Source organism: Chenopodium album, chromosome 6 (assembly GCF_948465745.1).
Source record: "Chenopodium album chromosome 6, dcCheAlbu1.1, whole genome shotgun sequence".
Classification (NCBI taxonomy): Eukaryota; Viridiplantae; Streptophyta; class Magnoliopsida; order Caryophyllales; family Amaranthaceae; genus Chenopodium; species Chenopodium album.
Genome location: NC_137839.1, coordinates 9,501,558 through 9,557,614, shown reverse-complemented (window position 1 = coordinate 9,557,614; position 56,057 = coordinate 9,501,558). Strand labels below are relative to the sequence as shown.

Genomic DNA, 56,057 nt, shown 5'->3' with positions numbered 1-56,057 from the left:
TAAAAAAATTACTTGTACAATTAAGTTGACAGTTTGTTGGTCAACAAAAGTTTTTTTTTTTTTTTTTTTTTTTTTTTTTTTTTTTTTTTTTAATTTTTTTTATAGAAAAAGGGAAATTGGTGAAAAAATAAAACCCAAAATATGTGTTGTACTTCATCTACTTTCTCCTCCTATTTCTTAAATATCGTGAATAAACAGAAGTCTAATATTTATACTTCCTTCGTTCTTTTATTATTGCACCACTTGCCTTTTTAGGAAGTTTCACTAATATTGCACCTTATTTGTGTTTACACTACAAATACCCAACATACCCTTGCTTTTTCACACTTACTTTTTAGTTTATCAATATGTTACATGGGCAATTTTGTATTTTTACCTTTCTCTCTCTTACTTTTTTTCACTACCAAAACATTTGTACCCACCCTATGGTGCAATAATTAAAAAACGAATGAAGTATATAAAGGGGAGTTTTTTCCCGAGTTTTTGAAGAGTCACGTAGGATTTAATTTTCTTAGCGCGCCATGTAGGATTATAAATTTTTTTCGTAGCCAATTAAATAAGAGATTATTAATTTCTTTTAGAATTAAATAATTCAAATTCCACATAGGCAAAATGGACGAATTTTAAAAAATCAAACAAACCGTGCACCGCACGGGCTTCATCTATTAGGAACTATATTATGGGACGGAGGGTGTACAATCTAATGAGCACAAATTGGGCTATGAGTAATAAAAATTGTCTCCAAAGTTTGTTATAAGCTACTTCCTTCGTCCCTTATCTACATGCCTATTTTTCATTTTTTATGGGAATTAAAGAACTTATAGATTTCTTAAAGCCCATGATTGGGAAGTACAAATGTGCATGTAGGGTTCAAGATAGATAGAGAGAAAGAAAAGGTAGTTGGTAATTTTTGAATAGATAGAGAGAAAAAGTGTTGGAAAATGATATTAAAAGTACAAAAAAAAAAATGATGACAATTCAGCAAAAAAAAGGAATATTGTCAAAAATTACATTCTTTAAATCGAAATAACATGTAGTTTTAGATCCTCCAAAAAAAAAAAAGTAGGCAAATAGATAAGGGACGGCGAAAGTAGCATATAACCATTCAATGTATACTAATATTACTCCGTACAATGAAAATGTTATACATAATACACTCTAGAAAATTGTTTAAATTTATAAAATAAAGAAAAAATCACGACAAAATCACACTAATTTACGCATGATTTTGTCATAAATTTCTAATTTTATACAATTTTTAGGAGTGTATGTAATGCTTATATGCAGCCCTAAGGGTTAACTATAGCATTACCCATATTGTAATGTGCTTAAATGGTTGGATACTTGGATATATGTCGAACACTAATTTTATTGGGCATACTCAAAAGTTTTTGCTCACTAATAAGAACAAAATAAGGAAAATTTATCATTTGCTACCAGCGAAAGAACCTTGGTTCACATTTACTACTAGTTTAATTTTTTTTTTTTTTTTATCTTACTACCACCCAAATCCCAAAGTTATAGTTATAGCTATCACTTAACAGAATCCGAGTGAGACCCATTATTTCATTAAATAATAATTTAATTTACGGCTATTTCACCAAATGCCACTGAGCAATTTAAAAATTCACCAAATGCCATCGGACTTTTTAGAATTCACCAAATGCCACCCAGTTTTTAAAAAATTCACCCAGTGCCATTAATGACCAACGGTCGTTAACTCCATTAGTAATTAGGGGTTAATCATGACACGTGTCATGATATAATTGGACCATTTATCTTAATTCATAAAAATTAAAAAAAAAACAAAAAAAATTAAAAAAAAAACCCCAAAATTTTCCCAGCCACCCCCACCACCGCCAAACCCTAGCCCCTCCCCTCATCTCGCCGGAAAACGGCCAGTCACCACCGGAACCACCTTCACCACCATTCCCTATCCCTCTCCCCCTCCCTTCACGCAACTCACCTCTCCCCAGCCCAGAAACCGACTTGCCGGAGTCGGGATCACCCGCTGTCGCCGACCCCCACCCATTGTTACTCTGACCTCCCCTACCTGACGCGCCACCCATCCAATCTAACCTTAACCCGCGAAAACCACAACCAACCTCCACCTTCATGAGCAAGGGTTCTGATTCAACCCCTTCCCGACCACCGCAGCCTCGAAACCACCCCCTCCCCTATTTTCCGACTCCTATAAACCCCATTCCCTCACCTTAAACCACCAAAAATCGACTTAACCTAGAAAACCCAAAACCCTAGAAAATAGGATTTCTGGGTTGAACCCAATACCCAAATGGGTTCTGTAGTGGTGGCGGTGAAGTGGCGGTGCATTGGGGTTGAGGATTTAGACCAATTGGTGCGCGTGGGAGCAGCGAAGGGAGCTGGGTGGTGCTAATCGTGGCTGATGTGGTGGTGCGTGTGGGTGTAGCAAAGGGGGCAGTGTGGTGCTTGGAGGTGGAGTTGTTGTGGTGGCAGTGAGGGAGCAGGGTTTTTGGGGTCGGGACGAGTAGCGTGGGTGGTTTTGGGGGTCGGCGGTGGGTTAGGTGGGGAGCTACATGGTCGGCCGGCTGATTGTTGGTGGTTCCGATGGTGACTGGCCGTTTTCCGGCGAGTTGAGGGGAGGGGTTAGGGTTTGGCGGTGGTCGGGGTGGCTGGGAAAATTTTGGGTTTTTTTTTTAAAAAATTTTTGTATTTTTTTTAACTTTTTTTGTATTTTTTTTAATTTTTATGAATTAAAATGTCATGACACGTGTCATGATTAACCCCTAATTACTAACGGAGTTAACGGCCTTTGGTCATTAATGGCACTGGGTGAATTTTTTAAAAACTGGATGGCATTTGGTGAATTCTGAAAAGTCCGATGGCATTTGGTGAATTTTTAAATTGCTCAGTGGCATTTGGTGAAATTTCCGTTTAATTTATTAATAAAAAATGAAAAAAAAAAAAAAGAATCCCAGCCACCTCCCCCTCCTCGTCAACCACCATCCCCCTTTCTATGACGGTTTTCGCCGTCCGTGTCGATGCCCAAACGCTCTTCCAACGCCAGAAAACCCCACCTCCACCATTTCCCAAAAGTCCACGCTGCCCGAAACCACCCTAAACAGGTGAAAACAAAACCCTAAAGCCCGTTTAGGGTGATTTCGGGGAATGGGTTTAGGGAATTGGTGCCTTTATGGGTGGGGGAAGGGGATGGGGGTCGATTAAGGTTGGGGGAAGGGGAAAGGGGTCGTTGCCGGTTGGGGAAAAGGGGTCGTTTTCAGTTGGGGGAAGGGGGAATGGGTGGTGTCGGGATGGGGGTTTTAGTGTTTTATTTTTATCGTTTAGGGTGATTTCGAGGCAGCGTTGATGGGGAAAGGGAAGGGTGGGATCGCCGGCGCTGAAGGGATCGTTTGGGCGCCGACATTGATGGGAAATGGAGGTTGGACGGTGGCAATGAGGGCGGTTGAAGATGGAGTGATAGTTGGAAGATGGCATTGAGGAGGCTATACGGTGTTTGGACCCCATTAACGGAAATAATAACGGCGTAAGGCAACAAATAGCGATATCTAAAATTTTGGGATTTAGGTGGTAGTAAAAAAAATAATGGGTAGTAAATGTGAAGCAAGTTGCTTTCGCTGATAGCAAATGTCAAAGTTTCCATCAAAAAACGATACAAAAAATCTTAAATGATTGGTAGGGTTGTTCATTGGTCCAAGATCAAAACGGACCGGACCAGACCAAAAATTAGAATTTTAAGAACCGAATACCGGACTGATTAAGCTGGGACCGAACCCGGACCAGACCGAAAGGATCGGTCCAAACCCTGGGCCGGACCGCTTTGGACTGATTTAAAAATATAGAATAGTTGAAAAAAGTAAAGGTAAACTTATATTTTAACGTCTCTTTTTGTATGTTTAGTTCAAAAAAGCTCATAAAATTAAAGTTTTCTAAGCTTATTAAGGATAATCTTAACCATTATTTAAAGTTTCACGCATAATTTTAAGCAAAAAAATCGGTCCGGTCCAAGACCGATTTTATAGAGCTTTGGACCGGACCGGGAAAATGAAATTCTAGACCCGAAGACCGGAAAATGAAATTCTAGACCCGAAGACCGGACCGATTGATTCTAATTGGACATAATGTTTATTTTACTAGCAAACGAAGATTAATCCCTCCATTTCAAAGTTGTTATCCTCTTTGCTTTTAATATCATCAAAGATACGTCTTTAATCATAAATACTTTGAAAAAAAAAACTACATGTTTATTTGAGATCTTTGAAAATGATATATATATATATATATAGTTTTGTCCCTTATTTTTGCCCCATTTGACTTTTCACGATCTCCAAAACGCGGGTTAAAATGTATTTATCTCAATTTCTATAGGCATAAAAATTATAAAATTTTGATATTTATCAAATATATAACAAGACGATTCTAACAAGATTTCAAGTGAATATCTTATCATTTATAAAATAAGGAGAATTTGTGGTCCGAGTTTTATAAGTTAGACCCATATACAAAGTACATGTAATGGGGAAAAAAATAAGGAAGGGAGGGAGTATGTATTTTCTCTATCAGTTTATCCCATACCCCAACTTCACTTTTGGTTGTCCGTTAAATATTTCCATGTTTAAGGGCTTACACCATATATATTCACATCTAATACATTCTAATATATAGCTCTAAATTTCTCTATTTAGGGCATGTTCACATTTATTGAATTGAACTGAACTAAACTGAAATGAACTGATTAGAGCTGAACTGAATTGATTGGAGCTGAACTGAACTGAACTAAAGTGAGGTGAAATGAATATTTTATGAGAGAGGGAAATTAAGAGTTGAACTGAACTAATTAATTGGAGCTAAATTGAACTAAACTAAACTGATTGGAGTTGAACTGAACTGAAATTAAGTAAATGTGAACAGACCCTTAATCATGACGGGGCGGAAAATCATAAAATCCACACCCATACATGACCAACTTATCAGCTATCACCACCATGCATATACCTTCAATTATGAATTATCCCCACCTAAATGAGATATAATTGAAAAAATAATTAAATTAACACTCCAATTATTAAAAATAACGAAGGTGAGAAGAGAAAAAAGAACAATTAAAGTTAATATATAGCAGTGTGTTGAAATGGAGAATGAAGATCATAAAAGAATAAAGATATTATTAGAGCTAGGCATCATGCTGTGTCGGGCCGGGCTGTGACTCGTTGTGCTTGGTGGTGGATGTGTGACTTGTGTCGTGTCGTAGTGTGCTTGGATCCCGGCGAACCGGGCGGTGTCGGGCCACCAATTGGCACATCTCAGCCCACGGCACGGCACGACACGATCCACGTGCCTAACGTGCCATGTCCGACCGTACCAGGCACATGATTTATGTTTATGTTTTTTTATTTTTGAATTATTAGAGTTCTTTTTATTATTCTTATTTTATTATTATAGTTCTTTATTATTATTTATGTTATTTTTATTATTATAATTAATTTTTTTATTATTATACATTCTTTATTATTATTGAGCGAAAATCAACAATGCATATAATAAGAGAATAGATGAGTTGATGAATAAATTATGGAAAAAATTGGATGATGAAGTGATGTATATATATAATAAGTAGCCGTTAGGAATAGAAACTAGCCGGTAGGAATGGAGAAAACTAATCGTTTATAGTTGTTGGCGCATATAATTAACATTGGAAAGTTGTCGTTTCAACCGTGTCGCGTGTTGTGATGGCGGGCCATGCCACGGGCCGAATTGTCGGTCTCTCGTGAGCTCATGCTGAAATTTCCAAACTTTGTTCACAGCACAGCCCGAGGCCCACTCTTCCATCATCGTGTTGTGCCTATTCTGCTCGTGGGCCAGCACGACCCATGCTCAGCTCTAAATATAATATTTAAAAATAAGTGTAGTAGTCATAAAAATTAATGATGTAAAAAACGGTCAACAAGTGTAAGATCTTGTTCACTTCACCTTATTTTTGTTAAATTGAAATTAATTTTAGTGAAGTGGAATTATTTTTACTGAATCTCTATTATAATTTTTCAAAATTACTGATTTTTACTAAAGTGAAATTATTTTATTAAATTGAACTTCAATTAACTAAACTGATTTGCTACACTAAAATTGTTTTTTTTTTTTTTCTTAATTTTATATTTTAAGGTGTAGTAAACCTGGCCTAACAGTTAAAAAAAATGTTATACATAGCCTTTAGGGTTACATATAAATTTAGAAAATCATGACAAAAACACACTAATTACACTAATCTACGTGTGTTTTTGTCATAAATTCCTAATTTTATAGAGCGTTTTTAATGCTTATACATTAGGGCTATGTATTTTTTTACCCCCCAAAAAATAAAGGTTGGCAGAGCTTTTTTGGTGCACCAGGCCACACCGTGTGACCTGCTTCAAATTCAATAAAAATAACGGATTCTGACGCGCGCATAACGGGGTTTACTGGTTTTGTTAGGGTTACTTGTATTTTTCAGGGGTTACTTGTATTTTTTTTTTCAGGAGTTACTTGTATTTTTTTTTTCAGGAGTTACTTGTATTTTTGTTTTCAAGAGTTACTTGTTTTTTTTTTCCAGGGGTTACTTGTATTGATTACTTATTCAAGGGTTACTTGTATATTTTTTTTTCAAGAGTTACTTGTATTTTTTTTCAAGGGTTACTTTTTTTTTTTTTTTTTTTTTTCAGGGGTTACTTGTATGTGTTAATTCAAGGGTTAGTTATATGAGTTACTTATTCAAGGGTTACTTATATGAGTTACTTCAAATGTTACTTGTATGAATTACGTACTTATTCAATGGTTACTTGTTACTTATTCAAGGGTTGCTTGGAGGCCCCATACCAAACAAGTAACACTCTACAAGTAACACCTGACCAAAACAGTAACACCCTACAAGTTGTAAGAGTAGGTGGAATTATATTTCATAAAGAATAATTACATGCTATATATATTACAAGCCTAAGGCACTAATCACGTAAGCTATACAATAAGGAAATCAATCACAAAGTCAAAGGTAATAAATACTTTACAAATATAAAAGATAGTATACTCTCAATCAAGGAAATGGAGTGATATTAGCTAGCCCGTGATTTGCATATCAAGAATAATATCATGATGTGATATTATTCTCTACATGCCCCCGCAAGACGGACGGCGGATCAGAAAGTCCAATCTTGATGAGTAATGTGTCCAACCTTGGTCTGGAGAGTGGTTTTGTAAGGAAGTCCGCTAGTTGATCACCGGTTGAAACATGAGTGACGTGAAGAGTACCCTTTTGGACTTTTTCATGGATGAAGTAAAATGCTAGTGCAAGATGTTTCATTTTAGAATGGAATACCGGGTTTGCACTTAAGTTAAGTAGCACTTAAATTGTCACAATAGATGATTGGAGTGTTTGAAATTTTAATTCTCATTTCAATGAGTAGATTTTGTACCCACATTAATTCTGCAGTGGTGTGAACAACGGCCCTATACTCTGCTTCGGTGGATGATAGAGCTAGGGACTTTTGTTTCTTAGAGCACCAAGTAATTGGTGTGCGGCCAAGAAAGACTACATGCCCCATTGTTGAAATAAAATCATCCTTATCACCCGCCCAATCCGCATCAGAGAAGGCATGTAGTATAGGAGGTGAATCTTTGTATATGTTTATGCCTTTGTCAAGTGTGCTATTGAGGTAGCGTAGAAGGCGTTTGAGAGTTGTCCAGTGTTCCGTTGTTGGTCGATGCATAAATTGAGATAGTTTATTTACGGCAAAGGCAACATTCGGCCTAGTCAGAGTGAGGTATTGAAGGCTACCAACTGCAGCCCTATAATCCTTGGGCTCTTCAAGAATAACACCTGAGTTGACCTTTAATGTATGAGTGACGACCATGGGGGTTGGTGCTGGCTTGGCTTCTAGCATTCCCATCTTCTCAAGAAGATCAATGATGTACCTTTGTTGACTTAAAAATAAGCCAGTTGATGTTGGAATCACTTTAACACCAAGGAAGTAAGATAGTGGACCCAAATCCTTCAAAGAGAACCTGTTTTCCAAAGTCTTAATAAACATATTAAGATTAGTCGCATTTGGACCGGTAATAATAATGTCATCCACATAAACAATTAGATATATGGGATTAGTGGAGTGATGCAGAATAAATAATGATGTATTTGAAATACATCTTTTGAAATCCGAACCAAGTAGGAAATTTGTAAGCTCGGTGTACCAAGCTCGCGGAGCTTGTTTTAAGCCATAAATGGCTTTCTTCAATTTGCAAACATGAGAAGGAAATTTAGAATCAATGAACTCGGGTGGTTGTGACATATACACTTCTTCTTGTAGTGTACCTTGTAATAATGCATTATTAATGTCGAGTTGACGAAGTGACCATTGTTGAGATACTGCGAGACTGAGAAGAGTGCAAATGGTAGCCGGTTTTACAACTGGGCTAAAGGTCTCCGTATAGTCAATACCTGGGCGTTGTTGAAAACCCTTGGCTACTAGTCGAGCTTTGTACCGTTCAATGTCACCATTGCTTTTGTATTTAATACGGAAAACCCACTTGCACTTAATAATATTTCGAGCAAGTTCCGGAGGGACTAAATCCCAAGTAGAAAGTTTATACACTGAGTTCATTTCTTCTTCCATTGCTTTCTTCCATAATGGGTCTTTGAGAGCTTGAGTAGCAGTACGAGGAATTGTGGGTTTTGTTTTAATGGTAGTTGAGTTGACATATTTGGGATTGGGTTTAAAAATGTTGTTCTTCGAACGGGTAATAATTCCTGGGGTTGGGCGTACTTGTTGGGTAGTGGGTTGTGTTTGAGGTTGTGGGTGGATATGATCTGGTTTAGTTGTAATGTGAGGAATAGTGGGGGAGTGTGTTAGAGTTGGATTGGTAGAAGTAGGTGAGCTGGAGTATTGGGGATCACAATTAGAGTTGGGGGAACTTGTATTTGAGTTGGCGTGGGAAGGAGTTGGGCTAAATGTATTTGTATTGGGTTCTTCAAATAAAGAGGGATTAGTGGAGTTAGGTGTAGGTGGTATTTGTGGGCTTGGGCTTGGAGAAGGAGGATTGGTTGTGTTTGTTGGGATTTGCGTAGCCATTGGTGAAATAATAGGAAGTGTAATAGAACACCAAGCATCAGGAGAAGTATTAGATATAGTAGAGGGGTTAGACACAAGTCTAGTATATGGAAATTCAGTTTCTACAAACCGAACGTGACGTGAGGTGTATACTCGCTGAGTGATGGGATCAAGACAATGATATGCACTCTGAGTTTTGGAGTACCAATAAAAATGCAAGGTTTAGATTTTGGTTCAAGTTTGTGTTTAGTGTACGGTTTGAGCCATGGGTAACATAAGCAACCAAAGCTCCTTAATTTAAGGTAATTAGGTACTTCTCCAAATAAGCAAAGATAAGGTGATTTGTTTGAAAGGGTTGGAGTGGGAAGCCGATTAATTAAGTAAGAAGCTGTGGTAAAAGCATAAGACCAAAATGCTAGTGGCAAGTGAGCATGAGATAATAGGGAAAAACCCGTTTCAACAATATGACGATGTCGTCGCTCGGCAAAACCATTGTGTTCAGGGGTATGAGGAGGGGATGTAAGGTGAGAGACCCCATCAATGGTTAAAAAGGAGGCTAGTGCTTCATATTCCCCCCCATTGTCGGAATATAGAATTTTGATTGATTTCTCAAAGAATTTTTCTACGAGAGCTTTGAACCTAATAAACATTGTTTTAGTATCAGATTTATTTTTGAGAGGATAAAACCAAATATACTTGGTGAAATGATCAATAAAAATGACATAGTATTTAAACCCGTCAAGAGAATGCACCGGAGATGTCCATAAATCAGTGTATATTATATCAAGAGGAGCATGAGAAATCAATGTAGAAGTATTAAAGGGAATTAGTTTGTGGCTTTTATTGCATTGACAAGCATTGAAATTAAAGGATAAGGAGCTAGAGACATCAAGGTTGAGTTTTGAAACAAGACTTTTAAAAGTTGCTAACGAAGGATGGCCAAGCTGCGGCAGCTTTCATAGTAGTAAGAGCTAGGATGGATGAGGAAGATGACAATTCATAAATCCCGTGTTTACTTGGACCCTTAAGAACATGTGCTCCCGTGAGACTGTCTTTGATCAAGAAGGAGGTGGGGTAGAACTCAATAACAAGATTGTTATCATAACATAATTTAGAAACAGAGATTATATTGCGAGTCATAGTTGGTGCACATAAAACATTTAGCAAATGAATAGATGTAGAAGAGGTAGAGAAAGTGAGCGAACCAATGTGAGTAATGGGGACTCCAGTGCCATTACCAATTACTATCTCTTCAGTTCCATTGTATGGATGTAAGGAAGCCAAGTGTGACATGTCGTAAGTGACATGGTGGGTGGCACCTGTGTCAAGGAGCCAGGTTGTAGGTAGTGTAGCATTTTTGGTAGGTGATGCAAAGTTTGCTTCGGGTGTTGTTGAAATGGACTTAGCATGAGTAGAAGTAGAAAGTATAGTATGCTTTGATTGGGTTTGCACGCTTATAACTAAAGGCTGCGAGGTTACGACATCGTCATTGTTTGAAGCCATGGAGATATATTAGAAGGAGGAAAAAAAATGGTGGTTGGGGTAACCGTCAACCTGCCTGATACCATGTAAGAGTAGGTGGAATTATATTTCATAAAGAATAATTACATGCTACATATATTACAAGCCTAAGGCACTAATCACGTACGTAATAAGGAAATCAATTACAAAGTCAAAGGTAATAAATACTTAACAAATATAAAAGATAGTATACTCTCAATCAAGGAAATGGAGTGATATTAGCTAGCCCGTGATTTGCATATCAAGAATAATATCATGATGTGATATTATTCTCTACACAAATAACCCCTGACCAAAACCAGTAACACCCTACAAGTAACCCCTGACCAAACCAGTAACACCCTACAAGTAACCCCTGGCCAAACCAGTAACACCCTACAAGTAACCTAACCCCTGACCAAAACTAGTAACACCTTACAAGTAACCCCTGACCAAAACCAGTAACACCATACAAGAAACCCCTGACCAAACCAGTAACACCCTACATGTAACTCCTGACCAAACTAGTAACACCCTACAGGTAACCCCTGACCAAACTAGTAACACCCTACAATTTTTGACATAGAATGTTCAATATAAGATTCCACGAAAAAAACGAGCTCAAATTTCTTTGGTTCCTTCGATTTCACTACTTTAAATGTTGTTGATGATCTTAGGGATAATTAATCACAATTTTTCACAACAATTTGACACCAAATTTCTACAATTTTGGGCTTTAATTGCAGCAATTTAGCAAAGAGGAGAGAGAAAATGGGTAGAGTAGAGATATGGTTGTTGGTGATATGTGGTTTTGCTTGAAGAAGAAACTAAGAAAAGAGGAGAGAGAAAAAGGGTGGAGTTGAGATATGGTTGTTGGTGATGTGTGGTTTGGCTTGAGAAGAAGCTAAGAAAAAAAGAAGAGAGAAGAGTTGTGGTATTTTAAAAAAATAAAAATTATGGCTGGCCACACCGTGTGGCCGACCACATACAACAATTGTATGTATAGCCTTATTTAAAAATTTGTGGCCAGCCACATACAAAAATTTGTGAAAGGTTAGATATCTCAGGCAGCAATTAAATTCCAAAAAAAAACGATAATGATATGGGACCAAACGAGTATATATGGACAAAAAATACTTAACATTTTATCATGTTTATCATGTTAGACTACAATTAATGCTGAAGATATTCAAATTTTCAAAGCCATCAAAATATCAAATCATTTCTAACCATTCCTGAGCACCAACCCTTATAATAAGAAATTGAATTTTTTGTCCAAACTTACATACTCACTATTATTTGTAATCCGTATTTGTTTGTGACGTCTCAACTCATCCAATATATTCCCATGTCCCCACCAATTAAAACTTATGGTTGGAAACTTTGGAAAATTTTCCTTTTATTATTAATTCATAATTTGTTCAACTTCTTTTAAATAGTACGTCTATTTATTTAATTATATATTACTCCATTTTTAAAACTAACATATGCTTTATATATATATATCTTCTCCCAAAAAATAAAAAATGGGTGCTCAAATGTTCTCCTTAGTAGCAGCCTTGATCCTCTGCTTCGCAGTGGTATCCTCATCCACCTTCACCGAAAACAATCCTATCAGAATTGTATCGGACGGTCCACGAGAGTTTCAATCCTCTGATGCTTTCTCCACCGTTGATGATATCTATGATCTTGATGATGCTTCCATTTTCCCCAGGTTCTTATTTCTCTTGTTAGATACAACTATACAAGTAATTATTTTTGCGTGTTTTTAGTTTAATTATTGAGAAATTGAACATATATACGGAGTACTTCATACTTTGTAGTATACGATAAATTGTCCTTTTTTTAATCAACGGTGACATATTTGTATTTATTTAATTTAATAACAAACGAAAAATAATTTTGTCTCGGGTGATACCATCATACCATGATACATGTTAAGATATCTTGCAATTGCCTCAAGTTTTAGAAAAAATTTATGGCATATTTTACGTCATTTTAATACGTAGTAAATGATGCAACCTATATTCGTACGTAGTATTGTGTCGAAAAAAAAACGTACATACGTGGTATATAGGTTGGATATGATGACGAAAAAAATTAATTAAATTGGAGATTATTTAAATTTTTTTTAAAAAAAATATACTCCATGTCTCCGTATATAAAAAGCAAGCGATAAATGATTGTTGAAAAAACTTACAAAGGAATAAATAAAGATGAATCATACTTCATATACTTTATTGATGATTGAAAAACGTAAAAAGGAATAAATAAAGATGAATTGTAATTTATTTTTTTTAACACAAATAGATGAATTGTACTTCGTATAGTGTTTTTTTTTTTTAACACAAGTAGATGAATTGTACTTCGTACAAAGGAAGGGAAACGTACAAAGGAATAAATAAGGATGAATTTTACTCCTTATATTTTACATTAAAAAAAATGATACAGTAAATATATATGAAGTTAAAAAAGGAAGGGAAATTCTCAATGGTAGCCTCATGTTTTTGCTTTTCCTCAATGGTAGCCTACTTTTTTTTTGGTTCTCAATGGTAACCCTCAACTTTTTAAAAGTTGCAACCGTAACCTTATTAACTTAAAAAGGTTAAGTAGTTGTTAAATGTAACTAGAGTTAGAGCATTTAACCATGTTTTCTTAAAATTAAAAAAAAAAAAAAAAAATCATTTAACTATGTTTAATTTTTTTCTCTCTCCTTCACTTCATGGTTGTCACGATCTTTCCCCCAAATACCCACCATCCCAGCCACCCTCTCCCCCTCCTTCTCACTGTATCTCCTTTGAGGAGATGGTCATGGCAGCCACATGCCACACCCACACAATTCTCTTCCTCCAAACCCCTTTCTACCATTGGAAACTCACCAACAAACCATTTCCATCCCTTCAACTTCGAGATCTGCAACCCCATTTCTAATGTTAGCTACACACCGCCGCTACCTCGCCACAAAATCTCCGGCAACTTCAAGATCAACAAACCCGTTTCTCGCTCTCTCCTTCCCTTCATGGCTGCCAGCTTACCACCCTTCATTTCCCCAAACTATGAGCCTCGACGGCTCAACCCCCTTCCCCCTTCACCCACCACAAGTCGCGCACTTATTAATTTGAAAATCTTAATACTAATTTCGAAATTGAAAACGGATTGTAAATTCAAATTAAGACGTTCAATTTCTCGAATCTGAGGCTCTCTCCCTAGTTTTTGATCAAGTTTGGGGGAATGGGAGAGACAGTTCAGGTTTTGGGGAAAGGGGTGGAAACGTGGAAGGGATGGGTGGGGTCTCGGGGTGGTGGTTGTTGTGGTGTTGGGACAGAATTTCCGGTGAGGGTTGGACGGCCGCTAGCGGGCTAAGTTTGGCCAGGCACCGGCATACGATAAGGGAGGGGGAGACGGTGGTGTGAGGAGGCCGGGGTGGTTTTTTTATTATATATTTTTTAAAAAAGTTAACCTTGTTTTTTTATATATAATAAAAATTAAGTTAACCTTGGTTTACATTTATAATAAAAATAAATATAAAAAAAAAATATTTATAATAAAGTTAGTTTTAACAGAAATTTAACAAAAAACCATTATTAAGGTTACGGTTGCAACTTTTAAATAGTTGGAGGCTACCATTGAGAATCTAAAAAAAAGTTGGCTACCATTGAGAAAAAGCAAAAACATGAGGCTACCATTGAGAATTTCCCAAAAAGGAAATACGTAATATTAATAGTAGATTATTTAATTACACTTATTTATGTATAATTTTGCTATAAATTCCCAACTAATTTCATTTTAAAAAGTACATTTAATGTTTATATTTAGTCCTAAAGGGCTACATATATCATGCATTACCCTACAAAAAATTGTACTCCATATAGAATATGTGCCAAGTGTGTACGGTTGAATTTGTTACCAATTTAATTATCACATAATTTAAATAATAATGATGTGGTAAATTTAAAACTTCATAAAGTTGTTGATTATACTATTGATTGTTGTTTTGATTTTTTTGATGACATTATTAATGTAATCCTTGCATTTTAAAGAACATCTATCAAAGCCATTTATCAGTTCGGAGATTCGATTTCTGATACGGGAAATTTGATACATGAAAATCCTCTTTTCAAGTATGCAAAGCTACCATATGGGCTAACTTTCTTCCGTACACCAACGGGTCGTCCTTCTGATGGACTTCTTATGATTGACTATTTAAGTAAGCTCGCTTTACTTGATCTCAATTTTCAACTACTCGTATATATATACTTCGTATAAGATTTTGAATTATTTTAAGGGGTTTTTTGTTTTTATTTTTCCATATTCATAGGATTAAAACCATTTGATTATAATAACATACAAGTAACAAGGTTAATTAGTACTCGTGCAATAGTTAGGAGTAGCATTGAATGATCCTCCTAACTATTGCACAACGAGTATTAACATGCTACCAAAGCCATCACTAATTAAGTTAAATTGGCGCAATATATTTTGAAAAAAGATTAGTGTGACATGAAATCATACACTCTCGTTTCTTTTTTCCTCCACGAGTTTTCAATTCTTACTTGTTACTATTGTTTATTGGTTCTAATCGATGCAGCCAAGTTCTTGAACATGCCATTCCTCGATCCATACCTTAAAAAAGACGGTAATTTTAGTCATGGAGTAAACTTTGCTGTTGCTGGAGCTCCTGCACTCAACACTTCAACTTTTGCAATGAAAAATATTGCTACATCAAATGTTACAAATAGTTCTTTACTTGTGCAACTCGATTGGTTCAAGTCTCATCTTAAATCTGTTTGTTCTACTGAATCAGGTACATAATGTTAAACGTACTTACCCCATACCATAGTCTCACTTATGAATTTTTTTCATAAAACTTACATAGTTTTGTTGCATAAATTATTATATTTTCAAAGAATAAAGAGTTACGTTCTTGCTTGTGTGTAGGCCGGTGTGTTGAAACAATGAAAATATATTCACTTTTTTTAAAGAAAATATTTATTTGCAACATTTAGAATTATATATTATAGTCATATGAAATCTGAATTGTTTATTTTTTTTTTTGAACGGTCTGAATTGTTTATTTAGTCTTGTTACAAACTTTTAAAATATAAAATATGCATTGACAAGCGTAAAACTCTTAATGTTATTGCTTAATTCTATATTTTATACAGAATGCAAAGAAAAACTTGCAAATTCACTAATTATGATGGGCGAAATTGGAGGAAATGACTATAATTGGGCATTCTTTCAAAAAGAAGATTTTTCAAAAGGGTATCAAACGGTGCCCGAAGTTGTTCAAGTTATAAAAAATAGTGTCAAGGTGAATAACTCCTCAAACCTTTTAGAAATTTTAATTCATAGAGATGTTAACAATTACTAATTAATTGTAAATGTCATGTGTTATTTTTTTTATATTTTTTTTTTTTTTTTTGAAATATGTTAATTTGTGTTGTTCATGCAGGAAGTTATTAATCTTGGTGCCATTCGAATAATTGTCCCCGGAAATTTCCCAATAGGTTGCTTGGCTATTTATCGTGCATTGTATAAAACAAATGACTCAAGAAAGTATAATGAACTTCAATGTCTAAAAACCTTTAATCAGTTTGCAAAATTTCATAACAAAAAATTGCAACAAGCTATTCGAGAACTTCAGAAAGATCACCCTCATGTCACAATTGTGTACGCAGACTATTTCTCAGCTTTCAATGAAATTCTCAAGCATGCAATTTCAATAGGTAAGTTTATGTGCTTCTTATAAATTGAATCACTTTGTATTATATATGATGATATTTAAAAATAGAATATAAAAAAAAAAATAAAGAGATTTCATTAATTGCATGTTTGATTGTTGATAATTACTAACAATAACGGAATGAACTTAGGTGTAAGTTGTAATTTTGTAGATTAAGTACACTCTAATGTTCATGGTAATGAAGTTTCATTGCTGAACCTTTCCTTTAAAGTTTTATCTCTTCTGAGTGGTATTAAAATTAAGGGGTCGGTGAAAAAAATATATAGAAAAAAAAAAAAAAAAAAAAAAAAACCTAGGATTATATTATCAATGGCATATATTGTCACATTCTTTAATTTACAAATTTGCATGTAAATTGCTATTATTTTTCAAGCATATTATTATTGTTTTTTGTGTAGGTTTTGATAAAGATGCAACTCAAAGGGTATGTTGTGGTATTGGCAACAACGAGTTCAATTTTGATATGAAGAGAATGTGTGGAAGTGATGGGGTTGTTGCATGTGAACATCCTAATCAAAGCATCTTTTGGGATGGAATACATTTGACTCAACATGCTTATCAACTTATGGCAAAATGGTTGGTAAAACATAATCTGTATTCCATCATTTCCTCTACAACTTGAATTACTATATGTCAAATCTTGTAAGTTATGCTTTTAAAAGAGTGAATCGTGGTCCTCGAATATAGAAGGTTTTCTATACACTTGTACTGAAACCCTTTCAAAATTGTTAAAAAGAAAATTGGGGTTTTGGAATTGAATTATATGAATATATATTGTACATGAGTTGATTGTAACAATTATGTAATGATAATAGACATATTTCTGTACATACAAGTGTATAACCAACTAAATGGCTATTTAACTAACACTTTCTAATTATGAATCTTGTGTAGCATGCCAAAGTGTGCTTTTCCCCCTTTGAATAATATGATGATTTGCTGCACATGTGGCCTGGTTGCTTTATGTTCTACTCTGGCATGACTTTTTCTAGCGAAGTTGGTGAGTTTTTTGTTGAATTATTTTGAGAATTGGAGACAAAATTCATGTAATTAATTAATTTACTTAGGATATGGTGTTGTAGATTAATTAAACAAGATTATTAAAGCAAATAACAAGATTAATTAACCTTGGTAAAAAGGTTGAAAGAAGGCAGAAGACTTCACGGTTTAGAGAAGTAATAGCTGCTGGCCCGGTTCACCGCCCGATCTGGGTGGTGCTCGCCCGATCGGGCGCGAGGGTCGGTTCTGGAATCATCTCTGCCGCCCGGTCGGGCGGTGGCCGGCCCGATCGGGCGCGAGAGGAAGATAAATTCTGACGTTCCAGTTAGCCCGATCGGGCTGCGGCAGGCCCGATCGGGTGCGCGAGTCAGGGAGGACGTTTGAGGCTGTCAGTTTTCTGACAGTTTTGCTTGGCTTTTGACAGTTACATTCGTGGCTGTTGGGATGTTTTTGCTTTAATATATATATGTTCAAAGAACATATGTTGGAGAGAACTTGAGAAAAATAATCAGAAATTTATTTTTCTTGAAACCTTTTTGCAACTTATTATCATCATCATAAATCCAAGGGCTTATCTACATTGAATTGTAATCCTCCTACTTGTGATTGCAATTGTTCTTCGTTGTATCTCCTAAGTAAATTTCCGTGAAACCCGGTTGTAGTATAGGGTCTGAATTATACTTTTGGGAAAGTGATTCCGTTCACGCCTCGAAAATTTTACCGGTTTATTTTGTTTGCTTTCTTTGTGACCCTTGTTAAACACAAAATCCCCAACAATTTTGAACTAACTTGTAGCAAAGGTCAATTTTCAAATTAGCTAAAAGTCCAACCTTGTTAATTGCTTTCTTAGTTAGAATGATGTTGATGGACTAAGGGTCTGTTCTCATACGTTGAAATTCAATTCAATTCAGTTCAGTTCAGTTCAGTTCAGTTTATGTCTAATGATATAGCTAATGATATAAAGCTAAATTTTATTCTTTTAAGCTCTTATTACAACGACGATAATATTGATACAATTTATTGTTCAAATGGTTATATTTTTTTGATACACATTTCTACTGTTAAACTCATTGAGAAAATTAGAGCACTACACAACTTAAACTAATTTTCATAATCAGTTAGTTCTTCGTCTTCTTCTTGTCCACCAAGCTCCTCCATTACCTCGACATTCCTCTGAACTGACTCCCATATCTGATCAGTTATTTCTTGTCGTAAAATATCCATAGCCGCTTTTCTGTTAGGATCGTACATAGTATGATCTTTTCTTCGCTCCATGACTTCAACTTGGTGCGTGAATGGAATCCCTAGTTCATGTAAACGGATAAAGTTGTGTAGAGTACAACAAGCAACGATTATTTGCAACTGAAAACGTAATTTTATTTTTTTTTATTTTTTATTTTTTAGTTTTTTAAAAAAAAAAATAAACAACAAAGTGTTTTGTGTTCTTTTGTCATAATACTATTTTATTTTTAAATTATATAGTATATGTGTTTAAAATGTTTTGGGGTTTCATGTTTATAATATATTTTCCATAAATATTATAATTATAAAGTATATTTATCATAATTATTTTAATATGTACATATGTATATACACATATGTATAGTAATAAATAATCAATAAATAATCAAAGATCACTAATCCGTAGTTAAAAATCACTAATTACTAAGTTCAGTTCAGTTCAGTTCAGTTCAGCTCAGTTCAGTTCAGTTCAGTTCAGTTCAGCTAATTTCAGTCAATGAGAACAGGCCCTAAGGCATATTGATCTCTTCAGCTTATTTTCAGTTCAGTTCACTTCAGCTATAATAAGTTCAATTCAGTTCTTAATTTCATTCCTTCTCTCATAAAATATTTAGTTCAGTTCAATTCAGCTCCAATAAGTTCAATTCAGCTCCAATAACTTCAGTTTAGTAAATCAGAACAGATCCTAAATTAGAGTACTTGAAAATATAAATTATGAGTACAAGTCAATAAGATTTTGGGCAAGATCTATGACTACATGATTCAATTCTCTCAAGTTTGGCGTTGAATTATATGGTGTATCTTCACTTCTTCACCAATAAACTTCTAACTTGTTTGGTTACATACTTACGTTAGCAAATTTCATATTCGATCGATTACGCATTGATCATATAAATTGTGTTTAACAAAATTTAAAAACTCTTTCTTAAACCAATCATTTTTATTTTAAAAATCATTAACAAAAAAATAATAATTACTTTCTTATCGGTTTGATTTCTATAGCCTTGTTTGTCTTTCAAAAAGGAAAAACATTGCCATAGATTAGTCACATTGCTCTTATTGAAAATAGTTGATTTCCTAGTTTTATCCTTCTCCGTTTCTTGATAGTTGCATCAGTTTAACTATATACATATCACATATGGCTACGCATTATTTTGACCATCATATATTTAATAAGTATGCTTTAATAACTATTGAAAAATTATATATTGAGATTAACTCAACAACCATTAAACCGATTACATTTATCTATATATATTAGTATCAAAACATAGGTAAAGTTGATATAGGAATAATTGATCGCAAAAAGTCAATTTGATGCAACTATTAAGAAACAAAGGAGGTATTTCCTCCAATTTATTACAATTGCAACACTTTTCAATTAACGCTTGCCAATACATAATGTTAATCACTAGTTAATTAAGAAAAAAAATCCGATATTATTAAAAACGAACTTCCTTCGTTTTACACTTTTCTAATCAAATTGCAACAATTCTCATTTCACGCTTATCAATGCATTATTTGAAATTTTGAATATAGAACATGTGAGTAAAAATTGGAACATATGCTTTCGAATTTAGAACATATAACTAAAAATCTTATAACACACACACGTTTTAAAATTTACTCTATATTTTAAAACATATGACTAATAATTTTGAACATGTGTGTGAGCAATAATTTAAAACATCTTATTCAAGAATTAGAATATGTGAGTAAAAAAAAAAAAAATTGCTTTATGAAATTTAGAACATATGATTAAAATTTAGAACATCTGATTTAAAATTTGGAACATGTGAATAAAAAATTTAGAACACTTGGTATAAAATATAGAAAATGGGAGTAAAAATATTGAACATATAAGTAAAACTATAGAACATGTGAGTAAAAATTGGAACATATGCTTTTGAATTTAGAACATATAACTAAAAATCTTATAACACACACACGTTTTAAAATTTAGAACATATAAGTTAAAATTTCAGAATAAGTCATTCGAAATTTATAACATCTAACTTAACTAATTTATGGTTTAGAATATGTGAGTACTAATTTAGAACATCTGATTTAATTTAGGATATCTGGGAAAAAGTTTAGAACAACAAATTTAAAATTTAGAACATACGAGTAAAAATTTAGAACATAAAAAGTGTTCTCACATAAGATTAATTCTCACGAGAGCCTCATGTATAATAACTACATAATTTCCAGTTTTACTTAACACTTTGACATATTCCTTCAAAAAAAAAAAAAAAAAAAAAACACTTTGACATATACAATTATGCACTAATCACATACTCTATTTTGACTAATTTCTATGTTTTTATGGTTCATATAGGGTCTTGTTAGATTCATCTCAATTATTTATAGTTTCATATAGGATCTATGACTAATTTCTATGTTTTTATGGTTCATATATATATAGAGAGAGATGTGAGTTTTTTTTTTTTTTTTTTTTTTTTTTTCTTTTCTTTTTTTTGAGAAAGTAATATGTGAGTGTGATTTTAATTATGTGTGCGTTTTTTCCCCAAAAGTACTTAGTGAATCACTCTTTTAAAATAAGAATTTTTTTATAAAAAGATAAAAAAAAAAATTATAAAACACAAATTTTCATGATGACACGACGGTGTGACCGGAGTTACTTTGTCAGGATTATTCAGTACTGGTCAATCACGGGTCATCCAATTGGTCAGGGATTACTAAAAATGCTATTTATAAAAATATTGCAACTAATTTAAATTTTTTTTCCCCTCCACTCCATGATCCTAAAAAAATACAATATATTATAACGCATAATATAAAGATATTTGCACCATAAATTAAATCCATAAACACTTACTCTCTCCGTTTTTAATTAATTACTTGTTCCATTTTTTATTTTCGATTGCTTTTAATTATTTGCTTAATTACCTTATTTGGAAATCTTTTACAATCTTTAATTCATTTCTCTCAACTTGTGAACCTAGCATAAATCATTTTATTTATTTATCCTCCAATTCTCTCAAGTGCTTTCGCTATTTACAATTTTTTATTCATCTACTAACCCCACTACTTTCATATTTTATTACTTCTCTAATTTCTCATGAACCTCCGCACATGGAGAAACAAGGCAAGTAATTAAAAATAGAGAAAGTGTGCGCAAATGCACAATGGTAATACTCCCTCTGCTTTTAAATACTGCTCCACTTTTCATTTTCGGCCATTTTTAAATACTTGCTCCACATCCTTGTTTGAAAAGTTTTTACAATATTTAATTCATTTATCTCAACTAGTGGACCCAACATAAACCATATTTTATATATTTCATATTCTCTCACTTCCAATTCTCTTAACTACTTAAACTTTTTACAGTTTTTTATTTCCACCTTACCCCACTACCTCCATATTTTATTACTTTGTCTAATTTCACCTAAAACTCTACACAGGGAGAAATTGAACAAGTATTTAAGAAAAAGTATTGTGTAGAACAGACTCACATGAGTCTAGTCACACAAACAGAAAAAAAATAAAGTTCTTAATTGTCAGAATTTATATAATAATGGTCAGATATTAATTTATAAATATTATATATTAGATTAAAAGTGTCAGCTGATATTAGATTATAATTATCAGATATTAGATTATTATTGTTAGATATTAGGTTTTAATTGTCGAAAATTAGATTATAATAGTAAGATTTTAGAGTATAATTATTAGATTTTAGATTGTAATTGTCAGAAATTAGATTATAATTATCAGATATTAGATTAAAAGTGTCATAAATTAGATTATTTTAGTCAGATATTGGTTTATAAGTATCAGATATTAGACAATATTGATCAGAATATGTGAAACAGAATTGCTCTCATCTACCACTGCTAGGAATGGCAACGGATCGGATTCGGGTCGGATGTGACTAAATCCGAATCCGATCCATTTAATGAACGGAACCTGGACTCGGATCCGAATCCGAGTCCGAATCCGAAAAATCAGAGTCCGAATCCGATCCAACTCATAATTTTCGGATCCGAATCTGGTTCATTTATATGGACCTCCGAAATAATCCGAATATTTATTTTATTTTATTTTACTTTTGTAATGTCATATACCTATAATTGCTTATATTGTCATACCAAGTAAACATATTTAAATTATGAACACATAAGAAAATTTTGCTATAAAACAAGCAAACAATTGTCTCGAGTTAAAAAGCATATGCTCATGCTCTCATATTCGGACTCGGATCGGACTCCGTCGGACTTTGCATAGGGTCCAAGTCCGATCTGCCTCCTATTCGGATTCGGATCTATTTTATCGAATTCGGATTTGGACTAATTTTAAACAGATTTGGATCGGATTTTTTTACTTCGGATTCGAATCGAACTCAGATAATTTCTCAACAGATAATTATCCATCGTCCTCTTAACAATGAATCAAAGAACAATATTATTCATGTTATTATTCACCTACCCCACCTTCAAATTATCTTTCCCAAAATTAAAATACAATATTCATCATTAAAATAATCAATAAAAGTGAATTTTGTCACAAATAATTTTCACAAATGATTTGATTTTCACAAATAATTTTATTTGATCATTGTTAAAGATACTCTTAGGCCCTGTTACTTTGAGCTTTTAGGCAGAACAAAGCAGGGGTCAGCAGGGCAGAGTAGAGTAGAGCAGAGCCGAGCAGATTTCAACATTATTATTTATACTATTATTAATGTTATTGTTGTTATTATTATTATTATTAATATTAATAATAATAATTATTAATAATTATTAAAATTATTATTACTATTATTAATAATAATAATAATTATTATTATTATAATAATAATTATTATTATTAATTATTTAAATTATTATTATTATTATTAATTATTAAAATTATTATTATTATTATTAATTATTATTAATAATTATTATTAGTTATTAAAATTATTATTAATTATTATTATTATTAATGATATTTATTATTATTATAATTATTATCATTAATAATAATAATAATAATTATTATTATTATTATTATCATTAATAATAATAATAATAATTATAATTATTAAAATTATTATTATTAATTATTAAAATTATTATTATTATTAGTAATTATTATTATTATTATTATTATTAATTATTAAAATTATTTTTATTATTAATAATTATTATAATTATTCAAAATAATAAATTATTATCATCAATACAACATTAATTATTATTATTGAATATTAATTATTAATGGTGTTATTATTAATTATTATTTGAAAATTAAGCAGAGCAGAGTATAACCGATTTCTTTTGAGCTAAGCAAAGCAGAGCAGAGCAGGTTTGATTTGAGCAGAGCAGATCAGAGTAGAGCAGAGTTGAGCATCTCTAATCTAAAAAACGGGGCCTTAGTTCTCTACGACCACAAGGAATAAAATAAAACAAAATTAGTCCTCTACAACCAAAAGGAATAAAATAAAATAAAATTAATGGTGCGCTTCCATCAATAATTGTTTGCGGGCCTAGTTTGGTCATAGGCCTCATAGCCGAAAGATCTCTCTTCCTTCTTTTCGCGATTTCCCATACTTGGTTGTTAAACTTTGTCACCCGTTAATATATTATTGGCCCAACGGTATCCCAACGCTACAAAATTCAAACTAAATGATTACCAACTTTTCACAATTTTATTGAATTTATTTTTTTCTACATATTTCTTTGTTCAATTATTTTCCTCCCAAAACTAAACAAAAATACATAATTATAATGGGTGGTCGCACCACCTATCTCCCCTTCATCGTAGCAGCAGCTCTGATCTTCTGCTACGCAACCGTATCGTTACCATCTACCTTTACAGATGATAATCCGATCAGAGTCGTATCGGACGGTCTACAACGTTTGGATTCCAGGTATTTCATCAGATTTGTGTTTTATTGTTTTTCCTAAATTTTATTATATGATTAAATGATTAATGGTATGTTCATATATTTTATTTGCCGATCCATTTGTTGATCAGTGAAGTATTAGATTGGTAGTGCTATATGGGTTTGACTTTTTTATGTGGTGATGCTCCAAAGTATGAAACCAATGCGTTGACTCACGGGTGTACCTTAATTGAGATACACTCAAAGTCATAGTGAAGTTTATGAGGATAAATCACTTTTATTGATAATTAGCCTATTGGTTATGTTAATACACAAAATATCAAAAAATGTGTCAATATTGTACATATGTATACTGCATAGTGACTTATAATCGAGAGTCAGGTATAATCAATTCTTATCATCCATTTTTGTGGCTCTCTAAAAAAATAATAATAATAATAAAATAAATTATAGTCGTCAGGTACTCACTACAAATTAGTGATACAAGAAATAATAATCCAATGCAACTTTGTTTTGGGGTTTTTGTCACCTTTTATGATTATGTTGTTTGGTTAATTGGTTCATATTAGTGCTTAGGAAAGGAGAAATTTAGGGATGATAATGATGATAAGAGAAAATTAGTAATTGAGTGAACAGAAATGAAACCACTTTTTGGTGCAAAAGAGGACCTAGCTTTAACAGAAATGGGAACAAAATTTAATTAAAATGAGCCACGTAATACCAAACAATTTTTAAATATTGGGATATTAATGAGGAATTTATTTATTTGATAAAAAAAAAAAAAAAATTAAACTTTAGGACAAGATATCATATTCCTACCATTTTTTTATGTATCGGTTTGAACGACAGCTTTAGGAAGATTAGTAAAATTGCGTAAAATATACGAGTACATATTTATATATTTTGAATACAGAAATGGTGTAAAATATTGTCCAAGTGGAATTTGTTGGGGAACTAAAATTTATAGAATAGAAATAAAGGGTTAATACTACCTCTGGTCCAAATTACTTGCAACTTTGTAATTTGTTTGAACGACCGGAGGTAATAGTTTATTAAAACGTAAGGAATGTACAAGTATATGAGAGGAATAATAAAAAAAATAAAAAAATAAAAAAATAAAAAAAAAATAAAAATAAAAATAAAAATTAACTCCGTAAGAGTGAGGACAACGCAGGATTATGGTTTGGTTTGGGCTTAATTTTTTCATAGAAATTTCCTAAATAAAAAAATTCATAGAAATTGATTTTTCTATGATTTCTCAGTTTTTCTTTGTTTGGGTTGTGAAAGGAGCGGAAAATAATTTTCCCAATAATAGAAAATTGCATTCATAATAGTGTAAAATAGTTTCCTTCATAAAACAAGGGAATTGAATCCACATTTTTTTTTTCCTCCTCCCTACCTTAGCTTCTTTTTACTTTCCTTTCATCCATTCCCAATTTCTCTTTACCTTTTCCGTTAAGAAACAAACAAAGGAGAACTATCTTGCAAGTGTGACAATATATACCCCTCCGTGTTTTTTTAAATGTTACACTTCCTATTTTGGTAAAAAAAAAAACTACATTAAAATATTATATCTCTCCTCTCATGGTCTTCAACCAAACCAACTACTACTTTTTTTTTTATTATATTTTTCCTATCACATTCATTACCTTTTCAATAAATTATTAACTTCATTATCTTTCTTTTACAATTTTTTAATGCTCCAACTATCCAACTCACCTCTTATTTTATTTAAGTCAATTAAATTGCCTAAAGCTATGTGTCAGTCAAATCGTAACACTTAAAAAAACACGGAGGGAGTATATTATTAATGAAAACTAATACTACCTCCGTTAAATGTTATGTGCAACTTTGGAATATTATTTATGATATACTTCCTCCGTTTCTATTTAGTTGACGTGTTTGATTTAGACACATATATTAAGGAAAGGAGAGAGAGTGAGAGAGAATGAAAAAGCAAGTGGTGTAGTTTGTAAATGCAAGGTAAAAAATTTATCCCTAAAGAAAACCTGTCAACTAAAAAAAAATTTCCTAATAAAAAGAAATACGTGTCAACTAATAAAACGGAGGTAGTATAAAATTTTTCAAAGTTGAACATAACATTTAACAGAGGTAGTATTTCATTGAAAATGTATTACATCAAACCAAATAGGGACTAAGGGTCTGTTCTCATACGTTGAAATTCAGTTCAGTTCACTTCAGCTCAGTTCTGTTGAGTTCATATCCTAATTTCCTTCTCTTATAAAATATTCATTTCAGTTCAGTTCAGTTTAGTTCAGTTGAGTTCAGTCAATGAGAACATGCCCTAAGAGTCAATTTAAATTAAACGCAATTGTTGGTGATCAATTTTTTTTTTTTTTTTTCTTTTATCATACACTCACAATTTAAGCATCACACAGAACTATCGAAGCCATTTATCAATTTGGAGATTCAATTTCAGATACGGGCAACTTTATACGTGAAAATCAACAATCTTCCTTTGCAAAATTACCGTATGGAGAAACTTTCTTCCACAAGCCAACCGGTCGTTGTTCGGATGGACTTCTTATGATTGACTATATTGGTAAGAATTGCCTTTTTATCAAATTAAACAATTATATATTTAATTTACTACCTTCGTTTCTTATTATTTGCAACAAATTAATATTTCATATTTTACAAATAATACTCTTTTATTGCAAACTAGGTTAAATCCCATGCCATGCACGATCATAATTAAACTTTACGACAAAATTTATAAAGAATGGTGTTAATTCAACAAATTTATCCAAAAAAAAATATTTGTAACAAAATAATAGTCTCTAATTAAATATATTGATGGTCAAAGTTGTGTCGCAACAAATGTGCAAATTCAACCATAACTCATAAAAAAATGGAGGAGCATAATATAATAAAATGATTTTATTCAGTTGTTCTTATAAACGTTATGTATATTTGTAAGATTTATACAAAGTATCATACCAAAATTATTATTCCTGTTTTTAATTAAAATAAATTTTAAGTCGGAGGAAAAAAAAAATTATAATAATATTATGATAATCTTGGATGATGATATATGTCAATACCTTAATTTTAAACTATGTTAGTATATTTGTAACTAAAAGATTTATAGTATATAAAATATATGTTAAAAAATAATAAAAAAAAAAAATTTAAATTGAGTATGATTGGATTAAATGTGTTGTCAAAATGGAAATAAGTATTATAGTAGGTTATAAAATGGAAGTTATTAAAATTTGACCAAAAAAAAAAAAGGAAAGATAAAAAGGTGGGAAATTTTTTTATAACATCGTGACAAGTGTCACTTTAGGTTCGCTTTTAGTATAGGTTAATTGATAAGTAATAAGAAATGGAGTATTATGAATGATTTAGTTGTGACATCAGTCACATGAAAACTTTTTTCATTTCATTAAGGGCTTGTTCTCTTACGTTGAAATTCAGTTCAGTTCAGTTCAGCTCAGTTCAATTCAGTTCAGCTCCTAATTTTCTTCTCTTACAAAATATTCAGTTCAGTTCAGCTCAGTTCAGTTCAGTTCAGTTCAGTTCAGTTCAGCTCAATTCAGTTCAGTTCAGTTCAGTTCAGCTGAGTTCAGTCAATGAGAACAGGCCCTAAGTGTTGCGATTCTAGTAAAACAAAGTACTCGTTTATTATAGGATAATAAGCCTAGTTCTTATTATTGGTTGTTAACTTGTTATCGATGCAGCCGAGTTCTTTAAGCTGCCATATCTTGATCCGTATCTTAACAAAGATGGTAACTTTACTCAAGGGGTTAACTTTGCTGTTGCTGGATCGACTGCACTCAACACCTCTACATTAGCTAAGAACAATATTAGTTATCACGCCACAAATAGCTCCTTATTTGTGCAGCTTGATTGGTTTAAGTCCCATCTTCATTCCATTTGCTCTAGTCCTTCAGGTAATTTTTGCTCAACTTATTTCTTAATTTTACTAATTATTATAGCCATATAATTGCATGCTCTCAATGAAATTTGTGTATGAAATTTCATGACTATTATTAAGATAGGGAAAATTGTGTATGCAACAAATGTATATACGAGTATGTAATATAGTATTCCCTCCGGCCTAATATATGATTCCTATTTAATTGTGTTTTTTCATGGTATTTAAGAAATGCTAGGAGAAAGTGATTAAAGTACATTAAAAAGGTAAAAAGTACAATTATAGACAAAAGTTATAGATGTGAAAGTGAATGAAGTACATAAAAAAATGGAAAAAGTATAAACAAGTGGAAAATTCAAGGGTAATTTAGGATGTACAATGAATAAAGTTAGAAAAAATAAGGGTGTAATAGTCTGTACATACTAGCCAAAAATTGAAATATAGAATATAGAAACAATAATATGAGACCCAGGGAGTAACTATATATTCCTTATGTGAGTTTGGATGGGAAATATATGATTCGTTTTATTTACTTGATTTTACTTATATGAACTTCTTTTTTCTTGAATAAATCCAATTGAAATGTATATGATATTAAAACTAGTGTTAACCTTTTTCATTACCATTTAGAAAACCAGTGCATAATACACTAGTTCATTAGGAGTATCTCTCATGAGAAGCGTCTCCTAATAATGACCTGATTTGACCCAAATTTTATATTTCATAATAATATAAAATTTTACACTATTTTTGATAGTTTCTAAACATAACCCAAAATCGAATCAAAATCTGACCTGAATTGCCACCCCTACCTAATATTTTCCTGTTTCATTACCAAGGCTTAGCTTCGCTCACTTTATAAAAGACATTGCCTTAGGTCTTAAAGGTTTAGGGCTCGAACCTTATCAAGTGAGAATATTTGGTGGTAGTGATCTCGTTACTCCACTCCCCTACTTTCAAGTATTCCTTTGAACCACAATGTGATTAGCTTCATATGCAAACGATAGACTATACAAAATATTTTTATTAATTTTGTATCAAGTCTTAAGAATATATAACTCCTAACATATTTCATATTTATTTGATCACTCACATCTCTGATTTCTATTATAACTTCAGAATGCAAGGGAAAACTCTCAAAGGCACTCATTATGATGGGTGAAATTGGAGGAAATGACTATAATTGGGCCTTTTTTAAAAAAATGTCAATAACAGAAATCTATAAACTAGTGCCTCAAGTTGTGCAAGCTATAAAATTGGCCATAAAGGTGATCAACTTCTCACCCTTTTATAAGTACTCAGTACTCATGAATTATTTAATACTTTCGTTTCTTTTTAGTTGCAACAAAAAGGTGTATTTGATATACTTTGTAGTTCTTACTCATGTATCCTAATCTGTAAGTCATTGTTATCGTTGTTGTTACAGGAAGTGATTAAGCTCGGTGCCATTCGAATTGTTGTCCCGGGAAACTTTCCCATTGGTTGTATGACAATTTACCTAAACAAGTTTAAAACAAACGACAAAAGTATGTATGACGACCTCCAATGTCTAAAAGATTTGAATTCTTTTGCGGATTTTCATAACAATAAACTACAAGAAGCTATTAAAGAAGTTCACAAGGATCACCCGGACGTAACAATTGTGTACGCGGACTATGTTTCAGCCTTACTAGAACTTCTCCGACACGCTACCTCCTACGGTTAGTACCTACTTCCTATACCCTAATCACGTTCTTTTTTGAATTTATGTTACATCAGTATATATGTGCATGTGCACTCGAGTGTATATAACTAATTAAAAGTAATGTGATTAATTATATGTAGGGTTTGACAAGGATGTTATGTTAAATGCTTGTTGTGATAATTGTGGAAATAAAGGAGTTCCGGTTTGTCAAGATCCTTACAAACGTGTAAGTTGGGATGGAGTGCATTTGACTCAACATGCTTATCAAGTTATGTCACAATGGTTGATAAAACATACTAATGGTTTCAATGACAATTCTAGCGTTAAACGTTTGAAGTTTTCTTTTCTCTTCTTAATTTTTTCTTCACTAAGTACATTTATAATTTTGGGATAAAAGAAAGTTTGTTATACAACATTTTTTTTAGAATGTTAATTACACAGTTCTAGAGAATGATAGCATTTTTTTTTCCTAATATTATTATCTATTGTATTGCCTAATAGAGTTTATATCCCCTTTGACAAGATCAAGTAGGAGTATTTACAAATTTGTTGTAGTATGTAATCACAGTTATTAGAATCGTGATCCGTATGATCCTACGATCCTATTTTTACCAAACAATCCGGATCATTAGCAAAATCGCAATTGAGGTAGGATTGTAGTAGGATCGGGTAGGATTGTATAGGATCGTACGATCCCATCGATTCTACCCGATCCTGCAAATCAACCAAATTGTGTGGAATTTTAGCCCAAGCTTGGTAGGATTGTTGTAGGATCCGATAAGATCGCATAGGATCATCGTATGATCCTACTTGTTCATATCTGATCCTACTAGATTTTTAGATTATTTAGTAATTTAAGTTATTTTTTTGAGCTAACGTTGTATTGTTTGGAATGTGGTTAATTATTCCAAAATTATTGGTTTTAGTATCACTTTTACCCCAAATGACATGCAATAAGTATTATTATATTGTCTTTATCACCTCTTTTACGAGTTTTGTAGGATTTTAGGATCCTATGCTCCGATTTTACCGATCCGATATCACCTTTTTCGATCCAAAGTAGGATCCCGATCCTAGCAACATTGTATGTAATTATATCAGATAATATAAGTGTCCAATCTGATAATTTAATAACATAATTAGGGTAACTAATACAAGAAATTACCAATTAATTTTTTTTTTGGTGTTTAGAGAGCCACAAGGGCGGGGGTGAGATTCGATCTCAGGATCTCCGGAATCGGGAGGGAAGCTCTAACCACTTGAGCTATCCCTCTCAGAAATTACCAATATAATTAATTAATTACACTGTTTAGTGGATCATCTCAACTTGCATTGAGTATATACATGCATATTTGGATAACAACTAAAACACATTATTAATACAGAAAAAGCCAATTGAATAAAATTAAAGAAAATTCACACCAATGTATCAATAATATGATATGTTAGAGAAATAGGGAACATGAAATTCATGCAATCTGTCTTTGAGTTATCTTGCATTTCTGCTTGTTGCTTTGCAATTATTTGCTGCCAAATCAGTGAATATACGAAAATAGAAGAAGAATGTAACTACTTGGACATTGTGCACAAATCATACACACATTCATATGCCAATTAGGTCAATTATAATTGCTTTGTGATCCACAACAAATCCATTGCACAAATCCAATAGCATATGTCCATAACATTCTGTGCAAGATTTATTTGGAGTTTGCTTATGCCTTTACCTACCTCGCCTTTTTGTGTGTGCAGTGTTTCTATATGCTACGAGGGTTACCTAAGATACTTTAAATGCCTTATAATTGCTAAAATCGCGAGAAAATAAAGTTTTACCAAAAAAAAAAATAAATAAATAAAATAAATAAAATAATTAAATCTATAAGATTGAAATTGATATTTTCTTAAAAATTGATATAACTATTAACAATGTTATTTTTGCAAATTCAAGCTTATATTGATTTCAAGCCTTTTTGCTTAAAAAACCATAAGAACAATGTTTCCTGTCATATGATATGATGGAAGTATTGAAAATTTGGAAAGCTAAGTAATATCCCTATAAGATAAAATGGAATACATTAGTTTGTTACGGAGTATGTCATAAATCAATAGCTAATTAGCCAATGAATCAATCATGTATGTTGTTATGTCGGTATAAGTAATGCATATGTATGAGCAATAGATTTATATGTTGGTAAAACTATTAAAGACATGTAAAAAAAGTTTTTACATTGATTATATTGGAAGAGTGTAAACATATAATGCAGATGAGATTTGCTCTCTTGTCATACCCTAAGACTTTAAACACGTAATTTTATATAAGACGATAACTTTTGTCTTTTTTTTTTTTTCTCTATTGAAATTTTAGAACTGTAATAATGTTAATGAATGTGAGAGTAAAATGTTGGTGTTCATGTCGTACGACAAACACAATTACTATATCCGGTCTAAATTACTCGCAAGTTTGGGGTATTATTTGTGAGATATAAAATATTCCAAAGTTGCGAGTAATTTGGACCAGAGGTGGTAAACAAACTAAAAGAAAACTAGGGAAAACATTAAGCAATGGAGAGATTAAACACAGTCACTTGGGTAGCCTTTTGCTTTTCGGATTTCACCTTTACCTTTAGAGAATATAAATTTCTAGATTTCTAGCAAAAGGCCTTTGATATGGACTGTGGATGTTTGCAAAAGAGTCAAAGTAAGGAATTCCTCTGGCCCATACAAACTACAAAAATGTGTATAAAAATGCCCCACAAATCATCAATTCCTTAATTTACAAAGCTTCTCTTCTCCACTAAAAAAAAAAAGTTGATGATCACATTTCTCCCAATCCCAAAGAATCCTATACTCAACTATGGCTGACCAATTTACTACAACAACCGAGTCCATAATCATGGCTGCCCTCTCCACACTCACCTCTTCTCAACTAAACTCATTATCTCATTCTCTTTCCTCCACCTTTCGCCGCCACAACCACCACCTTGCATCCCTCCTCACCTCTCCCGCCCTCTTCACTCACACCATCAACCACCTCTACTCCCTCTCCCTCTCTGAGAAATCCCTCCTCGTCGCCCGCCACCTCCTCTCCTTCCTCCACCTCCTTACACCCTTCTTGTTCCCTTCATTGTCCCAAAAGTACATATCCTCCTCCAGTAGGGTCCGCCTTCGTGATCTTGATTCCGTCCTCTTACTCTTATTCTTCTGTGAAGTCTGCCAGCACCAGCCGACAACCCTAGAGTCAGTATCCCCTGCACACTGGCAGGGGATCCTGAAGCTATATGGCTCTGATACCATGTTAAATAACCTATCTACAGGCTTTGCAATGTCCCTAACACCCTACCAGGTGCTAGGGGCATTTGTAGACCTGGTAGTAAAATGCAGGAGATTTGTCAACACCAAAGGGTGTGGCAACGTGATCGAGGCCGGGAAGGAGGTAGCCGCCTCAGTCGACGCAGTGGTGGCGTTGCCCTCGATCGAGAGCGGTGGTGGGGTAGAGTGTGTGATATGCAAAGAGGAAATGATAAAAGGGAGGGATGTGTGTGTATTACCATGTGAGCATATATTCCATTGGAAGTGTGTGTTGCCTTGGCTTACTAAAAGAAACACTTGCCCTTGTTGCAGATTTCAGCTGCCAACTGATGATGTGTACGGAGAGATTCAACGGTTGTGGGATGCCATTGTTAAACTTGGTTTAAGTACAGAATGATATCTTCATATTTTATTAGTGGATGTTAATTTAAGTTTAGGATCAAATATTAACAATTAAGTAGATAGAAATACTGGTATATGTATGTCCCATGTACAGCTTGTTTTTCTAGCTGTTTATACAACTATAATTCGGTGTAGAATTTTTGTTTTATTCTGAATTTTCTGCTTTTTTTTTTTTAAAAAAAAAAAAAAAAAAAAAAAATTATATTTGTGTGTATTTGAGGGGGGTTTTAGGATAGAATATCCTTGGATAGTAGTAATCATGCAATTGTTCTTATGTTCCGTATATGACAGGTAATTTGTATGGAGAGTATTGTATAGCAGTAATAGCTTAGACATCCAAAATTCCAAATCACATGAAACTTCACTCTTTAGCCAAAATTGCACACGAATTTTGCCAAAATAGCATATATATATATTATTTTTTTTTTAAATCTTAGACTGGTCATTTTAAAGCTTTGAGTATTAATATTTGTATAAATTATAACACCGAAATACTGAAGACCCACATAATATATTTTTCGTTGGTATAAATTACAAATGATGGTCGAAATAAAGATTAATTAAAGGGTAAATGTAATAACAGGGATTATTTCATTTTTTTTTTTTTAAAGAATGAGCTTGATCTAAAATTGTAAATACCATTAAAACTTGTCAAGATATAAGTGGGCTAAAATAGAGTGGTAGATGACAAGGAATTTTTATGTGCCGCATGATGGTGTGTGTAATTGTATCCATGTGACGTAGAGTATAATAAATGGCCACAAAAATGAAAAATGCTTTCTACTTTTGTTATTTTACGCCACCGAAAGGCACTTAATTAAGGCAGGCAGATAACAATGCTAGAATATCTTTTGTGAGAATTGTGACTGTATAATGTACTCATAATGCATAACACTTACAAAAGGTATAGCCTATAACCTCTTTATCTTAGCCTTTAATTATTTATATATACTAAGTATATATTAGTAAAAATATACGGTGTATAAATGTATAATCAAAATTAGTACTTGTATACAAATTATATAGTAGAAAACTCATATTGTTACATCGCTGTCATTTACTTCCTATTTATACACGATTAAAAGACATAAACGCAAACATAATTGGAGTCATTAAAAAAAGGAACTCACATCAAGGTTATCACCAAAGCTATACCTGCATGTATCCTCTCTATGCTTGAACAGAGTACATAGGCAGGAGTTTAGACGAAGTGCAGGCCAAAAACAATACATTTGTTCATTTAAATGAGAATTAAAGGTCATCTATAACAGCAGCTAAAATCAATCATTGATTAAAAGACTTTTAAGTTAAACAACTGTCAAGTTTGTTGCGCATCGTCTGTAGAAGCTGGGTTCTCAAGAGGCGTGGAACTATCAAGCTGGGGCTGGGCTTCAACAGGTTGTACTTCTATATTTTTCTTCTTCTCCTTCATAATCACCTGTCTTGGCATCACTTCTAGCACAAAGCTTCCTCCATTCCAGACAGCGGCAGAGACCTTCAGAATTTGGAAGATCACAGACAGCTCATATGACAGGAAGATGGGAACAGTGAGTGCCATGGTTGCCACGGTAAACAGAGCCTGATAAACTATATACATCAACATTCGATTCTGGTCCCCAAGCAAGCCACTCAGTCGCCACAATATACTGTTTGCCTTTTGAGCTTTCTTTGAAAGTTCCCTACATTATTCAATAAATATTTCAGAAAGTGGACAACCAAACCAATTTAAGTCTTGGAGTATAAAATGGGTGCCCAAATGCTCTTTCAATCATTATAGTCACCATAGGAATCTACACTAAGTTACGGGCTTTCAGTTACTGTCTCTTTCAATGACACAATTCATATTAATATCATTAACCATCAATACCTGTAAGAGGTCATGACTTCTGGATCTCGCATAAGCCTCTGTCTACGCAGCACATTAACTATCAGAAAATAGAGAACTTGCCAAAGGGTGTAAGCAACCAATGGGACTAGAAATAGCCATGTACACAGGTATGATTGGTTTTCCACATAAGGCCATGAGACTCTACGATCAGTTCCTTCAGGATGCATGGCTGCAAAGGTGGTTGGATTCCACCACCGAATTGTAAAGAAAACCAAACCTGAAAAATCACCACATAAGATATTCAAGTTCTGAGCAGCTCAAGAAATAGGCTCTGCTTTCTTTGTAATAGATTGGAAAATCAAAGGGAAAAAGAAAAGAAAAAAAAATGAGGAAGATGAAGATGACCTTAGGGGAAAATTGATAAATGGTTGTATTAGCAATACAATCAAATCATTACTAAGAGGATTACAAGCCCAGGCCTTTGAGTGGCTGGACACTGCCATTAACAAACTAACACAAAAGAAAAACTTAATGGCAATATTTTAGATTATTGTGGATGACTATACAAAATAGTCATTTTTGGTTCATGCAACCAACCCTACTTATAGGATTAAGGCTTTGATTGATTGATTGAATCACAATATTTTCATAATTCCCTCTCTGTCTAATCTCTTAGATATAGATATAGCAGCTCCCCTCTTTTCTCTATACTAATTCATTTGTTTCCTCTCCAAGCTAATTTGTCTACACAAATTTCTAGTCTAAATAAATACAGACGGAAAATAAAGTAACAAATGAATTTTGATAAATATTTGATAGGGTAAAATTTCTGTCTTAACAGTTTATAATATAATAAACTAAATCCTCTAATTCTTTTCCGCAGCTGGATGAAGACACGTGTATGACATTGACACCTATAGGGTGACGTTTGATAGCGTCGACTTTAATTTGATTGTAGCGTGATGTTTGATGATGTCGCTTAATCCCGTTCAAATATGTTTGAGTGTATATGAACAAGTCGGCACGAATGTGATGCTTGTTGACTTATTTTAGAGAGAATTCCGGTATTATGAGCTATTGGGAATAATGATTTTTGAATCCTCTTTTGAAGGAGAAAAAGTATATTGATAGGAGATATGAACTCCTTGATTGGACTTAGTAGGTTTGGGCTAGGCCCTTGTTAAAACTTAAAAGTCTTTTAACCTGGTTCATTTAATTTATATTACAAACCGAACAGTATTTGATTAATTCGGATTATTTATTTGGGTTGGCAAAAATAATCAAAATGTATTAATCAACATGGTTTAAACCCAAATTTATTTAATTTAATCTAATGTAACACACTCATAAAATTTCCGTGTTTACAAATTACTCCTAACAGACTTACTCTGCACTACCAATTTTACCCCACTCCCTATACCTAATGAATTAAACTCTCCCTTTGTGATCATGAAAGCATATAAAGTGTAACCTTCTAAAACATCCTTGCACTAAGTGCAAACTGCAAACATTTCACTCCCAGTCTAACTAACAGCTCTTAGTAACTCAATGTATCGTGCATAAAATTACTGACTTACAGCTACTAAATATGTATCGTAGCACAGGTGTTATTGACTCAAAAGTTGATATGTTCTCAAAAATGTTCTCTCTGAATTGTTCATTGTCCTGTCAATTTACTGAAGCTCCAAAATCGTCATAGCTTGCTAATACCAAATAACCTAATTTTACAAGCACAAAACATAACACCCTACCAAAGTGTTAATTCCAGTAGAAAAATGCCTCAGAAACCAGTTTATTCTAAATTTTAGAACAACAGATAGGCTCTAAAGTGCAGGTTTCTAATTGCTGAGCCAAAAAGAAGGAACAAGCAAAAAAGACATGCAGAGTTGCAGACAGAAGAAAGGGTGATAGACTGATAATATTTCCGATTCAACTAGGCATAGATTGCCACGACATATGTACAGCAAATTGACACAACTAGTAAACATATGTTTTTTATGTTGTTAATTTCTCACAATCTTATTCAAATCCATACATACTGTCCAAATATAAAGTAAGCTTCTGGTAGCCAAGACTTGCCATGAAGTATTAAGAGCATAGAGTAGAAAAATGTTTGATAAAAAAATTAAAAAAAAAAAAAATTCATCAGTCCATATGAATTCTTTACTTACCAGGTAATAGGTGAATGAGGACACTAGTAATTTTGTCAATTGAATTAAAAACCAAGCTACATCTCCACACAATAATTGCCCATGCTAAAGGACCCTGCAGTGGCAAGTCAGGAACAGATTAAGATGGATGAAAGGAAATTCCCCAAAGTAGCATAAATAAATAAATAAAAATCACATACCTCAGCAAATGAAAAGCAAACCATAAAAAGCTTTTCATTTTTCGGATACATGAGAAGTGTAACCAAGAATATTGTATTCGCATAGTAGCAAAAATCCTGTTACAAAATGAACAATCACAATGAGAGGCATTTCTTCATATCTTTGATCAAAAAAGTAACAATGAAAAGAGATATGACAACAACTATTAGATATTCTTCCAATAAAAGCTAATCTGTACTGTTCTTATGTACATTAAGTGTCAAGATACATTATGGAATGAAATATGATAAACTTATTGGCCTCAATAAGCAGCAACGTGAAGTAAACCAACAGCTAAGTAACTGCGTCATGATAAACTCTTGTATAATGCATTAGTCAAAAGAAACATTCGAGCTTCAAGATGGTATATAGGTATAAGTTCACTTCATATACCTCCATGGCTCCATTATAGAACTGTAGCCCAAGATAGTCTCAAAAATCAACTATCACCACCCTTTCCTTGTAATAGAATTCTAATAATAGTTGAAGCCTTGAAGGTCTTGATGAGAACACTATTTACCAAGTTCTAAGAATACAGTCCTATTTTGTCCAGATATTCTTCAACCTTACTACATCTAAAATGACTCAAGTAATTGGTAATTTGGTATACTTACTGTTATAGAGTATTCAACTTACACCTCAGAATCCCTTTACAAATTCAAGGCATCAAGCTTTGCAGTGTCATTCTCCAGAAAAATTAGACCATTGACATGAGTTCAAGTTATGGGTAGAAACTTTGTCACAAGGTTAAACTATAAATTTTATAACCTGAACATATGAATTTCAAAATGAAAAATGGAAAAATTATCTCAGAGGCAAAATAAGAAAGGATAAATAATATCAGGAGTCAACATGTTCAGAATTTAGACAGGATAAACCAATATGTAAATAAGCATAGTACATCAACCTATAAGGCCATTACAACATTCACAGTGAGCTCGGGGAAAGTAGCTGACATGGAGATGGTACATGGAAAAATAGAATCCAACAAGCCCTTAATTCCAAGTTTCCTTCTACAACAAGGTCGTGATCTAATCTCCTTTCTCCGTATTTGAGTCAAGTATTAAGTGGATCAGGGAAGAAGAAAACAAAAAAAGCACAATTTGATGCAAGGAATCATCTTCTAATAAAATTGTAAGAAAAGTAAACAAAGGTATGTCCTCTTGATATGGGTTTCCTTCTTAAAGAGAAGGCTAATAAGAGCTTGCCATAAATATCTTGCATGCCTTGAGTCAGTTCATTTCTTGAAATTCATTCCAGGATTAATCTAAAAAAAAGAAAAAAAAATAATAATTTATACAGAGTATTTATTACCCTTTTTTCTCAAAATTGGGCAATGGCTTATCATTATATTACGCCTTTTGAGTTCCAACTTTTCTTCTACTTCCATTTTCTCTCAAGAACAATCATTAGTCATAAGATCTCAACAGATATGGACATATAATGATACCATAGGATAAAGAACAGATATCTTACATTATTTTAACACCTATGAACTACCAAAAGAAAAAAAATAAATTCCAGCTGTACTTAAACTTCTAAACCAGAAGCAAAAAGCCCCAAGGTCACTAACGGCATGTTTGGTAGCCAGTAATAAGCATGTGTTTTCTTCATGTTTTTTCATTACCACCCATTACCACTTGGGAGGAGGTATTAGGTGAAAATGAAAATTTCAATAGAAAAATGGTCAATTACGGGGGTGCTAGTATTACTATGGGAATGAACCTTGAATCTGCTTATAAATTTACAAATGAATTCATTCCCATTACCATCATTTATGGCCACCTACCAAATGGGCCATAAGAGAAATGCACATCAGACTATATAGACGCAAATTCCCTAGCTCTCCAATACACAAGCTATGAGTCACACATTACCCTGAATTGCCACGATTATTTTGAGATGCTTGACTTGCACTATGTTCCTTGAAAATTTAAATCTGCTTTTAAGGATGACAGGTTTAATGTTATCCACAACAATTTAAGCACAATAGCACCTCCACATACAGCCTTACATGGTTACATCCATATTATTCACCAACGCTTACTGTACAGCTCCCATAGTCCCATCCAAGTTGTAAACACCAATAATACAAGGCAACATAATTTATGATTTGATTGCGTAAAATTTATTAGCTAGTCTCTTTCAGTAACTATTATATAATTTTATTGGCAGAACTTAAAATCTTATTTACTTGAAAATGAATCTCTTAATACATAAACTTTTCATTGAAGAAAATTATGATACAAGGATGTTCATAGCACTCTCCAGTCCAAATTATAAAATTTTAAAAAAATAAAATATAAAAAAGGTTTCATAAGGGTTTGATTTCATTTCCAAGGTTTTAGTTTCTCCTTGAGCAATACACAGCCTACGTATGGACATAAACAACAGTAAAACATAAACTCACCTCTCTATACAATAATACAAGAAATCAAAGAAAGAGAAAATTTCTATTCAAAACTAATAAAACAGGTCAGGGCAAGGCAAGGCCAAAAGGGATTCTCAACTTTTATAGTTTATAAACATCGATACTTGGTTAAGCTCCCATTCACACCACAATACTTCTCCTCCCCATACAAAGATCTAATAGACAAAAATAATACAGCAGGTCAATCCTACGGTGACATAGTAAAAAGTAAAAACTTTTTGAGGTGGCAGGATATTTTCTCAAGTATGCACTTTTATCAAGATAAGCCTAGGTTATTCAACATTTTCCAAAAAAACCATTTGTTAGAAAAGCCTATATTCACCAAAAAATGTCTAACTCCACAAGTACTACTTTGAAAAAAAACAATACAAACCACATTTTGAAACTTGAGAAGGTTGGGATAAAAGGGGTAATGAGGTGAGAGAAGATAAGGGGATACATTTTATCTATGTTTTGTTTGAATTAGATGATTGCAACATGTATGACCTGATAAGGTATGAAATTTTGGTGTTTTATCTAAAGTATTCCAGTACAGGAGAAGTGAGTTAGCAAGCTTCAGAACTCAACAAATTGTACTTCTTGTACAAAACTACAAATTATTATTTAGGAAAAAAAAAAAAAAAAAAAAAAAAAAAAAAGAACTGCTTCCTTTTTTCTTTTGTAACTTAAAATACTTTAACTGACTTTAGTAAGGGTTTTAAGAAGCACCAACAAAAATGATTTCTTCATCAGTTGCTAAAGTACTGCAGTATAATTCAGTAACCGTCAAAGATAAGAGGTTTCTATAAAACACCCTTCCATTCATTTAGGGGTCGTTTGGTTAGATCATTTGGAATAGAGTTAGAATCCATTCCATCTAGTTTTTTGTTTGGTTGAGGTTTTTAGTAACGGAATCTCGTACCCAAGGGGTTCTAAACCCCCCCCCCCCCCACCAATACCCACCCCTCCCCCTAAGATTCACAATCCATTCTATTAATGAAGGATAGAATCATTCCAACAATAAACCAAACAACTTTGGACTATTATGGGTTTTAGAACCCATACCTCTCTAGTATGAGATTCCATACCAATTCATTCCAATTTGATGAACCAAAAAACTTTAGGACCACTATTGACTAACAAATGGCTGAATTGGCTGATCTTAGAGAGCACTTCTCAATTAAGGTACACTACACATATTAGAGTTAAACTTGACAGTAAAAATTGCAATTGGAAAACCAGCACAACTTTAGGCCCGTACAGCTCACGGAATTTAAGTTGCTTAACTTACCAATAAAAGCCATGTCTTATCACCCATATAAGTATATTACAGAGTCCAATGTTAATCAATAAGGTTCATGCATAATTCGCCCAATATCTCCTTAAATTCATTGAGAAATGCCACCATGCATTACATAAGTGGAATGAATAGTGGACTACAAAATCAATCGGAACTCGCTAAATTATAGAATAAACAATGCCTTGAAACATACTTTACTACTCTGTTAAACATACCATTAATGTGTAATGAAATAATAAATTGTTGGTAGTTGAGACCAGACTTACCAAAAGATAGTAATGCCACTTCTTGTACCGATAGTAAATCCATCTCAGTGGAACAAATATGACATAAAATAGACAGTACACAATAGGAACATCTTGTGGCCCTGAAAAATTAAAAATTGGACAATAAGTACTACGATTTAACAACCTAAATCTACACCTAAAACAAAATAAATGCTGCAAAACAAAAATTCAGATTGGTAAGAAATTAAAGACTCACTTGCCCCAAGTAGAAAGCAAAATCCTCCAAACCCAAGTACACCACACAGATAAGTAACCTGCGATCAAACAATAAATCACAAAAACCCCACAAAATTTCAGCTGCACATTTAAACAAACACCTTACATACATTCAATAAATTAATAGTACACAACCAGAACCCAGATGCCAAAACAACTCAAAATCTATAAATAACCATTAAAAATACCTTATTGATGAATCTTTCGTGTTCTTCAGCTTGTTTGGCAATCCTTTCAGCATGTTCAGAGATAATCTTCTTCGTTTTCTCTCTAGTTTCTGCAACTTTCTTCAATAATTAAACATACCCATTTCAGAATCAATCACAAAAAAACCAACAAATTTGAAAATAATCAAAGAAAAAACCAGAAAAATTGGTGGGGTTACCTTAGATCGATCCTTTAACCTCTGTTTAACTTTCTCAAATGAATGTTCATATTCATTGATTTCTTCAAATCCCTCATCACTGCTGGGCATTTTGAATCCTTTACTTCCTAATTAAGGTTGCTCAAAATTGTTCAATGGATCAATCAATAAGATTTTACAAATTTCTAAAATTGGAAGTTTTTTTATGCAAAATTTGATATCGAGAATATTCAATTAAGTGAATTTTGGGTATTCTGACAAGATTATTGTTAGCAATACACGTCAAAATAAAAAATAAAAAATAAAGGTGGTAAATAAAAAAGATTATCTATCGATTGAATCTGTTCATACGTGGAGTCGTGGACAGTGTAGATACTGTCCACGTATGAATCTTGGAACTTACTGTTTTTATTTGCCAAATTATTGCAGATTTTTCTAGAAAGAATATTGTTTTAACTTTGAAGTATGGTCTCAATTTGTTTTGCCTCTTTTTCTTATTTTGTCATTGAATTTAATTTGGCTAGACTCAACAATGGGGTTGGACTAATTCGGGTAAGTCCAATTGGGTTTTAAGTCGGATCGTGTTAATGCGAGTTTTGGTTTTAATTCATGTATAGTATATTTGTATTCGATTTTATAGACTATTAACTATTAAGTTGGTTGGTTTGTCAAAAAAAAAAAAAAAAAACTATTAAGTTGGTCAAGTAACGGGTCAAGACTTTGGATACGTATTAGATCGGATCGACCTTTGAACACTAGGGTCATCATAACGTTATAAGGAAACTTATGAAAAATTGAAAACAATTTCAGCATTGCAATTGGATTAATGACTTCCAGGTTTTGAGAAGTATCCTCTGTGCATCAGAATTTAGACAATTAATGCTCAATGAATGATTTGTATGTATCTATTTAGTAATCCTAGCATTTCTGAACCAACAATAACCCAAAAAGATCATGTCCTTGTAAGATCATGACTTGTTATAAATAAATAGTGTTATTAAATTAGTAAGAGATTAAACTTCTCTTTGCATCTTAAACTTGCATCATTCTGATTCTATCCACTTAGTCTTGTCTCTATAAACTAACCCAAACTGCACCACTTCAGACATTCAGAGGGTTCATAGTTCCTGTTGTAAACTCTAAAGGCTGTGCTCGGTTGGTGGATGGTTAGCATGAAGGTGAACCGTGGCATAAAAAATGGCAAATTGCTCTGTTGTGAAGTCTAGTATTATAAGGTACATCGTTGTCAAATATCAAGTTGCCTCTTACCCTACCGAAGTTACTTCTGTAGCAGTTAGGGCATAGCTTGTCGTCAGAGAGTCAGATTACAGGAAGGATAACAGGATCAGACACCAAGCATTGGAGCAATCCCAACCACAAATTGTTAAAACTTGGGGCTGCATTCTGCCAGCTTGGAAGGGCAATTTGCTCTTATCTTATGGTGGAATAAGGCTTTTGTAGTGCAGGCTAGATTGTGGAGACACCAATTTTGCTGAAGTGAGTCATGCTTATTGCTTAGCATCATAAGTTGAATAACTCAGAAAAATCTGTTGGGTTATGACAGTCCCTCGAATACCACTCGAGTTTAGCGTCCTATCCTAACATGTAAAAAGGTAAAATATTGTTCACCTAGAGCACAACCTGAACAGGGTTAGAACCACAAGGGTAGCGATTCGGAGTGCATGGATTTGTTACATGATCACTCCCAACTTTTAACAATAAGAATCAAATTGAAGAAACATGCATATACAGATTACAGAACAGCAACTTGAAAACTCTTAATTGCAGGTTTGGTGCTCCAGCTATTCTCAAGGTCAACTGGGGCCTTGACCAATTTTCTTATCTGCCTGTGCAAATCCATTTAAAAAAAAAAAAAAAAAAAAAAAAAAAAAAAAAAAAAAAAAAACAACACAGAAAATACTACGGAGTAACAATTAAGAAACAGGAAGCAGATTAAAGAACTCTGGACACACAATAAATTGCATTCTTCTGAAAATCAACAACTGATTTCAGAATAGTGGAAAATAGTTAGTGACAGGGTACTTCCTACAACGTAGATTACAAATCTGAATGCACAGTTGATAAGATAACATAGTGATCTGCAAGCTAACTGATAGAATAAACATAATTCTAGACACACGTCTGGACACAAATGTAACACCTGATAACGCATGACACTAAGAGCTACCACCTACACAATTAGCAGAATAACCACAAACGAGTGGAAGTACAATAGAAGTGATGAGAATTGCCAACTTGAAACAAAAAGATCAAGGCCTTGCTCTTTTGTTGCTGCATGATGGGCACTTGTACTGCTTGATATGCTCAGCCCTAGCTGGAGTGATCTTTACACACTTCCCATGGAACCATCTCTCACATATATCACAGCAAATCCAGAACTCATCTGAAGCATAATTATCTCCACAAGCCCCGCAAAGCGTATCGCCATGTTCCTCTTCAAAATCCTCATCCAAACCATCTTCTTCATCCTTTTGTGGTTGTGGCCCTTTTGAAGAATACTTGGCCTGCGATTTAAAGTCTCTCATTATAATTCAATAAAACAAATGAAAAGGGAAATTGAAAATTTTGATCACAGCATTTAGTAACAACGTAATTTCAAATAATGCTACACCTTATGACCAGTTCATTACACAGCCATCGAATGTAAAAATGGTGAAATGCAAGTATGCAACAATTTACTCCAAGACCATTCATTGATAGCTACATAGTGTAGTCATGCAATAAAATCAGATTTAAACATTGATGTCAGCCACAGTTTTTTCGAAAGACAATGCCCCATGTGACTGTAATTACAAGCACTGCAAAATGAGCCTATTACAGAACCCAATGGCCCCACTAGCAGATGCAAAAAAGGTTGAAACATGAACTAATGAGCACAAAAGGCAGGTTCTTCATGAGCAGACCTAACCTTCACTGGACCTTTCTTTTCTGCCAGTGAAATATCAAAAAATTCTTAAGACTGAAAAACTGTTAGGCACATGTCACTTCACCTTGTATTTTACTGAAAAACTGATTTTTACTAATTAAATTTAAACTACTTTTAACTAAAACTGATGATATTGATGAAACCTAATTTTAACAGATCAGGTGATCAAAACTTGACTTTTGCTAATAATCTAATTCAGCGGAGTTTTTATCACATGACTAAAACTGTTAAAATTTTTGCTAATGAAAAACTAATTTTTACTTATCATAGCATACTTTTAATGTAATTGAATTTCTACAAGTCCAAAAGCACCAACACCACCAAGCCTTACAATATCATCATCAGAAAACCAATTTACTAATTACAGACAAGAATCCAATAAAAGATAGCAGTGATAAGATAGCAGTGATACATTGTCCAACCAAGCAACAATAACTTACATCCCAAGTTCTAGAAAAACAAAAATCATGTCAATGGTGATTTATTTCAGAATAAGTAGTTTTAATCAAAACAAAATCCAGCAAACAGTACAAAGACACAAAAGATGTTTCAAATAATAATACATTTAGACCAGTTTTATTATCTATTAGAGATTGTGAGCCGGCACAGCACCAGGATGACATAGTATAGAACTTTTCTCATTGCAATAAATGCCCCTTACTCCCAAAAAAAACATGGAAGAAAATATATTCAACAAGAAAAAATTGAAGTTACTACCTAATCCTAATGCTCATTTGAGAACTTGATTTGTTTTTCTGAAAAGCTATATAACAAGAATGGATTTGCACACAATAGTATAAAGTATCACCAGGAAAAAACTCTTAAGCATGGGTCTACCGGGCTAGTATCATCAGGAACAAGGATAGGTCTACCCAAGTACTCAGCTAGCCATGGGTAGTACTCAGCTAGCCATGGGTGAATATCAATAAAGCAACACTGATATGGAGTTATGGACACAACACAGCATAGTGAGATGAATCTATTCAAGAAGCTTTGACTAAGTTTTATTTTACCAGCTCGTAATCTACTGCAACATTCCCCCAAATAGAAGGAATACCATTTACAAAAAGAAAACCAAAAATTTGTCGACAACAATACTCATATTCTTGGTGTATAACACTACAACATCCAGTTGAGATAATACCATGTGGAAATATAAGATTCATAACTCACCGAATGATATCTAAGATAAATAAGATAAAGTAGTATTTGAGCTTACTACAGTTGCCTGGTACTAGACATCAACATGACACAAAAAAAACAAGATATGGAGGTCTCCATTCTCTAAGACTCTAACTGCAGGCAAATTATGATTTTATCATTCACACAAAAGAAATACTAAGGATATGCTCATCCATGGACATGTTCTATCTCATAGACATAGTACCAACATAATCATTCCCCTTGGATGAATTATTGATTTTCCAATAGACATACACATCAGTTATCTCCAATTCTCATTGCACATATCAATTTCTGTAATTAATGCAACTACCCATACAGTGATGAACGTTTTGCAAAGATAACTAACAAATAAACATGACTTACTGATTTTGAGTTTGATTTGGATTTGGTGCTGCTGTTGTTTGAAACTGATGTCTTCTCTTTGGAATTTGATTGCTTCTTTGCATTTCCACTTACAACCTCAAATATTGTAGGTAAGTCATTGATCATATTAAACAGACGCTTCCTGCAAAATAGATGAGAAAATACAAATTTGATGATGATGATGATGATAGCACTGCCAATAGTATCTTAAATAATAACAACAGAAACAATAACAGCAATAAACACAAAGATAATAACAATCTGACCAAAAATATATATATATACAATTAAAGCTACGCATAATATCCCAATATTGAAAAACTTTTTTAAAAGATAAAAAATGTTGCAAAACTGAAAGGCAAGGGGGAGATGAAGAAATCATCTGCGTTCAATAATTATGGCTGCACTCTGAAAATGCTTACCAAACCAGCAAGTCACCATCAAAGAAAAGGCCATTTGTGTTTCCATTCCTCTCATTTCTCTTGATTATATAACCAAGGTTGTATAACCAGGGTTGAATAAAAGAAGAAGAAGAAGAAAAAGAAAAAGCAGGTTTCATAAATTGTGAGACAAATTTCAGTTAGGACTTCACAAAAACAGCTGATAACAATGCTAATTGTACAGAGTGAAGCAATTGGTATGCTATATCATGGGAACTTCCCAAGATACCCTGAATCAGGTGTTGCAATAAATTCTGGCACTACATAATTTGAGTAGAAAGGAGAAAATTAAATACCTATCAGATTTTTCGAAACCAAATCTGGCACCAAAGTAGAAGGCAACAGAAAGCAACCATGCATCACTATGAACAGCAACAAGCAACAGCCAGTCCTTTGATTGCATGCCATCTCTGGCGAAGTTAATACCCAAAGCAGGCTCAGGGAGTTCTGGAGGCACCTCTTCTGCTGGCAAGTTCACTTCCCACTGCTCATTTGGAAATCCATATAGACAAAGGTTCTCCTTCTCTGCAAAATGCACTAGTTAAGCAAGCCAAACAAAGCATTCACTGCCAACCTGCTACAACAATTATTAAAGCAAGCAAGCCAATTGGTGCTAGGTAAAATAAATAGGGGGGCAGGGTGGGGGGAGAAAAGAGCACAACAACTACCACTACTTGGACTGCAGGCAAATAACAACAGAAAAATTTATTAATTGAATCACAGGTGTAGATAGAAACTAATATACTCGGTACCAGATACAAAAATGTACACTTTTTTCAGAGTTACCACTTTAACCTGAACACAAATCAGAACTAACTCATCACAATCCAAAACCTTTGACCACCTAATCTTTCTACACAAAATGAACGCCAAACACCTTTTCATACCATAAATGGTTTAAAAGCTTGACAACATACAGTCATTACTAGTATAGCTCAAATATGCATATAAATCATACTCCCTTTGTTTCTCAATAGATGCATCACTTTGACTTTTTGCATTGTTTATATACTTACTTTGACCACCAATAACTTTAATTATATGTTAGCGAAAATCTGAATATATATATATATATATATATATATATATATATATATATATATATATATATATATATATATATATATGTATATATATTAAGATGACATTAATTTTATATATTAGTAAAAAATAACATGGTTAAAGTAAAAATATAAATAGGGTAAAATTCAAACACAGGAAGTACTAAACAGACATGGACTGATGGACATCCACTCATAATGGATAGCTTATTAAGAAATCTTACTGTAATACAAAGAATCAAGCATAACCCGAAAATGGAAACGAGGCAAAGAAGGAAACACAAAGGAAAGGTAATTTTTTAAAGCCAACCAGCAGCAAAGTAACCAATCCACCAATCCAAATTTCCTCATAGTAGAGAGTTATCTAGAACCCAAAATTCTCTACTGTTAGAATGCAGCTTGTAAAAGCTACTTTAAACATGAAAGACCAAACATTCAAGAGCTCAAAGAAACTAACATGACAAACCCAATGTATTAAATTCGAAAGCTACTAATAAAACAATAAAATTGCAAAAATGGAATCGAAAAATCTGGCGAAGCATAGATAATAGAGTAATCGCTACAGTTTACTGAGACAACACAATAAGTCTTATTTATATACACTAAAACAGAAATAATCAAACAGTAATCAACTGCTAAAAAAAAAGTTAGCCAATATAAATAGCATTATCATTAAAAAAAGAAAAAGATTAATTCCTTTTCCTAATTTCGGGACCCAAAAAGCGCAAAGAATAATCAATTGAACAAACATTACATGCTAAATCTACACATTAATCAACATTCAATAAAATCTAGTGCACACTATAATAATAATTAGCTCCCAGAAAATTTCAAAAATTAAGCAGAAATTCAACATCAAATCCCAAAAATAATGATAAGAACCCTAACCTGGGTCACATTGCTGGTAAAATTCTTCAACATCTGCAACAAAAAAACCCAGAAAATTCAACGGTTAATACAAACACAAAATCAAAGAACCCTAAAAAATTACTGCGCTAAATAAAAAATCAAATAATGGGGTTGAAAAATCTCGAGTAATACCAGTAGTAAGAGCTTTGATCATGCCAGCTCTTCGACCCTTGAAATCTCTGAAAACCTCTTCAACAGTTCGAGGATTGTACTGTGTATTTCCGTCCATATTTTTTTATTTTCCCTCGAAATCTAAAGAGGGGTTTTGGTTCAAATTTGAGCAGGAAGTAGAGAGAGAAAGAGAGCAAAGAGGAGAGAGAAAGAGAGGAGAAGAAGAGAGAGAGTATTCAAAGTGTGTGTGCTGAGAAATTTAATTAGCAGAGATGACCAGAAATTATTAACATTCGGTTTATTTTAAGCTGAAGCAGGAACAGCAGCGAAGTACCTGAAGCAAAAAAGAGAGGAAAAATTAAAAAAAAAAAAAAGTTAATTGAAGGTCTCGGCCTCGGCCTCGGATGTGGATGTCAACTAGCTGTAAGTTTCGTGAGAGATGCTGATACGGATTAGTGTCGTAGTGGACTAGTGGGTGGGTATTGGGGTCTATGGATTATGTCTCGTACTTAAATCCTGCTAGATTAATGATTTTTACGAGTATGGATTTTTAAACACGGAAAAAATAGGAGTATAATAATTTAGAAGTGGGGATTAAAATTTTTGAAAAAAAAAATATTGATGAAACAAAAATGGGTGCTGGAATGACTGACGTGGATGGTTACAATTTAGGTATGGGATTTTGATTATTTAATGTAAATTTCCATAATATTTTTGAAAAAACTAAAAATTTGTGAACAACCACTTCTTTCTTTTAGGGGAGACTTTGAGAATTGACCCCTGATGGCCCATTGAAAGTTGGCTAATTGACCTTAAATTTTTTATTCTACTAATGTTTATACCATTTCTTAGCTAAAATTCACTAAGTTTTTATTTTCCAAATTCGACTGTACTAAAAAAGTTGAACACCCTCCTCTTTTTGTTAGAAGCTTGTTTTGTTTTGTTATTCCTTTTTTTTTAAAAAGAAAAATTGCTAAAAATAATACAACCTTATCCCATTCTTTTTTAATAATACAACCTTTGAATTAATTTGTAATAATACAACTTTTAGGGAGTGTTCATTTTAAACAAAATAAAATCGAATTTTCAGTGAGTTTTGAGGTGGGAGAAGGGGAGGGGATATTCCATCCTTCCTCAAATCCTCATCCCCACCACCAAAAACTCATCCGTCTCCTTTTCCTAACCTCAATGTCCACCGAAAATTTGATTTTATCTTGTTTAAAATAAACACCCCTAAAGATTGTATTATTACAAAATAATCCAAAGGTTATATTATTAAAAAAGAATGGGCCAAAATGTTGTATTATTTTTAGCAATTTTTCCTTTTTTTTTAACATAAAACAGATAATATATATAATATTCATAGGCTAAAGCCACTAGTTTAATTACAACCAGCATCAATATATTTACAAGTTGAAAATTGATGCTGCACAAAATAAGGTCAACATACTTTTCAAAAAAAAAAAAAAAGCCATTGAAGGAAAGCAAAGTTTGATCCAAACACAACAAAGACAAGGAGCAAAACTAGTGTCGATTAGCAGTCCTAGCCTCAGCCAATTGAGTTTGATATATGTTCTTCACACATTCAGGACACAAGGAAGTGAGTCTTGTAACCTATGGCCATGTTTTTCCCAAGAACCGCAAGTCTATGTGCCAATTCATTCCTCTCCCTAGGAACATGAGTAATAATGGTCGTTGAAATGAGAATCTGTAAAATAATTTCAGTTAAGTAAAATAATTTCAACTAAATAAAATCAATTTCAATTCAGTAAATATGTTTTAAGTTCAACCAAAATAATTTCAATTCAATAAAATTAATTTCAGTTTAGCAAAAATAAGGTGAAGCGAACTTTTACTGAACTGAATGAGACCTAATTTTCATTTCAACGGATTACAAATATAGATACATTTTAGTTGAATTTCTAGAAAATAAAAGGAAAGACAATATCAATAATATTGCCACTTTTGTAGCCTTTTAAAATGTAAATAAAAGTCTCAATTTCAAATTGAAATTATAGGATCCAAAAGTAATCACACAAATCTCATCCACAACTTATTTTCACCGTACTTATCCTCTTCCCCGTGAATTTAGCCTCTTACATTTATGATTCCAGACAACCAATTGTCACATTTGACAATGCACAACTTTGATTATTATTTACGAAATACTGTCATAATATAATACATTTTCTACTTGTTGGTCAAACTTAAAAACTTTGACCACAAATATTCATTAATAAATAGAAAAACCAGTCATGTGAAATATGTTGGTTGTCTCAATATGCAGTAATAATACCTTTTTATAATAGTGTTAATGCGTAATTGTTGAAATGGATGGTAAAAAAGAACGCATCTAGAAGACCAGGTAAAATGAAATAGTAAGCATTACAATATGGGACAAACAAATCCAATAATGTTTTTATGCATGCTTTTATGGTGCAATTTTAAGATTTGGCCGGTCAACATCATAAACTATTTCGAATATTCACCAAAAAATTCTCTAATGAGGACATCATTCTATAATCCACATTTTCCCCTACAACAATGACACTTAACCGCTATATATAGTTTAACTCTGAAATTTCCTCACTGACAAAGAGGGGTAAAATCAAGTAAATTTAGGAAGAAAGGTTTGCATTCTCACCAGAAACGTTCTTTAACAGCATTGACATCCATTAGCCACTGACATGATCAAAACCATATGCTAAGTTTGCTTAAAAGTCTCAGATTGATCTATTATCTATACATTGGAGCAAAAGGTACATGGTTCACATTGCTGCATAGGAATAAAAACTCACCAGGCGGAGATATTGCAGGTCTTACTGTCGATACAAAAACTTGAAATTCTAATCACAAAAACTATAAACTAGGAACAATGAGCAGGCCTCAATATTGTACTAAAACAACACATTATACATCATCCAGTAAAATTACTTCAGAAATCCACTTTACTAACAGCATAATAAAGCGAAAATGTATTGACTACAACAATTCAGCATCCAACTCAACTCTCACTGAGTTAACTCCTTAAATGCTGGATCAGTATTTTGAGTCAGATCCTAAAATCTCAATCCACAAAGATTTAGTAAAACCCAATCTAACACAATAGAAAAATAATGAGTTACCATCTTCAGAGCAAAAACTATACAGTGTATGTTTTGCATCTCCCTTGCTACTATCTACTGCATGGTGAACACAGGCTGATAAATCTGCTCACCATACTTTGTTAGAGACATTGAACACAAACGTGCTCAGTTCTTGCTATAAGAAGTTCAACAAAAACAACATCGATAGCAAGAACGCAAAGCCATTAATAAGAATCTTGACCAGAAGCAACTCTTTCCAGATAGCTTTTACACATTGCAATAACAGGTACAAAAAATTTCAGCCATGTCTAGAGGAAAATCTACTTTTCAACGTCTTTTAACAGCAACTGCTTAACCAGCAAGAGAATCTGTCAGCAAAATGGACCAATATTAAGAGCATATTCAATAAAATGGACATTTAAAAATAAAAGAAAGCACCTACTAGGCCACTAAGGGTCACCAAGATGGCAATATGTCGACAATATTAGTGACAATGAAACCCAGATTTCACATTTTTGGATAAACTGCAGCAAATACAACAGCTTGAATTCAGAAAATTAAGAGCTTCTCCCCTCGACAAAACAAGGAGCAATGTGCAAAGCAAAAAGCTGAAACTGAACGTAATGATAAAAATGAGAAAAGCCTTTTCTAAAGCATACAAAGAACAAAGAAAGGGGATTGAAAATGTGAATGGCAATGCTATACACATTATTATAACTTTTGACTGTCAAGTTACTAGAATGTGCCATAAAAACTGACCGCCGGAAGAAACAGGTTAACAAAATTTTAATGTTGATCAAATAAGTGAACATTTCAAACAAAATGGAAAGCTCAAGCAAGAGATGAACAATGAGCCATGATCACATGAGAGCTTGAAAGAAGCCAAGTAAACAGCTCAGGCAAACCCATGGTACAGGAATTACAGATTTAGTAAAGGTCCTTCAAGAGTAACAATTATTTTCTAAGAGAAACTCAACTGATGTCATGGGCTGGTACAGTGAATTCTTAAATTAGAAAGCAGTGACATCTTAAACAAGAGATTCTCTTTCAGTTGCCCCGATTTATTAACATTAATACTCTACTAACTTTGAAAGATAATACTGGCAATATTTAGGTACTATTGAACTTCCTTGACTTTTATTAATATAAGTGGAATGGCTCATATATTCACATGATTACCACATAGTTCACCACTAAAATATCCACAAGAAAAAAGAAATTGCAAGGCAAACAAAAGGTATTAGTTTGCACTTTACACTATTTGCTCTCATGGCCTGTGGACATCAAAATGAATGTATCCTTAATTCTTATATGAAGTCAATATGCTGGTGAAAAAAAAAAAAAAAAAAATCTAGGAGCAAGCTCAGGATAGGTTACCATTGGTACTAGAATTAGACTCATCGTGTGTGTTTTCAATTACGCGTTGTTCCATAAATTCACGAACTGTTCTCCAATAACGATCTCCACCAGTAAGCCATGTATCCATATGCATGCCAGTAGGGAATTCCACAAAAAAGCAATGTTTATTGTGGGTAGCTGCTTTGGCATACAGCATTTTCATGTGGATTGGAGGAACCATCTCATCTTGCAATCCAGAGATGAAAAGGATAGGCTGTTTAACCTGCAGATGAATTTAGAGAATTGTATATTTTCATTAATAAAAATGCAGGCAGGAATCGGAAATCAAATAATTCAGGCATGAAAGAAAAACAGAATAGGGAGCAAAGATATACCTTAGCTTTACATCAATAAAGGTCCTCATTCTACGTACAAACAAAGCAAATATAGAAGAATACATTGTTGGAGGGAACTTATATGGATTAAGACTCAGGTTTTATTGTCAGATAGGGTGACAAGCTAGGAGAACTAAAGAGTACATGGTACACAAATATTCCAAAGGATCAGGCACATGAAATGTCAAGAATTACTTCATAATTTATGTAAGCAATTTCAAATGAAAAGGAGCGGCAATGGCAACAAAAAAAGAAACAGATAGTCCAACATGTTTGATCCAAACTTCTGTTAGCTCCAAAAAAATTCAACTCTTGGTGTTTTATTCTTACAATAATTCATATTGAGCAGGGACATACATTTCATGGGACTATTTTGAAGATTAATACTCCCTTTTTTCCATAAAATTCTTCCCATGTCTTTTGCACGTCTCCAATGCACACCTTTGACCATTAATACCTTTAGTTCTTACCTAATAAATATTATGACAATTTGATATTATGAAAATCACATTTAAACTAACAAGACCTCACATGATGATATTTTACTTATATACATCAATTTTTAAACTTCAACTACATGAATATTAAGTGGGAAAAACTTCACAGAATGGAGAGAGCATATCACTAGGTACCATTATGAGATAAGACCTCCAAAGTAAGGATTCTCCTTAATTTAAAAATTCCAAAAGGCAAAATGATCTATCAGAGCAACAAAATTTCAAGGTCCTTATATGCTATTTATCATATAAACAACCATAAGATACAAGAAATCCAAACTTGGACAGAGTCGAAGACAAATTCATTGAGCAGATAGGACCAGCATATTTTCTAGAAATGAGTCAGGCAACATACAAGACTTTGGCAAAACTTTCTTTTGAGAAGACAGGAAGAAAATCAACACAAATCCAGCACACATAGCTTTACCTGACCAATAACATCAATGGTACTCCAAGGTGATCGGACAACACAGTTCAGAATCTTAGGACCTTTGCCAGTGCTTCCGCCAATAAACAATTTCAAGAAAGGCAGTAAAACTCCAGCCATGTCCAAAATGGATGTAAATGTATTCTCCAAAATCAAGGCAGAAACCTGGAATAAGCAAATAGGAGTTCATAAACAATGCAGCAGTGAGCCTTTTGAGTATAAGGTTGCATGGTAAAGCAGAGTTAAGCTTTGATGTTTTGAACTTATTTCCACTTGTCTAAACTTATTAGATCTTTGTTCTTTTCACTTAATTCCTCTTATCTAAACTTGTTAGATCTTGAATCTTTTCACTTATTTCTGCTTATCTAAAACTTAGATCTTATTTGAACTAATCCAAACTTATATTTCCTGATCTAGACTTGACTCTTGAATTCTTAATCTCATTATGATGTGAATTGAACATGGGTAAAAGATGGTCAGTTGACCCTTCTTCAGAACATACTGAGTATTTAAGATTGCTAATTTTATCTGGATAGTACAACTCGTTAGGAACTTTACTGTCCTAAAAAAAAATATTGCAGATAGATAAAAGGACAAGGAACAGAGTAGAAACTCAGTTGACTAGAGAAGGATTTGTAAGTGATCAGACACTGAAGTTTCTTGTCCTGATCAGAAGAAACTGCAAACTTGCCAAATAAATGTGGTCAAGTAACAGCTAACTGCTAACTGAATACTGACTACTGATAACTTCATAGCTAAAATAAATATATTAGGAGATGAAGACCTTTCAAGAATTACAAAATTCAAAGGTGGGAATGATAT

At 33.0% G+C, this 56,057-nt stretch overlaps 5 protein-coding genes and 1 pseudogene across 8 annotated transcripts in view; 3 read left to right on the top strand and 3 right to left on the bottom strand.

Moving 5' to 3' along the window:
- Window positions 1-12,020: 12,020 nt before the first annotated feature.
- On the top strand, window positions 12,021-17,194 carry LOC145635825 (acetylajmalan esterase 2-like). The gene is made up of 6 exons (XM_081687189.1): window positions 12,021-12,282; window positions 14,609-14,775; window positions 15,157-15,372; window positions 15,734-15,882; window positions 16,024-16,297; window positions 16,713-17,194. The coding sequence occupies exons 1-6, from the start codon at window positions 12,095-12,097 to the stop codon at window positions 16,934-16,936; spliced, it is 1,218 nt and encodes a 405-aa protein (XP_081543315.1). The 5' UTR covers window positions 12,021-12,094; the 3' UTR covers window positions 16,937-17,194.
- A 6,854-nt stretch (window positions 17,195-24,048) lies between these two features.
- LOC145635824 (GDSL esterase/lipase At1g28610-like) lies at window positions 24,049-30,450 on the top strand. Of its 2 annotated transcripts, none has more exons than XM_081687187.1 (6): window positions 24,049-24,430; window positions 26,847-26,969; window positions 28,111-28,323; window positions 29,427-29,575; window positions 29,734-30,007; window positions 30,132-30,450. In XM_081687187.1, exons 1-6 carry the CDS (start codon window positions 24,379-24,381, stop codon window positions 30,383-30,385), a joined length of 1,065 nt encoding a protein of 354 aa, XP_081543313.1. In that variant the 5' UTR covers window positions 24,049-24,378; the 3' UTR covers window positions 30,386-30,450. The 2 variants fall into 2 exon arrangements, with proteins under 2 accessions (XP_081543313.1, XP_081543312.1); XM_081687186.1 differs by having other exon boundaries at window positions 24,050-24,430; window positions 26,806-26,969.
- A 2,061-nt stretch (window positions 30,451-32,511) lies between these two features.
- On the top strand, window positions 32,512-33,866 carry LOC145634554 (E3 ubiquitin-protein ligase SGR9, amyloplastic pseudogene; annotated as a pseudogene).
- Window positions 33,867-34,691: 825 nt separating this feature from the next.
- On the bottom strand, window positions 34,692-42,764 carry LOC145634553 (glycerophosphocholine acyltransferase 1-like). The gene is made up of 8 exons (XM_081685978.1): window positions 42,498-42,764; window positions 42,301-42,399; window positions 42,093-42,150; window positions 41,876-41,976; window positions 37,881-37,976; window positions 37,702-37,795; window positions 35,570-35,807; window positions 34,692-35,381 (listed from the first exon to the last, which is right to left on the bottom strand). Exons 1-8 carry the CDS (start codon window positions 42,585-42,587, stop codon window positions 35,021-35,023), a joined length of 1,137 nt encoding a protein of 378 aa, XP_081542104.1. The 5' UTR covers window positions 42,588-42,764; the 3' UTR covers window positions 34,692-35,020.
- A 1,665-nt stretch (window positions 42,765-44,429) lies between these two features.
- Window positions 44,430-49,788, bottom strand: LOC145635823 (PHD finger protein ALFIN-LIKE 5-like). The gene is made up of 5 exons (XM_081687185.1): window positions 49,514-49,788; window positions 49,361-49,393; window positions 47,708-47,936; window positions 46,972-47,113; window positions 44,430-45,001 (listed from the first exon to the last, which is right to left on the bottom strand). The coding sequence occupies exons 1-5, from the start codon at window positions 49,608-49,610 to the stop codon at window positions 44,747-44,749; spliced, it is 756 nt and encodes a 251-aa protein (XP_081543311.1). The 5' UTR covers window positions 49,611-49,788; the 3' UTR covers window positions 44,430-44,746.
- Window positions 49,789-52,409: 2,621 nt separating this feature from the next.
- LOC145635821 (alpha/beta hydrolase domain-containing protein WAV2-like) overlaps window positions 52,410-56,057 on the bottom strand; it is an 8,304-nt gene continuing 4,656 nt past the window's right edge. For 2 of the 3 annotated variants that reach the window (XM_081687183.1, XM_081687184.1), the window contains exons 7-9: window positions 55,236-55,400; window positions 53,956-54,199; window positions 52,410-52,946 (exon numbers count right to left, since the gene is read on the bottom strand). In XM_081687183.1, the coding sequence (XP_081543309.1) occupies window positions 52,930-52,946; window positions 53,956-54,199; window positions 55,236-55,400 (426 nt within the window). In that variant the 3' untranslated portion in view covers window positions 52,410-52,929. Of the gene's footprint in view, window positions 52,947-53,020; window positions 53,103-53,955; window positions 54,200-55,235; window positions 55,401-56,057 lie in introns of all 3 variants that reach the window. The other variant, XR_014113914.1, reaches the window with a different exon arrangement.

Coding starts and splice junctions, on each gene's coding strand:
- LOC145635825 (XM_081687189.1), top strand. CDS start 12,095: ATGGGTGCTCAAATGTTCTCCTTAGTAGCAGCCTTGATCCTCTGCTTC. Junction 12,283..14,608: donor GATGCTTCCATTTTCCCCAG/GTTCTTATTTCT, acceptor TGCATTTTAAAG/AACATCTATCAAAGCCATTT. Junction 15,373..15,733: donor TGTTTGTTCTACTGAATCAG/GTACATAATGTT, acceptor TATTTTATACAG/AATGCAAAGAAAAACTTGCA.
- LOC145635824 (XM_081687186.1), top strand. CDS start 24,288: ATGGGTGGTCGCACCACCTATCTCCCCTTCATCGTAGCAGCAGCTCTG. Junction 26,970..28,110: donor TCTTATGATTGACTATATTG/GTAAGAATTGCC, acceptor TTATCGATGCAG/CCGAGTTCTTTAAGCTGCCA. Junction 29,576..29,733: donor CTATAAAATTGGCCATAAAG/GTGATCAACTTC, acceptor TTGTTGTTACAG/GAAGTGATTAAGCTCGGTGC.
- LOC145634553 (XM_081685978.1), bottom strand. CDS start 42,587: ATGCCCAGCAGTGATGAGGGATTTGAAGAAATCAATGAATATGAACAT. Junction 37,977..41,875: donor AGTGGCATTACTATCTTTTG/GTAAGTCTGGTC, acceptor ATTTTGTAACAG/GATTTTTGCTACTATGCGAA. Junction 37,796..37,880: donor TTTGCTTTTCATTTGCTGAG/GTATGTGATTTT, acceptor TTGCCACTGCAG/GGTCCTTTAGCATGGGCAAT.
- LOC145635823 (XM_081687185.1), bottom strand. CDS start 49,610: ATGGACGGAAATACACAGTACAATCCTCGAACTGTTGAAGAGGTTTTC. Junction 47,114..47,707: donor GGTTTCGAAAAATCTGATAG/GTATTTAATTTT, acceptor TCTATTTTGCAG/GAAGCGTCTGTTTAATATGA. Junction 45,002..46,971: donor CCAAATCAAACTCAAAATCA/GTAAGTCATGTT, acceptor TTTAAATCGCAG/GCCAAGTATTCTTCAAAAGG.